At 45.4% G+C, this 55,085-nt stretch overlaps 1 protein-coding gene across 1 annotated transcript; it reads left to right on the top strand.

The window, feature by feature from the left end:
* Nucleotides 1–41,732: 41,732 nt before the first annotated feature.
* On the top strand, nucleotides 41,733–43,992 carry LOC122199981 (60 kDa heat shock protein, mitochondrial-like). The gene has a single exon (XM_042905384.1). It carries the CDS (start codon nucleotides 41,786–41,788, stop codon nucleotides 43,505–43,507), a length of 1,722 nt encoding a protein of 573 aa, XP_042761318.1. The 5' UTR covers nucleotides 41,733–41,785; the 3' UTR covers nucleotides 43,508–43,992.
* Nucleotides 43,993–55,085: the final 11,093 nt, after the last annotated feature.

Consider the following 55,085-nt stretch of genomic DNA (forward strand, 5'->3'; position numbering starts at 1 on the left):
GCCTTTCAGGGACACAACTGCACTGCTGTGGGATCAGTGCCTGGAGCATCCTGGGACCTAACAGTAACACTAAACCTAGCCCTAACCAGAACCGTCAACTGAAACGTAACCCTATCTTGAACCCTAACCTACACTTGACACGCAACATCCCTTGGGTCCTCACTTCACCCCATGAGGAAGATCAGGAGGCTGGAGTTGCTTCGGCCCTGGCGACGTCCCTGGACCTAACCTTAACCCTACATAAGGCTCTCTCCCCTTGGGGACCCAATACCAGAGTCTGACAACATCACGCGCCTGGGGTCCACAAGTAGTGCAGGTTCGCTCGGTATAGAACCTGGAACATCACCATGTCATTTAGAAGGCCCAACTGCAGCTGCCCGTGAGGATTCCTAAGGCCCACCCAACCAGTGACCGATAGAGTTGTCTGGCCTTGGAACCCAAAGACTAATCCTGACCGTCATGCTCCCATGTGCCCACAACTCAGCCCTTCGGGGACACAACTGCACTGCTGTGGGTTCAGTACCTGGAGACTCCTGGGACCTAATCCTAACCCTAAACCTAACCCTAACAAGAACCCTCAACCGAAACCTAACCCTATCTCTAACCCTAACCTACAATTGACCCGCACCATCACATGGGCCCTCCATTCACCCTCGAGGGAGATCATGAGACTGAAGTCACTTCCGCCCTGGTGACGTCCTGGAACCAAACCCTAAACATAGCTAAGGCTCTCTCCACGGGAAACAATAACAAAGTCTGACAACAAGACACACCTGGGGTCTAGAAGAGGTGCAGGATCACCTGGCATACAACCTGGAACATCACCATGTCATTTCCAGGACCAGGCTACAGCTGCACGAGAGGATTCCTAAGGCCTACACGAGCAGTGGCCCATTGGGTTGTCTGACCTTGGAACCCAAAGACTAATCCTGACCAGCACACTCACATGTGCGCTCAACTCAACCCTTCTGGGGGACAACAGCACTGCTATGGGTTCAGCTCCTGTAGCATCCTGGGACTTAACCCTATACCTAACCCTAACCCTGACTAGAACCGTCAATTGAAACCTAACCCTATCTTGAAACCTAACTCTACACTTGACCCACACCGTACCATGGGCCCTCACTTCAGCCCTCGAGGGAGATCATGAGACTGGAGTCGATTCAGCCCTGGCAACAGCCCGGGACCAAACGCTAACCCTAGCTAAGGCTCTCTCCCGATGGGGACCCAATACCAAGGTCTGACAATACCACGGGCCTAGGGACCAGAAGCAGTGCAGGATCACTCGGCATAGAAACTGGAACATCACCACATCGTTTCCCAGATCTGGCTGCAGCTGCCGGAGAGGATCCCTGAGGCCTTCTGACCAGTGGCCCATAGAGTTGTCTGGCCTTGGAACCCAAATACTAATCCTGACCAACATCCCCCCTTGTGCCCTCAACTCAGCCCTTCGGGGACACAACTGCACTGCTGTGAGCTCAGCGCCTGGAGTATCCTGGGCCCAAACCCTAACCCTAACCCTACACTTATGAGAACCCTCAACCGAACCCTAACCCTATAGCGAACCAAAAACTTACATGACACACACTGTCGCATAACCCTCACTACAGCCCTCAAAGGAGATCACGAGACTGGACTCGCATTGGGCCTGGCGACGTCCCTGGACCGAACTGTAACCCTATCTAAGTCTCTCTCCCCTTGGGGACCTAATATCAACATCTGACATCACCAGGTGCCTGGGGTCGAGAAGCTGTGGACGATCACTCGGCATAACCTGAAACAGCATGTGCCTGGGGTCCTAAAGAAGTACAGGATCAATCAGCATAGACCTGGAACATCACCACGTCGTTTCCCAGGTCCGGGTACAGCTGCCCGAGACGATACATGAGGCATACCCGACTGGTGGCCCATAGGGTTGTGTGGCCTTGGAACCCAAAGACTAATCCAAAAAGGCAGACTCCCTGGTGCCCTCAACACAGTCCTTTGGGGAAACAACTGCATTGCTGTGAGTTCACCGCCTGGAACTCCTGAGAACTAACCCTAACCCTAAACCTAACCATAATGAGAACCCTCAACCAAAATTTAACCCTATCTCGAAAACTGACCCCACACTTGACCCGCACCGTCGCATGGCCTTCACTTCAGCCCTCTAGTGAGATCAAGAGACCGTAGTCGCTTCAGCCCTGGCGACGTCCCTGGACCGAACACTAACCCTAGCTAAGGCTCTCTCCCCATGAGGACCCAATCCCAAAGTCGGACAACACCACGCGCCTAGGGTCCAGAAGTGGTGCAGGCTCACTGGGCACGGAACCTGGAAGATCAGCATGTCTTTTCCCAGTCCCGGCTGCAGTTGCCGGGAGGATTCCTGAGGTCTCCCCGACCAGGGGCCATTGGAGTTTTTTGTCCTTGGCAGCCAAAGACTGATCCTGACCGGCCCCCTCCCATGTGCCCTCAACTCAGCCCTTCGGGGAGACTACTGCCCTGCTGTGGGTTCGGACCCTGGAGCCTCCTGGGACTTAACCCTAACCCTAAACCTACCCCTAACCGGAACACTCCACCGAAACCTATGCCGGCCTGAAACCCTAACCCTCCACTTGAGGCGCAACGTCGAATGGGCCCTCACTTCAGCTCTCTAGGGAGATCACCAAACAGGGATCACATCGGCCCTGGCGACTTCCCTGGAACAAACCCTAACCCTAACTAAGGCTCTCTCCCATGGGGAACCATTCCTTAAGTCTGACAACAGCACGCGCCTGGGGTCCAGAAACGGTCCAGGCTCACTCGGTATGCAACATGCAAGCTCACCAGTCGTTTCCCAGGCCCGGCTGCAGCAGCTCCACAAGATTCCTGAGGCCTCCCCGACCAGTGGCCCATCAACATGTGTGTCCTTGGCAGCCAAAGACTTATCCTCAGCGGCACCCTCCCTTGTGCCCTCAACTCAGCCCTTTGGGAAGACCACTGCTCTGCTGTGGGTTCGGACCCTGGAGCCCCCTGGGACCTAACCCTAACGCTAACATTACTCTGAGCCAGAACCCTCCACCGAAACCTAAGCCAGCCTGGAAACCTAAAGCTCCACTTGAGCCGCCCCGTCGCATGGGCCCTCACTTCAGCCCACGAGGGAGATCGCGAGACCAGAGTCGCTTCGGCCTTGGCGACATCCCTGGACCGAAGCCTAACCCTAGCTAAGGCTTTCTCCCCATGCGGACCCAATCCAAAAGGCTGACAACACCACGCGCCTGGGGTCCAGAAGCGGTGCAGGCTCACTCGCCATGGAACCTGGGAGCTCAGCAGGTCGTTTCCCAGGCCCGGCTGCAGCTGCCCGAGGGGATTCCTGTGGCATCCCTTACCAGGGGCCCATCGGCTCTTGTGGCATTGGCAGCCAAAGACTGATCCTGACCGGCACACTCCCTTGTTCCCTCAAGTCAGCCCTTCGGGGAGACCGCTGCCCTGCTGTGGGTTTGGCCCCTGGAGCCTCCTGGGACTTAACCCAAACCCTAAACCTACGCGTAACCGGAACGCTCCACCGAAACCTATGCCGGCCTAAAACCCTAACCCTCCACTTGTGGCGCACCGCAGCATGGGCCTTCACTTCAGCTCTCGAGGGAGATCATGAAACCAGAGTCGCTTCGGCCCTGGCGATTTCCCTGGAACAAACCCTAATCCTAGCTAAGGCTCTCTCCCATGGGGACCCATTCCCAAAGCACGCGCCTGGGGTCCAGACACTGTGCAGGCTCACTCGGCATGTAACCTGGAAGCTCGCCATGTCGTTTCTCAGGCCCGGCTGCAGCTGCCCGAGAGGATTCCTGAGGTGTCCCCGACCAGGGGCCCATCGACGTGTGTGTCCTTGGCGGCCAAGGACTGATCTTGAGCGGCCCCCTCCCATGTGCCCTCAACTCAGCCATTCTGGGAGACCACTGCCCCGCTGAGGGTTCGGCCCCTGGAGCCTCCTGGGACCTAACCCTAACCCTAAGCTTACCCTCTGCCGCAATGCTCCACCGAAACCTAAGCGGCCTCGAACCCTAAACCTCCACTTGAGCCGCCCCGTCGCATAAGCCCTCACCTGAGCCCTCGAGAGCAATCAAAAGACCGGAGTCGCTTCGGCCCTGGTGACATCACTGGACCGAACCCTAACCCTAGCTAAGGCTCTCTCCCCATGGGGACCCAATCCCAAAGTCTGACAACACCACGCACCTGGGGTCCAAAAGCGGAGCAGGCTCACTCACCATGGAACCTGGAAGCTCAGCATGTCGTTGCCCAGGTCGGCTGTAGCTGCCCGAGAGGATTCCTGAGGCCTCCCTTACCAGGGGCCATTCGAATTCGGTGTCCTGGGCAGCCATAGGCTGATCCTGACCGGCACCCTCCGATGTGCCCTCAACTCAGCCCTTCGGGGAGACCACTGCTCTGCTGTGGTTTCGGCCCCTGGAGCCTCCTGGGACTTAACCCTAACGCTAACATTACTCTGAGCCAGAACCCTCCACCGAAACCTAAGCCAGCCTGGAAACCTAAACCTCCACTTGAGCCGCCCCGTCGCATAAGCCCTCACGTGAGTCCTCGAGGGCGATCGCAAGACCGGAGTTGCTTCAGCCTGGCGACGTCCGTGGACCGAACCCTAACCCTAGCTAAGGCTCTCTCAACACGGGGGACGCAATCCAAAGTCGGACAACACCACGCGCCTGGGGTCCAGAAGCGGTGCAGGCTCACTCAGCATGGAACCTGGAAGCTCAGCATGTCGTTTCCCCGGCTTGGCTGCAGCTGCCGGGAGGATTCCTGAGGTCTTCCCGACCAGGGGCCCATGGAGTTGTTTCTCCTTGGCAGGCAAAGACTGATCCTGACCGGCCCCCTCCGATGTGCCCTCAGCTTAGCCCTTCAGGGAGACTACTGCCCTGCTGTGGGTTCAGCCCCTGGAGCCTCCTGGGACTTAACCCTAACCCTAAACCTACCCCTAACCGGAACCCTCTACGGATACCTATGCCAGCCTGACCCCCTAACCCTCCACTTGTGGCGCACCACAGCATGGGCCCTCACTTCAGCTCTTGAGGGACATCACGAAACTGGAGTCACTTCAGCCCTGGCGATTTCCCTGGAACGAACCCTAACCCTAGCTAAGGTTCTCTCCCATGGGGACCCATTTCAAATTTCTAAAAACAGCACGTGCCTGTGGTCCAGACGGTCCAGGCTCACTCGGCCTGTAACCGGGAAGCTCACCATGTCGTTTCTCAGGCCCAGCTGCAGCTGCCCGAGAGAATTCCTGAGGCCTCCCCGACCAGGGGCCAATCGACTTGTGTGTCCTTGGCGGCCAAGGACTGATCCTGAGCGACCCCTCCCTTGTGGCTCAACTAAGCCCTTCGGGGAGACCACTGCCCTGCTGTGGGTTCAGCCCCTGGAGCCTCCTGGGACCTGACCCTAACCATAACCTTACCCCGTGCCGGAACCCTCCACCGAAACCTAAGCCGGCCTCGAACCCAAACCCTCCACTTGAGCCGCCCCGTCGCATAAGCCCTCACTTGAGCCCTCGAGGGAGATCGCAAGACCGGAGTCGCTTCGGCCTTGGCGACGTCCCTGGACCGAAGCCTAACCCTAGCTAAGGCTCTCTCAACACGGGGGACGCAATCCAAAGTCGGACAACACCACGTGCCTGGGGTCCAGAAGCGGTGTAGGCTCACTCAGCATGGAACCTGGAAGCTCAACATGTCGTTTCCCCGGCCCGGCTGCAGCTGCCGGGAGGATTCCTGAGGTCTCCCCGACCAGGGGCCCATGGAGTTGTTTCTCCTTGGAGGCCAAGGACTGATCTTGAGCTGCCCCCTCCCTTGTGCCCTCAACTCAGCCATTCTGGGAGACCACTGCCCCGCTGAGGGTTCGGCCCCTGGAGCCTCGTGGGACCTAACCCTAACCGTAAACTTACCCCGTGCCGGAACCCTGCACCGAAACCTAAGCCGGCCTCGAACCCAAACCCTCCACTTGAGCCGCCCCGTCGCATAAGCCCTGACTTGAGCCCTCGAGGGAGATCGCAAGACTGGAGTCGCTTCGGCCTTGGCGACGTCCCTGGACCGAACACTAACCTGGCTAAGGCTTTCTCCCCATGCGGACCCAATCTAAAAGGCTGACAACACCACATGCCTGGGGTCCAGAAGCGGTGCAGGCTCACTTGCCACAGAACCTGGAAGCTCAGCATGTCATTGCACAGGCCAGGCAGTAGCTGCCCGAGTGGATTCCTGTCGCCTCCCTTACCAGGGACCCATCGAGTTATGTGTCCTTGGCAGCCATAGGCTGAACCTGACTTGCACCCTCCATTGTGCCCTCAACTCAGCCCTTCGGGAAGACTACTGCCCTGCTGTTGGTTCGGCCCCTGAGCCTCCTGGGACTTAACCCTAACCCTAAACCTACCCCTAACCGGAACCCTCCACGGATACCTATGCCGGCCTGAAACCCTAACCCTCCACGTGAGGCGCACCGTGGCATGGGCCTCCACTTCAGCTCTCGAGGGAGATCACCAAACCGGAGTCGCTTCCACCCTGGCGACTTCCCTGGAACAAACCCTAATCCTAGCTAAGGCTCTCTCCCATGGGGACCCATTCCCAAAGCACGCGCCTGGGGTCCAGACACTGTGCAGGCTCACTCGGCATGTAACCTGGAAGCTTGCCATGTCGTTTCCCAGGCCCGGCTGCAGCTGCCCGAGAGGATTCCTGAGGTGTCCCCGACCAGGGGCCCATCGACATGTGTGTCCTTGGCGGCCAAGGACTGATCTTGAGCGGCCCCCTCCTATGTGCCCTCAACTCAGCCCTTTGGGGAGACCACTGCCCTGCTGAGGGTTCGGCCCCTGGAGCCCCGTGGGACCTAACCCTAACCGTAACCTTTCCCCGTGCCGGAACCCTCCACCGAAACCTAAGCCGGCCTCGAACCCAAACCCTCCACTTGAGCTGCCCGGTCGCATAAGCCCTCACTTGAGGGCCGTTGAGGGAGCTCGCGAGACCGGAGTCGCTTCGGCCCTGGCGATGACCCTGGACCCAACCCTAACCCTAGCTAAGGCTCTCTCACCATGGGGACCCAATCCCAAAGTCTGACAACCCCACGCGCCTAGGGTCCAGAAGCGGTGCAGGCTCACTCAGCATGCAACCTGGAAGCTCAGCATGTCGTTTCCCAGGCCCGGCTACAGCTGTCGGGAGGATTCCTGAGGTCTCCCCGACCAGGGGCCGATCGATTTGTTTCTCCTTGGCAGCCAGACACTGATCCTTAGCGGCCCCCTCACATGTGCCCTCAACTCAGCCCTTCGTGGAGACTACTGCCCTTCTGTGTGTTCGGCCCCTGGAGCCTCCTGAGAACTAACCCTAACCCTAACATTACCCCGTGTCGGAACCCTCCACTGAAACCTAAGCTGGCCTCGAGCCCAAACCCTCCACTTGAGCCGCCCCGTCGCATAAGCCCTCACCTGAGCCCTCGAGAGCGATCAAAGACCGGAGTCGCTTCGGCCCTGGTGACGTCCCTGGACCGAACCCTAACCCTAGCTAAGGCTCTCTCCCCATGGGGACCCAATCCCAAAGTCTGACAACACCACGCACCTGGGGTCCAAAAGCGGAGCAGGCTCACTCACCATGGAACCTGGAAGCTCAGCATGTCGTTGCCCAGGTCGGCTGTAGCTGCCCGAGAGGATTCCTGAGGCCTCCCTTACCAGGGGCCATTCGAATTAGGTGTCCTGGGCAGCCATAGGCTGATCCTGACCGGCATCCTCCGATGTGCCCTCAACTCAACCCTTCGGGGAGACCACTGCTCTGCTGTGGTTTCGGCCCCTGGAGCCTCCTGGGACTTAACCCTAACGCTAACATTACTCTGAGCCAGAACCCTCCACCGAAACCTAAGCCAGCCTGGAAACCTAAAGCTCCACTTGAGCCGCCCCGTCGCATGGGCCCTCACTTCAGCCCACGAGGGAAATCGCGAGACCGGAGTCGCTTCAGCCTTGGCGACGTCCCTGGACCGAAGCCTAACCCTAGCTAAGGCTTTCTCCCCATGCGGACCCAATCCAAAAGGCTGACAACACCACGCGCCTGGGGTCCAGAAGCGGTGCAGGCTCACTCGCCATGGAACCTGGGAGCTCAGCAGGTCGTTTCCCAGGCCCGGCTGCAGCTGCCCGAGGGGATTCCTGTGGCATCCCTTACCAGGGGCCCATCGGCTCTTGTGGCATTGGCAGCCAAAGACTGATCCTGACCGGCACACTCCCTTGTTCCCTCAAGTCAGCCCTTCGGGGAGACCGCTGCCCTGCTGTGGGTTCGGCCCCTGAGCCTCCTGGGACTTATCGCTATCCCTAAACCTACCCCTAACTGGAACCCTCCACCGAAACGTATGCCGGCCTGACCCCCTAACCCTACACATGTGGCGCCCATCGAATGGGCCCTCACTTCAGCTCCTGAGGGAGATCACGAAACCGGAGTCCCTTCAGCCCTGGCGACGTCCCTGGACCAAAGCCTAACCCTAGCTAAGGCTTTCTCCCCATGGGGACCCAATCCCAAAGTCTAGCAACACCACGGGCCTGGGGTCCAGAAGCGGTGCAGGCTCACTCGGCATGGAACCTGGAAGCTCAGCATGTCGTTTTCCGACCTGGCTGCAGCTGCCGAGAGGATTCCTGAGGTGTCCACAACCAGGGGCCCATCGAGTTGTTTGTCCTTGGCAGCCAAAGACTGATCCTGACCGGCCCCCTCCCATGTGCCCTCAACTTAGTCCTTCGGGGAGACTACTGCCCTGTTTTGTGTTCAGCCCCTGGAGCCTCCTGGGACTTAACCCTAACCCTAAACCCATGTGCCCTCAACTTAGTCCTTCGGGGAGACTACTGCCCTGTTTTGTGTTTGGCCACTGGAGCCTCCTGGGACTTAACCCTAACCCTAAACCTACCCCTAACCAGAACTCTCCACTTAAACTATGTCGGCCTGACCCCCTAACCCTCCACTTGTGGTGCACCATCGCATGGGCCCTCACTTCAGCTCTCGAGGGAGATCACGAAACCGGAATTGCTTCCACCCTGGCGACTTCCTTGCAACGAATCCTAACCCTAGCTAAGGCTCTTTCCCATGGGGACCCATTCCCAAAGTCTGACAACAGCACCCGCCTGCGGTCCAGAAACGGTGCAGGCTCACTCAGCATGTAACCTGGAAGCTCACCATGTCGTTTCCCTATTCCATTGGGAATGGAATCAAACTGGACAGATGTCTAACTTCACTTCTACTCACCCCGGCAAAGAGACAAACTCCCTTCCAAAACCTCTGGCTCACCATACAACATTGGGAATGGAATCAATCTGGACAGATGTCTAACTTCACTTCCACTCACCCCAGAAAAGAGACAGACTCCCTTCCAAAACCTCTGGCTCACCATACCCACAATCCTACTATGCTGGGAACCTTCACATGGCCAGTGCCTCTGGATGTCCATATGGTTCTGAAACAGAATTCAAAGGTAGTGATGTGCAGCACTACCCGGCAGTTACAAGGATGTCACCAGACTCCCCACTTCAAACTGAAGATATTCCTCAGAGAGCCCAACTCTGAATGGGCCCTAAGGATAACCTCCCTTAAAAATTGAGCAGAGTGATGACAAGGGATACCTGGAAGACCAGCATTCTTTAGTAGAAATTAGAATTGGAGAATGCTGAGTATTAAGGGACTCTTCTAGCAAACTGGCCATCTCAGGCATTGCGTGAAAGATGCTTAATGCACAGTGTAGTTTCAAGTAGTTAAGGACAAACTCTTTCCTAGGGTTTATACAGAGAGGTTAAGAATACTTTTGACTACATTCATCTAAAATGAGAATGAGAGACACTTTCACTCACTTAAAGCACTCTCACTGAAAGCTGCTTTAAGCAGACTATAGTTCAAGGTAGTTAAGAAAAGGTATTTCTTGAGCACCTTTGTGGCTCAGTTGGTTAAGCATCTGACTCTTGATCTCGTTTCAGGTCATGATCTCAAAATTCATGTGTTCAATCCCCACATCAGGCTCTGTGTTGATGGCTTTGGGATCTGTGCTGATGGTGTGGATCCCGCTTGGAATTCTGTCTCTCTTTTCCTCTCTCTTTCCCCAGTTGTGCACTCTTTCCTCTCTCTCTCAAAATATATAAATAAACAATTTTAAGTTTATTTATAGTCAAGGCATTTGTCTAATATTTATGGAGTACATTTTAGAAGAACTTTTACAAAAAAATTATTTTTTATGTTTTTATGTTTATTTTTGAGAGAGAGGGGGAGAGAGACAGGGCACATGCATGTGGGGGAAGGTGTGAAGGGTAACAACAGATGGAAAGAGAATCCCAAGCAGGCTCCACATTTTCAGTGTAGGGTCTGATGTAGGACTCGATCCCACCAATGGATCACAACCTGAGTTGATATCAAGAGTCAGACACTCAACTGACTTGAGGTACCCAGGCACCCCAGGAACACTTTTTACTAAATGGGAAGATATTCATGCAAGTGACATGAAAAACAGTAGTTTTTAGGCACTTCAGTACATGGCCATTGTGTATTGCTAATATATAGTGTTTCAACAAAGGTTCCTATCAGACAAATGTGAAGGCTAATGAAGAATTTTTGAAGTACAATGTAGTTTTAGGAACTTGAACAGAAGACCCTTCCCTATTGCTGATCTAATGCAGTTTAAGAACATTTTATTCAGGAGACATTTGGAAAACTCAAGTACACAGGTATCTCAGGTAGTTAAACAAACACATGGGCATTTCTTAGTGCTTACCAGGATTTAACCATATTTCTTACTGAATAAATCCAAGAATCTAACTCAAAAATGCTTTCATCACAGTCTTTTGTCTTCAACTCAACACAAAAGCATTTCTTAAGACCAAAATGACAGGATTTAAACAAAAGTTTATACTAGATGTCCATTATAAATGACACAAAAGATGCATTAACCACCGTGTATATTTAGATACTTCAGAGCAAGGGCATTGCCAGTGCTTCTACATCAGAATAGGAATAGTTATGAGTGTGTGTATCCATAAATATTTTGAGCTGGGTTTGATACAAAGCATAATAGAGAAGCACATGGTGATTCCCTTTGCTAACAGAGTGTTTCAATAAAAGCTCCTATGAGACTTTTGTAAAAGACTACATGAAGAACACCTGAAGCACCAGGTAGTTTTAGGCAGTTAGAACATGGTCGTTTTCTACAACAGAGAGTATTTCAACAAGAAATCCTATGATATGTATATGATGGCTACATGAGTGATGTCCTAAGCACAATGGAGTTTCAGACACTTAGGCCCAAGGCCCCTCTCTAGAGTTTACAGAGAGATTAAGAATACTTCTTACTACAACACAAATTGACATCTGCTTTAAGCACAGCGCAATTTCAAGCTGTTATGATCATGGCCATTGGAACGATATCTAAATGGTCCTTCAAGACCCTTTAAATACAGTGTAGTTTTAGGCCATGAAGAAGTTTAGGAAGACTTGCTACTACATGAACTTAAAAGTTAATGGAATCCTCAGTGAACACACAGCTTTTTCAGGAAGTTAAGCACATAGCCATTTCCTACTTCTTATACATAATTATGTAAGCACCCTCCTTACTGGAAAAATCTAAGAATATGCTTCTGGTACAGTGTTGTTTCTGGCAGTGAAGCACACGGCCTGTCTGTATTGCTAACACATATTTTTGGGCACAGAAACAGGCACGGAGACTTAGAGAACGTGAGAAGACAGAAATTTGTCCCAAATGAAAGGACAAGCAGAGATCTAAGTGAAACAGATATAAATAACACCCAAAGGGGACAGAAAGAGAGAGGAAAATTAAAAAAAAAAAAAACAGACTCCACATTATAGAGAACAAACTACTGGTTACCAGAGTGGATGGGATGGTTGGACATGTTAAAGAATTTTTGGGGATTAAGTAGTGCACTTGTCATGATGACCACTGAGTGTTGTGTATGGAATTGTTGAGTCAACCTATTGTAAGGTAGAAACTAACATAATACTGTATTTTAACTAAATGGAATTCAAGAAATAATAAGAAAATGAAAAAAAAATCTTTAAAGGGGGAAAATGAAAGCCACTTGAAGAACAGTGTGGTTTTAGGCAGTGCAGCACATGGCCATTCCTATTGCTAATACACACTGTTTAAACAAATGTTCCAGTGAGATGTCTGTCAAAAGCTTTATGTAAGACATTTTCAGCAGTGAGTAGCCTTTAGTCAATTAAACAGTAGGCCCTTCCCTAGTTTGTATACACAGGAGTTAGGAGCACTTCCTCCTACATGGACCTATAATGTTAACTGAATTTAAGCACATGGCAGATTCATGGAGTTAAGGCCATGTCCATCCTCTAGTGCTTTACTATAAGCATATTTTTTCTGTGTCAGAGTCCTATGCAAGCCACTTGAAACACAACCTTTACCTTGAAGAAGAGAAATGCAGGCCAGCCCATTACCTTCTCGCAAATATGGAGTATTTAAACGAATGGTCCTATTCCAGAAATCCTACATGAAACCCCTTTGAAGAACACTGTATGTTCAAGCATTTATGCACTTGGCTATTTCCTATTCCTCATAGATAATGTTTCAGTAATTTTATTTCCATGTGTTGAAAGTTATTAGCCAGTCTTGAAACAGGGTAGTTTTAAGCCATTAAGTATAAGTGTTTCTACAAAGAGATTTGAGAACAATTGTCACTTCACGTATTTTAAAAGTATTTGGAGATTTTACTGAGCGCATGGCTGTTTCAGACAGTTAAGCACCTGTAACTCTCTAGTGGTCATTTAGAAGGACTAAAGCACAATTCTTGTTGGATGAATCTGAGAGGCTAACACAAAGATACCTTACGCACAATGGTGTTTGTGGCAATTAACTGCATGGCCATTCCCTTTTTATTTTAATTTACATCCAAGTTAGTTAGCATATAGTGCAACAATGATTTCAGGGGTAGATTCCTTAATGCCCCTTCCCCATTTATCCCATTCCACATCCCACAACCCCTCCAGTAACCGTGTTTCTTGTCCATATTTAAGAGTCTCTTATGTTTTGTCCCCCTCCCTGTTTTTATATTATTTTTGCTTCCATTCCCTTGTGTTCATCTGTTCTGTGTCTTAAAGTCCTCACGTGAGTGAAGTCATACGATATTTGTCTTTCTCTGACTAATTTCGCTTAGCATAATACCTTCTAGTTCCATCCACGTAGTTGCAAATGGCAGAATTTCATTCTTTTGGATTGCTGAGTAATACCCCATTGTGTGTGTGTGTGTGTGTGTGTGTGTGTGTGTGTGTGTATAATTTTTTATTTTTTATTTTATTTTTATTTTTTTAAATGTGAAATTTATTGTCAACTTGGTTTCCATACAACACCCAGTGCTCATCCCAAAAGGTGCCCTCCTCAATACCCATCACTCCCCCTCCCCCTCCCTCATACCCCCCATCAACCCTCAGTTTGTTCTCAGTTTTTAAGAGTCTCTTATGGTTCGGCTCCCTCCCTCTCTAACCTCTTTTTTTTCCCTTACCCTCCACCATGGTCTTCTGTTAACTTTCTCAGGATCCACACAAGAATGAAAGCATCTGACATCTGTCTTTCTCTGTATGACTTATTTCACTTAGCATAACACTCTCCAGTTCCATTCACATTGCTACAAAAGGCCATATTTAATTCTTTCTCACTGCCAAGTAGTATTCCATTGTATATATAAACCACAACTTCTTTATCGATTCATCAGTTGATGGACACTTAGGCTCTTTCCATAATTTGACTATTGTTGAAAGTGCTGCTATCAACATTGGGGTACAAGTGCCCCTATGCATCAGCACTCCTGTATCCCTTGGGTAAATTCCTAGCAGTGCTATTGCTGGGTCATAGGGTAGGTCTATTTTTAATTTTTTTGAGGAACCTCCACACTGTTTTCCAGAGCGGCTGCACCAGTTTGCATTCCCACCAACAGTGCAAGAGGGTTCCCGTTTCTCCACATCCTCTCCAGCATCTAGTCTCCTGATTTGTTCATTTTAGCCACTCTGGCTGTCATGAGGTGGTATGTGAGTGTGGTTTTGATTTGTATTTCCCTGATGAGGAGCGACGTTGAGCATCTTTTCATGTGCCTGTTGGCCATCCGGATGTCTTCTTTAGAGAAGTGTCTATTCATGTCTTCTGCCCAATTCTTCACTGGATTATTTGTTTTTTGGGTGTGGAGTTTGGTGGGCTCTTTATAGATTTCGGATACTAGCCCTTTGTCCGATATGTCATTTGCAAATATCTTTTCCCATTCCATTGGTTGCCTTTTAGTTTTGTTGATTTTTTCCTTTGAAGTGCACAAGATTTTTATCTTCATGAGGTCCCAATAGTTCACTCTTGCTTTTAATTCCTTTGCCTTTGGGGATGTGTCAAGTAAGAAATTGCTGCGGCTGAGGTCAGAGAGGTTTTCTCCTGCTTTCTCCTCTAGGGTTTTGATGGTTTCCTGTCTCACATTCAGGTACTTTATCCATTTTGAGCTTGTTTTTGTGAATGGTGTAAGAAAGTGGTCTAGTTTCATCCTTCTGCATGTTGCTTTCCAGTTCTCCCAGCACCATTTGTTAAAGAGACTGTCTTTTTTCCATTGGATATTCTTTCCTGCTTTGTCAAAGATTAGTTGGCCATACTTTTGTAGGTCTAATTCTGGGGTTTCTATTCTATTCCCTTGATCTATGTGTCTGTTTTTGTGCCAATACCATGCTGTCTTGATGATGACAGCTTTGTAGTACAGGGTAAAGTATGGGATTGTGATGCTTCCTGCTTTGGTCTTCTTTAGAATTACTTTGGCTATTCAGGGTCTTTGTGGTCCCATACAAATTTTAAGATTGTTTCTTCTACATTCTAGAAGAATGCTGGTGCAATTTTGATTGGGATTGCATTGAATGTGTAGATAGCTTTGGGTAGTATTGATACTTTAACAATATTTATTCTTCCAATCCATGAGCATGGAACATTTTTCCATTTCTTTGTATCTTCTTCAATTTCCTTCATAAGCTTTCTATAGTTTTAGCATACAGATTGTTTACATCTTTGGTTAGGTTTATTCCTATGTATTTTATGCTTCTTGGTGTCATTGTGAATGGGATCAGTTTCTTTATTTGTCTTTCTGTTTCTTCATTATTAGTGTATAGAATGCAACTGATTTCTGTACATTGATTTTGTATCCTGCAACTTTGCTGAATTCATGTATCACTTCAACCAGACTTTTGGTGGAGTCTATCTGATTTTCCATGTATAATATCATGTCATCTGCAAAAAGTGAAAGCTTGACTTCATCTTTGCCAATTTTGATGCCTTTCATTTCCTTTTGTTGTCTGATTGCTGATGCTAGCACTTCCAACACTATGTTAAACAACAGCGGTGAGAGTGGAAACCCCTGTCATGTTCCTGTTCTCAGGGGGAAAGATCTCAGTTTTTCCCCATTGAGGATGATATTAGCTGTGGGCTTTTCATAAAAGGCTTTAATGATGTTTAAGTATGTTCCTTCTATCCCAACTTTCGCCAGGGTTTTTATTAAGAAACGATGCTGAATTCTGTCAAATGCTTTTTCTGCATCAATTGACAGGATCATATGGTTCTTTTATTTTATTAATGTGATGTATCACATTGATTTGCAAATGTTGAACCTGGCCTGCAGCCCAGGAATGAGTCCCACTTGATCATGGTGTATAATTCTTTTTTATGCTGTTGAATTAGATTTGCTAGTATCTTTTGAGAATTTTTGCATCCATATTCATCAGGGATATTGGCTTGTAGTTCTCTTTTTTGTTGGGTCTCTGTCTGGTTTAGGAATCAAAGTAATGCTGGCTTTATGGAATGAGTCTGGGAGTTTTCCTTCCCTTTCTATTTTTTGGAACAGCTTGAGAAGGATAGGTATTAACTCTGCTTTAAATGTCTGGTAGAATTCCCCTGGGAAGCCATCTGGTCCTGCACTCTTATTTGTTGGGAGATTTTTGATAACTGATTCAATTTCTTCGCTGGTTATGGGTCTGTTCAAATTTTCTATCTCTTCCTGTTTGAGTTTTGGAAGTGTGTGGGTGCTTAGGAATTTATCCATTTCTTCCAGGTTGTCCGGTTTGTTGGCATATAGTTTTTCATAATATTCCCTGATAATTGCTTGTGTTTCTGAGGGATTGGTTGTAATAATTCCATTTTCATTTATGATTTTATCTATTTGGGTCATCTCCCTTTTCTTTTTGAGAAGCCTGGCTAGAGGTTTATCAATTTTGTTTATTTTTTCAAAAAATCAAGTCTTTGTTTCATTGATCTGCTCTACAGGTTTTTTAGATTCTATATTGTTTATTTCTGCTCTGATCTTTATTTCTCTTCTTCTGCTGGGTTTTGGGTGTCTTTGCTGTTCTGCTTCTATTTCCTTTAGGTGTGCTGTTAGATTTTGTATTTGGGATTTTTCTTGTTTCTTGAGATAGGCCTGGATTTTAAGGTATTTTCCTCTCAGGACAGCCTTTGCTGCATCCCAAAACGTTTGGATTGTTGTATTTTCATTTTCACTTGTTTCCATGTATTTTTTAATTTCTTCTCTAATTGCCTGGTTGACACATTCATTCTTTAGTAGGGTTTTCTTTAGCCTCCATGCTTTTGGAGGTTTTCCAGACTTTTTCCTGTGGTTGATTTCAAGTTTCACAGCATTGTGGCCTGAAAGTGTGCATGGTATGATCTCAATTCTTGTATACTTATGAAGGGCTGTTTCGTGACCCAGTATGTGATCTATCTTGGAGAATGTTCCATGTGCACTCGAGAAGAAAGTATATTCTGTTGCTTTGGGATGCAGAGTTTTAAATATATCTGTGAAGTTCATCTCATCCTACGTATCATTCAGGGCCCTTGTTTCTTTATTGACCATGTGTCTAGATGATCTATCCATTGTTGTAAGTGGGGTGTTAAAGTCCCCTGTAATTACCACATTCTTATCAATAAGGTTGCTTATGTTTGTGATTAATTGTTTTATATATTTGGGGGCTCCAGTATTCAGCGCATAGACATTTATAATTGTTAGCTCTTCCTGATGGATAGACTCTGTAATTATTATATAATGCCCTTCTTCATCTCTTGTTACAGCCTTTAATTTAAAGTCTGGTTTGTCTGATATAAGTATGGCTACTCCATCTTTCTTTTGACTTCCAGTTGCATGATAGTTCTCTGTCCCCTCACTTTCAATCTGAAGGTATCCTCACGTCTAAAATGAGTCTCTTGTAGACCGCAAATAAATGCATCTCATTTTTAATCCATTCTGATACCCCATGTCTTTTGGTTGGAGCATTTAATCCATTTACATTCAGTGTTATTATAGAAAGATACGGGTTTAGAGTCATTGTGATGTCTGTAGGTTTCATGCTTGTAATGATGTCTCTGGTACTTCGTGGTCCTTGCAACATTTCACTCACAGAATCCTCCTTAGGATCTCTTGTAGGGCTGGTTTAGTGGTGATGAATTCCTTCAGTTTTTGTTTTTTTGGGAAGACCTTTATCTCTCCTTCTATTCTGAATGACAGACTTGCTGGAAAAAGGATTCTTGGCTGCATATTTTTTTTTCTGTTCATCACATTGAAGATTTCCTGCCATTCCTTTCTGGCCTGCCACGTTTCAGTAGATAGATCCACCACTAGACTTATCAGTCTCCCTTTATATATTAGAGCATGTTTATCCCCAGCTGTTTTCAGAATTGTCTCTTTATCCTTGTATTTTGCCAGTTTCACTATGATATTTCATGCAGATCAATTGAAGTTATGTCTAAAGGGAGTTCTCTGTGCCTCTTGGATTTCAATGCTTTTTTCCTCCCCAGATCAGGAAATTTCTCAGCTGTGATTTGTTCAAGTACACCTTCATCCCCTTCCTCTCTCTCTTCCTCTTCTGGAATTCCTATTTTATGGATATTGTTGTGCTTGATTGCATCTCTTAGTTCTCTAATTCTCCCCTTATACTCCTGGATTGTTTTTATCTCTCCTTTTTTCAGCTTCCTCTCTTTCCATAATTTTATCTTCTAATTCACCTATTCTCTCCTCTGCCTCTTCAACCCGAGCTGTGGTCGCCTTCATTTTATTTTGCACCTCATTTATAGCATTTTTGTTATCTTGTCATCTGTTTCTTAGTCCTTTGATCTCTGTAGTAATAGATTCTCTGCTGTCCTCTATACTTTTTTCAAGCCCAGCGATTAACTTTACGACTATTTTTCTAAATTCATGTTCAATTATATTGCTTAAATTGTTTTTGATCAATTCATTATCTGTTGCTACTTCCTGGAGTTTCTTTTGAGGAGAATTCTTCCATTTCATCATTTTGGATAGTCCCTGGAGTGGCGCCAAACTGCAAGTCACTTCCCCTGTGCTGTCTGGAGTAACTTTTTTTGGTGGATGGGGCCGCAGTCAGACCTGATGTCTGCCCCCAGCCCACTGCTGGGACCACAGTCAGACTTGTGTGTACCTTATCTTCCCCTCTCCTAGGGGCAGGACTCACTGTGGAGTGGTGTGGCCTCTGTGTGGGCTACTTGCACACTGCCAGGCTTGTGGTACAGTTTTGATGGGTTCTGGCGTATTAACCAGGGTGGATCCACAAGGTGCACAGGGGTGGGAGGGGCAGGCTTAGCTCACTTTGCTGATGGTGGCAACCTGTGGGAGGTGCCCTGCAGCACCGGGAGGGAGGCAGGCAGACCCTTCGGAGGGATGGAACCACAGAAGCACAGCATTGGGTGTTTGTGAGGTGTAAGCAAGTTTGGTGACGGGGAACTGGTTTCCTTTGGGATTTTGGTTGGGGATTGGGCAAGGAAGATGTTGCTGGCCATCGCCTTTGTTCCCCAATGAGCTGAGCTCTGTCTTCCGGGGCTCAACACCTCTCCCCGCCGATGTCCTTTCATCCTCCTGCTCTCTGAGCAGAAGTGTTGACTTATAACATTCCAGATGTTAAATCCCGCTGGCTGTCAGAACTCACACTCTCTGGCCCCTCCACTTTTGCAAGTCAGACTTGGGGGCTCTGCCTTGTCAGGCGGGCTGCCCCTACACCACCCTGGCTCCCTCCCACCAGTCCATGTAGTGTGCACCACCTCTCCACCCTTCCTACCCTCTTCCGTGGTCCACTTGTCTACGCTTGGCTCCAGAGAGTCCATTCTGCTAGTCTTCTGGTGGTTTTCTGGGTTATTTAGGCAGATGTGGGTGAGCCCAGCATCCTCCTATGCCACCATCTTCCTATATCTTCTTTATCCATTCAACCATTGATGGACATTTGGGCTCTTTCCATACTTTGGCTATTGTTGATAGTGCTGCTATAAACCTGGGGGTGCATGTGTCCCTTTGAAACAGCACACCTGTATCCCTTGGACAAATGCCTAGTAGGGCAATTCCTGGGTCATAGGGTAGTTCTATTTTTAGTTTTTTGAGAAACCTCCATACTGTTTTCCAGAGTGACTGCACCAGCTTGCATTCCCACCAACAATGCAAAAGAGATCCTCTTTCTCTGCATCCTCGCCAACATCTGTTGTTGCCTGAGTTGTCAATGTTAGCCATTCTGACAGGTGTCAGGTGGTATCACATTGTGGTTTTGATTTGTATTTCCCTGATGATGAACGATGTCGAGCATTTTTTCATGTATTGGTTGGCCATCTGGGTGTCTTCTTTGGAGAAGTGTCTATTCATGTCTTTTGCCCATTTCTTACCTGGATTATTTGTTTTAGGTGTTGAGTTTGATAAGTTCTTTGTAGATTTTGGATACTAAATCTTTATCTGATCTCATTTGCAAATATCTTCTCCCATTCTGTCAGTTGCCTTTCAGTTTTGCTGATTGTTTCCTTCACTTTGCAGAAGATTTGTATTTTGATGAGGTCCCAGTAGTTCATTTTTGCTTTTGTTTCCTTTGCCTCCAGAGACGTGTTGAGTAAGAAATTGCTGCAGGCAAGATCAGAGGTTTTTGCCTGCTTTCTCCTCGAGGATTTTGATGGCTTTCTGTCTTACATTCAGGTCTTTCATCCACTTTGAGTTTTTTTTGTGTGTGTATGGTGTAAGAAAGTGGTCCAGGTTCATTCTGCATATTGCTGTCCAGTTTTCCAGCACCACTTGCTGAAGAGACTGTCTTTATTCCATTGGATATTCTCTCCTGCTTTGTCAAAGATTATTTGTCCATACATTTGTGGGTCCATTTCTGGGCTCTCTATTCTATTCCATGATTTGAGTGTCTGTTCTGCTGCCAGTACCATACTGGCTTGATGATTACAGCTTTGTAGTATAGCTTGAAGTCTGGGATTGTAATGCCTCCTGCTTTGGTTTTCTTTTTCAAGATCGCTTTGGCTATTCGGCGAGGTCTTTTCTGGTTCCATACATATTTTAGGATTATTTTTTCTAGCTCTGTGAAGAATGCTGGTGTTACTTTGATTTGGATCTCGTTGAATATGTAGATTGCTTTGGGTAGTATCAACATTTTAACAATATTTGTCTTCCTATCCAGGAGCATGGAATCTTTTTCCATTTCTTTGTGTCTGCTTCAATTTCTTTCATCAGCTTTCTATTGTTTTCAGTGTATAGATTTTTCACCTCTTTGGTTAGATTTATTCCTAGGTATTTTATGGGTTTTGGTGCAGCTGTAAATGGCATCGATTCCCTGATTTTTCTTTCTGTTACTTCATTGTTGATGTATAGGAATGCAACCGATTTCTGTGCATTGATTTTATATCATGTAACTTTGCTGAATTCATGAATCAGTTATAGCAATTTTTGGTGGAATATTTTGGGTTTTCCATATAGAGTATCATGTCATCTGCCAAGAGTGACAGTTAGACCTCCTCCTGGCCGATTTGGATGCATTTTATTTCTTTATGTTGTCTGATTGCAGAGGCTGAGACTTCCAATACTATGCTGAATAACAGTGGCGAGAGTGGACATCCCTGTCTTGTTCCTGACCTTAGGGGGAAAGCTCTCAGTTTTTCCCCATTGAGGATGATATTAGCATTGGGTCACATGTATATGGCTTTTATTATCTCGAGGTATGATCCTTCTATCCTTACTTTCTTGAGGGTTTTTATCAAGAAAGGATGCTGTATTTTGTCAAATGCTTTCTCTGCATCTGTTGAGAGGATCATATGGTTTTTGTCCTTTCTTTTATTGATGTGATGAATCACGTTAATTGTTTTACAGATATTGAACCAGCCCTGCATCTCAGGTATACATCCCACTTGGTTGTGGTGAGTAATTCTTTTAATGTATTGTTGGATCCGGTTGGCTAACATCTTGAAGATTTTTGCATTCATGTTCATCAGGGAATTTGGTCTATAGTTCTCCTTTTAAGTGGGGTCTCTCTCTGGTTTTGGAATCAAGGTAATGCTGGCTTCATAGAAAGAGTTTGGAAGTTTTCCTTCCATTTCTATTTTTTGGAACAGTTTCAAGAGAATAGGTGTTAACTCTTCCTTAAATGTTTGGTAGAACTCCCCTGGAAAGCCATCTGGCCCTGGACTCTTGTTTTTTGGCAGATTTTTGATTACTCATTCTATTTCCTTACCGGTTATGGGTCTGTTCAAATTTTCTATTTCTTTCTGTTTCAATTTTGGTAGTATATAGGTTTCTAGGAATTTGTCCATTTCTTCCAGATTTCCCATTTTATTGGCATATAATTGCTCATAATATTCTCTTATTATTGTTTTTATTTCTGCTGTGTTGGTTGTGATTTCTTCTCTTTCATTCTTGATTTTACTTATTTTGGTCCTTTCCTTTTTCTTCTTGATCAAAGTGGCTAGTGGTTTGTCAATTTTGTTAATTCTTTCAAAGAAAAAGCTTCTGGTCTCATTAATCTGTTCTACTGTTTTTTTAGTTTCGATAGGATTAATTTCTGCTCTAATCTTTATTATTTCCTGTCTTCTGCTGGTTTGGGGTTTTATTTGCTGTTCTTTTTCCAGCTCCTTAAGGCGTAAGGTTAGGTTGTGTATCTGAGATCTTTCTTCCTTCTTTAGGAAGGCCGGTATTGCTGTATACTTTCCTCTTATGACTGCCTTTACTGCGTCCCAGTGGTTTGGGGTTGTGGTGCTATCATTTTCATTGACTTCCATATACTTTTAATTTCTTCTTTAACTGCTTGGTTAGCCCATTCATTTTTTAGTAGGATGTTCTTCAGTCTCCAAATATGTGTTACCTTTCCAAGTTTTTTCTCGTGGTTGATTTCGAGTTTTGTAGCATTGTGGTCTGAAAATATGCACAGTATGATCTCGATCTTTTTGTACTTACTTAGGGCTAATTTATGTTCCAGTATATGGTCTATTCTGGAGAACGTTCCATGTGCACTGGAGAACAATGTATACCTTGCTCCTTTAGGATGAAATCTTCTGAATATATCTGTTAAGTCCATCTGGTCCAATGTGTCATTCAAAGCCATTGTTTCCTTATTGATTGTTTGATTAGATGATCTGTCCATTGCTGTGAGTGGGGTGTTGAAGTCTCCTACTATTATGGTATTAGTAATTGATGAGTTTCTTGACGTTTCTGATTAATTGATTTACATATTTGGGTGCTGCCACATTTGGCGCATAAATGTTTACAATTGTTAGGTCTTCTTGGTCTATAGACCCCTTGATTATGATATAATGCCCTTCTGCATCTCTTGATACAGTCTTTATTTTGAAGTCTAGATTGTCTGATATAAGTATGGCTACTCTGGCTTTCTTTTGTTGACCATTAGCATGATAGATGGTTCTCCATCCCCTTATTTTCAATCTGTAGGTGTCTTTAGGTATAAATTGGGTCTCTTCTAAACAGCATATAGATGGGTCTTGTTTTCTTATCCATTCTGTTATCCTATGTATTTTGATTGGAGCATTGAGTCCACTGATGTTTAGAGTGAGTACTGAAAGATATGAATTTATTGCCATTATCATGCTTGTAGAGTTGGAGTTTCTGGTGGTGTTCTCTGGTCCTTTCTAATCTTTTTTTTTTTTTTTGCTGTTGATATATATATATATATATATATATATATATATATATATACACACATTCATCTTTTGTCCCCTCAGAGAGTCCCCCTTAATATCCCTTAATATTTCTTGCAGGGCTGGTTTAGTGGTCACAAACTCCTTTAATTTTTGTTTGGGAAACTTTTTATCTCTCCTTCTATTTTGGATGACAGCATTGTTGGATAAAGAATTCTTGGATGCATATTTTTCTGATTCAGCACACTGAATATACCCCGCCACTCCTTTCTGGCCTGCCAAGTTTCTGTGGATAGGTCTGCTGCAAACCTGATCTGTCTTCCCTTGTAGGTTAGGGACTTTTTTTCCCTTGCTGCTTTCATGATTCTCTCCTTCCCTGAGTATTTTGTGAATTTGACTATATATGCCTTGTTGATAGTTGGTTTTTGTTGAATCTTATGGGAGTCCTCTGTGCTTCCTGGATTTTGATGTCTGTGTATTTCCCCAGGTTAGGAAAGTTTTACACTATGATTTGCTCACATAACCCTTCTACCCCTAGTTTTCTCTCTTCCTCCTCTGGGACCCCTATGATTCTGATGTTCCTTTTTAATGAGTCACTGATTCTTAAATCATGCTCTTTTGCCTTAATCTCCCTCTTTTTCTCTGCTTCATTATTCTCTATAAGTTTGTCCTCTATATCGCTGATTCTCTGTTGTGTCTTGTCCATCCTTGCCGCCACTGCATCCATCTGTGATTGCAGCTCAGTTATAGCATTTTTAATTTCATTCTGGCTATTTGTTACTTCTTTTATCTCTGCAGAAAGGGATTCTAATCTATTTTTGACTCCAGCTAGTCTTCCTATTATCGTGATTCTAAATTCTGGTTCAGACATCTTGCTTATGTCTGTGTTGGTTAAATCCCTGGCTATCATTTCTTCATGCTCTTTCTTTTGGGGTGAATCCTTCGTTTTGTCATTTTGAAGGGAGAAAAGGAATTAATGAGGTAGAAAATTGATATTTAAAAATATTAAAATTAAAACCACACCCACACAAAAATCGAACAGATGATGCTAGATCCTAGGTGTATTTTGGTCTGGGTGTAGAAAGTGGTTGGACAGATTAGAGAAACAAACAAACAAAAAAAGGTGGGGGGAGAGAAAAAAAGGAAATTGTTTGAGAATTTGAAAAAATGAATACACTAAAGTAGACTAAAATACACAAACGTAGAGAATATAGTAGGAAAAATTATAGAAAAATATTTTTAATAAAAATTAAAAAGAAATATGATTTTTTTCATTTTCTGTATTTAAGAAAAAAGAAAACAAAAGAAAAAGAAAAAAGATAAAAAATAAAAAAAGGAAAAGACCAAAAAAGAAATCATTTGAAAATTTGAAAAAGTGAATACACTGTAGTAGACTGAAATAAAATGATGGGAGTAACATAGAATTTGAAAAAATTTACATAAAAGCAAAAAATATAGTAATAAGAATTAAATAAAAATATTTTAAAAATAAATTGAAAGTAAAAATGAAATTTTTCTCTTTCTGCATCAAGAAAAAGAAAAGAAATGAAAAAGATAAAAAAGAAAAAAAAAGAAATTGAAAATTTGAAAAGGTGAGTACACTGAAATAGACTAAAATAAAATGATGGAAGTAAAGTAGAATTTGAAAAAAAATACACAAAAGTAAAAAATATAGTAATAAAAATTAAAGACAGATATTTTTAATAAAAATTGAAAATAAAAATGAGTTTTTTCTCTTTCTGTACTCAAGAAAAAGAAAAGAATCGTAAAAGAGAAAAAGGAGAAAGAGAGAAAAAAAATTGAATAGATGAACCTGCTAACAGATTGAAGTAGAACTGAAATTGCTTTGTTTTCCCCTAGAGGTCAGTCCATGTAGCTCTTTATAGTCCATAGATTAAGCTGGCAGTGAGGTTTGTGCTCTTGAAGAGTGAAGTTGGCCCAGTTGGGCAGGGCTTGGTGTAACAGCTCCGCTCCCCCCAGATGGTGCTGCTAGCCAACTGGGGTGGATTGTTGCGGTGCTTATGGGTGCGCATGCCCATGTGCGGGAGCAGTGAAAAAATGGCACCACCCAGCCACCCAGTCTGTTCTCCCGGATCAGCGGTCATGCACCGGTCCTCTGTCTTCAGGTCTCATCCACTCCCCACTTTTCCACTGTCTGTGACCAAGCCCCAGGCAGACCTCTCTCCCAAGTTTTGTCTCAGATGTGGCTGTTTTCCCTGGCCCCTTACTTCCAAAGGACTGCGGCTTTGACCCACTTAGCCCCTCTGCAGGAGGGTCTTACAGAGCGATGGCCAAATGAGCAATGGCCAAATGTCGGCTGCACCCAGGAACGCCCACTGGATGCTGCTGTTGCCGGTGCCCAAGACTGCAGCCAGGTGCCCGCCCGCCTCCACAAAAAAATCACGAGAGAGTGTAGCCTCAGCATTTCAGGAACCATGGAAAATCACAACACACATCTGACACCAGGCTTCACCCTCAACAACCTTGCCCCAGCACCAGTGAATGTGGCTGTCTTCCGGGGTCTGCTGCGACCAGGTGGCTTCAACAGTCTCTACCAAATGTCCTTCCAACAGTGGAACTGCTTTTCTCCATGTGGCTCGAGAACCTCCCAGACCCCACTCTGTTCCTGGGGATTCACCTTTCCCACCAGAGCACTGGCAGGTATCGAACTGCGCAGAGTTGCAGCCTGCACTCCCCTTGTTTACAGTCTTTGTGGAATTTAAACCCTCTCCTTTCTCCTTTCTCCCTTTTTAGTTTAGTCCCTGTGGCTGTTTCTAATTTTTCACTTTCTCTCCAGCTGCTTTTGGGGAGGGGTGCTTTTCCCGTATGCTCCCCCACTCCCCAGTCTCCATCTTCTGTCCGCCCGCAGAAGCAGTTCCCTACCTTTTGGGGCTTCTTGGTCCCCAAGCTCAGCTCTTCAGATGTCATGTACCTGCTGAGTTCTGTGGTTCAGGTTGTGCAGATTGTTGTGTTAATCTTCCAATTGATTTTCTAGGTGTGTAGGATGGTTTAGTGTTGGTCTGGCTGTATTTCACGGATGCGAGACACACAAAAAGCTTCCATGCTGTTCTGCCATCTTGGCTCCTCTCCTGTCTGTCTCAAAGTTTTAATGGGTAATGTTTTAGATAACTTTCAAGGTCCTTGGTAACCTGAAACTTTCCAAATAGGATGGGATGATAAAGCTTTGATTATTGAACATTTGTGTTTTTAACTTCTTATTGCTGTGAAATCAAGGCTATAAGGACCTATTGAAAAACATGCTTTGTACTTAATTTGTTCATGAATTTACCATCTAAATGGTTCTGGTGTAAATACCTCTCAATTGGTTACTAAGTCCTCAATTGGAGACTAAGATTTCCTAAGAGTTAAATTTCTGCTCAGTGTACTTAAGACTGATGAATATAAAAAAAAGCTACCCTGTATGTAGGAAAATAGGAGGTATATAAGAAAGATATAAGGAATGGAAATACGGTTTTGTTGAGGGTAGAATAAAGTAATTTTGTGCTAAATGAGACTGGTTATTTGGAAAGAAATGGCTTTGGGACAAAATTTAGAAGCAAAAGAAAGTTGCAGAAGGTTGAGATGAATGGAACTTTTAAAGTACACTGGTATAAGTTTGAAATTCTGCTTTTCTCTTTGCTCAAATGATAAAGTTTTCTTGAACTGTTGATCTACTCTTGATAATACAATGCAAACAAAGGTTTATCCTCCAGGAAAATCAAAGTTTTAGCTTTCATCTTTATCAGGTCTTTGATTACTTAATTAAAACTTCTCAATGTTAAAGGAGCTAGGTTTTGATAACAACTGTATAATGCTATACCATTCACCTTTGGGATCTTTTATTGCAACTTTGGTTGAATAAATAAAATTGTAAGATTTGTAATAATCTGTAATCCTATTTAAGATTCACTTATGACTTCTGGGGTTTTAACAAACTTCTCAGGATTTAAATGGTAAATGAAGTCTTCTTGACCAATTAGGCCCTTTTATTTGGGGTGCTAAGTTACTTGGAAAAGCACTTTCATACAATGATAACCCTGTCCAAATATATGCAATTCCTAAAATTGTAATGTTTTGATATAAGGTCATCACTTCATATTCTGATTACTTGAGATGTTATGTGTCACAGAAATAACCGAATTTCTTTGTCAATTTCATCACAATGAACTCTCATCAGATCTTTAACAATGTCTATTTCTGAGATTTTGCCGGTTATAATCGTTCTTATTCTCTCACAAAACGTGTTTCTTCTTCAATGAGATTTCTAAAAAGGACTTTGGGGACAAATACAGGTATCCGACATCTTTAAGATTAATACTAAAATGGGTAAGAATTTCCAGAACTAAAAAGATGCATTCAAATTAAACAAGATTTAGGAACATTTTGTGATTCTTGTTGCAAATATTGCTCCTTCTCTAATGTTTCCTCTTCCAGGTTAAGGAAACTTTCTCTTAAGATATCTATAATATACAAAAATGTCATAAAATATTCGCTTGTAAACTAAAGCATTTATCTTTTCTCTGTACATAATTCCCCTGAAACTCAAAACTCTCAATGAGTATTCTTTCTTTCATGGCAATTACAATTGTTTGCATAAGTTCAATAAGAATCTGTTCATCTTTTTTTTTAATATATGAAATTTACTGTCAAATGGGTTTCCATACAACACCCAGTGCTCATCCCAAAAGGTGCCCTCCTCAATACCCATCACCCACCCTCCCCTCCCTCCCACCCCCCATCAACCCTCAGTTTGTTCTCAGTTTTTAACAGTCTCTTATGCTTTGGCTCTCTCCCACTCTAACCTCTTTTTTTTTCCTTCCCCTCCCCCATGGGTTTCTGTTAAGTTTCTCAGGATCCACATAAGAGTGAAAACATATGGTATCTGTCTTTCTCTGTATGGCTTATTTCACTTAGCATCACACTCTCCAGTTCCATCCACGTTGCTACAAAGGGCCATATTTCGTTCTTTCTCATGCCATGTAGTACTCCATTGTGTATATAAACCACAATTTCTTTATCCATTCATCAGTTGATGGACATTTAGGCTCTTTCCATAATTTGGCTATTGTTGAGAGTGCTGCTATAAACATTGGGGTACAAGTGCCCCTATGCATCAGTACTCCTGTATCCCTTGGGTAAATTCCTAGCAGTGCTATTGCTGGGTCATAGGGTAGGTCTATTTTTAATTTTCTGAGGAACCTCCACACTGTTTTCCAGAGTGGCTGCACCAGTTTGCATTCCCACCAACAGTGCAAGAGGGTTCCCGTTTCTCCACATCCTCTCCAGCATCTATAATCTCCTGATTTGTTCATTTGGCCACTCTGACTGGCGTGAGGTGATATCTGAGTGTGGTTTTGATTTGTATTTCCCTGATAAGGAGCGATGTTGAGCATCTTTTCATGTGCCTGTTGGCCATCCGGATGTCTTCTTTAGAGAAGTGTCTATTCATGTTTTCAGCCCATTTCTTCACTGGGTTATTTGTTTTTCGGGTGTGGAGTTTGGTGAGCTCTTTATAGATTTTGGATACTAGCCCTTTGTCCGATATGTCATTTGCAAATATCTTTTCCCATTCCATTGGTTGCCTTTTAGTTTTGTTGGTTGTTTCCTTTGCTGTGCAGAAGCTTTTTATCTTCATAAGGTCCCAGTAGTTCATTTTTGCTTTTAATTCCCTTGCCTTTGGGGATGTGTCGAGTAAGAGATGGCTATGGCTGAGGTCAGAGAGGTCTTTTCCTGCTTTCTCCTCTAGGGTTTTGATGGTTTCCTGTCTCGCATTCAGGTCCTTTATCCATTTTGAGTTTATTTTTGTGAATGGTGTGAGAAAGTGGTCTAGTTTCAACCATCTGCATGTTGCTGTCCAGTTGTCCCAGCACCATTTGTTAAAGAGACTGTCTTTTTTCCATTGGATGTTCTTTCCTGCTTTGTCAAAGATTAGTTGCCCATACGTTTGTGGGTCTAGTTCTGGGGTTTCTACTCTATTCCCTTGGTCTATGTGTCTGTTTTTGTGCCAATACCATGCTGTCTTGATGATGACAGCTTTGTAGTAGAGCCTAAAGTCTGGGATTGTGATGCCTCCTGCTTTGGGCTTCTTCTTCAAAATTACTTTGGCTATTTGGGGCCTTTTGTGGTTGCATATGAATTTTGGGATTGCTTGTTCTAGTTTCGAGAAGAATGCTGGTGCAATTTTGATTGGGATTGCATTGAATGTGTAGATAGCTTTGGGTAGTATTGACATTTTGACAATATTTATTCTTCCAATCCATGAGCAGGGAATGTCTTTCCATTTCTTTATATCTTCTTCAATTACCTTCATAAGCTTTCTATAGTTTTCAGCATACAGATCTTTTACATCTTTGGTTAGATTTATTCCTAGGTATTTTATGCTTCTTGGTGCAATTGTGAATGGGATCAGTTTCTTTATTTGTCTTTCTGTTGCTTCATTGTTAGTGCATGAGAATGCAACTGATTTCTGTACATTGATTTTGTATCCTGCAACTTTGCTGAATTCATGTATCACTTCAACCAGACTTTTGGTGGAGTCTATCGGATTTTCCATGTATAATATCATGTCATCTGCAAAAAGCGAAAGCTTGACTTCATTTTTGCCAATTTTGATGCCTTTGATTTCCTTTTGTTGTCTGATTGCTGATGCTAGCACTTCCAACACTATGTTAAAGAACAGTGGTGAGAGTGGGCATCCCTGTCGTGTTCCTGATCTCAGGGAAAAAGCTCTCAGTTTTTCCCCATTGAGGATGATGTTAGCTGTGGGCTTTTCATAAATGGCTTTTATGATGTTTAAGTATGTTCCTTCTATCCCGACTTTCTCAAGGGTTTTTATTAAGAAAGGGTGCTGGATTTTGTCAAAGGCCTTTTCTGCATCGATTGACAGGATCATATGGTTCTTATCTTTTCTTTTATTAATGTGATGTATCCCATTGATTGATTTCTGAATGTTGAACCAGCCCTGCAGCCCAGGAATGAATCCCACTTGATCATGGTGAATAATTCTTTTTATATGTTGTTGAATTTGATTTGCTAGTATCTTATGGAGAATTTTTGCATCCATATTCATTAGGGATATTGGCCTGTAGTTCTCTTTTGTTACTGGGTCTCTGTCTGGTTTAGGAATCCAAGTAATACTGGCTTCATAGAATGAGTCTGGAAGTTTTCCTTCCCTTTCTATTTCTTGGAATAGCTTGAGAAGGATAGGTATTATCTCTGCTTTAAACATCTGGTAGAACTCCCTTGGGAAGCCATCTGGTCCTGGACTCTTCTTTGTTGGGAGATTTTTGATAACCGATTCAATTTCTTCGCTGGTTATAGGTCTGTTCAAGCTTTCTATTTCCTCCTGATTGAGTTTTGGAAGAGTGTGGGTGTTTAGGAATTTATCCATTTCTTCCAGGTTGTCCAATTTTTTGGCATATAATTTTTCATAGTATTCCCTGATAATTGTTTGTATCTCTGAGGGATTGGTTGTAATAATTCCATTTTCATTCATGATTTTATCTATTTGGGTCATCTCCCTTTTCTTTTTTTTTTATTTTTTTTAATGTTTATTTATGTTTGAGACATAGAGAGATAGAGCATGAACAGGGGAGGGGAAGAGAGAGAGGGAGACACAGAATCGGAAGCAGGCTCTAGGCTCTGAGCCATCAGCCCTGAGCCCGACGCAGGGCTCGAACTCACGGACCGGGAGATCGTGACCCGGGCTGAAGTCAGATGCTTAACCGACTGAGCCACCCAGGCGCCCCTCATCTCCCTTTTCTTTTTAAGAAGCCTGGCTAGCGGTTTGTCAATTTTGTTTATTTTTTCAAAAAACCAACTCTTGGTTTCGTTGATCTGCTCTACAGGTTTTTTTTAGATTCTATATTGTTTATTTCTGCTCTGATCTTTATTATTTATCTTCTGCTGGGTTTAGGCTGCCTTTGCTGTTCTGCTTCTATTTCCTTTAGGTGTGCTGTTAGATTTTGTATTTGGGATTTTTCTTGTTTCTTGAGATAGGCCTGAATTGCAATGTATTTTCCTCTCAGGACTGCCTTCACTGCATCCCAAAGCGTTTGGATTGTTATATTTTCATTTTCGTTTGTTTCCTTATATTTTTTAATTTCTTCTCTAATTGCCTGGTTGACCCACTCATTCGTTAGTAGGGTGTTCTTTAACCTCCATGCTTTTGGAGGTTTTCCAGACTTTTTCCTTGGTTGATTTCAAGCTTCATAGCATTGTGGTCTGAAAGTATGCATGGTATAATTTCAATTCTTGTATACTTATGAAGGGCTGTTTTGTGACCCAGTATATGATCTATCTAGGAGAATGTTCCATGTGCACTTGAGAAGAAAGTATATTCTGTTGCTTTGGGATGCAGAGTTCTAAACATATCTGTCAAGTCCATCTGATCCAATGTATCATTCAGGGCCCTTGTTTCTTTATTGACCATGTGTCTAGATGATCTATCCATTTCTGTAAGTGGAGTGTTAAAGTCCCCTGCAATGACCACATTCTTATCAATAAGGTTGCTTATGTTTATGAGTAATTGTTTTATATATTTGGGGGCTCCAGTATTCGGCGCATAGACATTTATAATTGTTAGCTCTTCCTGATGGATAGACCCTGTAATTATTATATAATGCCCTTCTTCATCTCTTGTTACAGCCTTTAATTTAAAGTCTAGTTTGTCTGATAGAAGTATGGCTACTCCAGCTTTCTTTTGGCTTCCAGTAGCATGATAAATAGTTCTCCATCTCTTCACTCTCAGTCTAAATGTGTCCTCATATCTAAAATGAGTCTCTTGTAGACAGCAAATAGATGGGTCTTGTTTTTTTATCCATTCTGATACCCTATGTCTTTTGGTTGGCGCATTTAATCCATTTACATTCAGTGTTATTATAGAAAGATACGGGTTTAGAGTCATTGTGATGTCTGTATGTTTTATGCTTGTAGCGATGTATCTGGTACTTTGTCTCACAGAATCCCCCTTCGGATCTCTTGTAGGGCTGGTTTAGTGGTGATGAATTACTCAGTTTTTATTTGTTTGGGAAGACCTTTATCTCTCATTCTATTCTAAATGACAGACTTGCTGGAAAAAGGATTCTTGGCTGCATATTTTTCTGTTCAACACATTGAAGATCTCGTGCCAATCCTTTCTGGCCTGCCAAGTTTCAAAACAGAGATCAGTCACGAGTCTTATAGGTCTCCCTTTATATGTGAGGGCACGTTTATCCCTCGCTGCTTTCAGAATTTTCTCTTTATCCTTGTATTTTGCCAGTTTCACTATGATATGTCGTGCAGAAGATCGATTCAAGTTACGTCTGAAGGGAGTTCTCTGTGCCTCTTGGATTTCAATGCCTTTTTCCTTCCCCAGGTCAGGGAAGTTCTCAGCTATAATTTCTTCAAGTACACCTTCAGCACCTTTCCTTCTGTCTTCCTCCTCTAGGATACCAATTATGCGTAAATTATTTCTTTTTAGTGTATCACTTAGTTCTCTAATTTTCTCCTGATACTCCTGGATTTTTTTATCTCTCTTTTTCTCAGCTTCCTCTTGTTCCATAATTTTATCTTCTAGTTCACCTATTCTCTCCTCTGCCTCTTCAATCCGAGCCGTGGTCGTTTCCATTTTATTTTGCATCTCGTTTAAAGCGTTTTCAGCTCCTCCTGACTGTTCCTTAGTCCCTTGATCTCTATAACAAGAGATTCTCTGCTGTCCTCTATACTGTTTTCAAGCCCAGCGATTAATTTTATGACTATTATTCTAAATTCACTTTCTGTTATATTATTTAAATCCTTTTTGATCAGTTCATTAGCTGTTGGTATTTCCTGGAGATTCTTTTGAGAGGAATTCTTCCGTTTGATCATTTTGGATAGTCCCTGGAGTGGTGCGGACCTGCAGGGCACTTCCCCTGTGCTGTGGTGTATAACTGGAGTTGGTGGACGGGGCCACAGTCAGACCTGATGTCTGCCCCCAGCCCACCGCTGGGGCCACAGTCAGACTGGTGTGTGCCTTCTCTTCCCCTCTCCTAGGGGCGGGATTCACTGTGGGGTGGTGTGGCCCGTCTGGGCTACTTGCATACTGCCAGGTTTGTGGTGCTGGGGATCTGGCGTATTAGCTGGGGTGGGTAGGCAAGGTGCACGGGGGCAGGAGGGGCAGGCTTAGCTCGCTTCTCCTTAGGTGATCCACTTCAGGAGGGGCCCTGTAGCAGTGGGAGGGAGTCAGACCCGCTGCCGGAGGGTTGGTTCTGCAGAAGCACAGCGTTGGGTGTTTGCGCGGAGCAAGCAAGTTCCCTGACAGGAACTGGTTCCCTTTGGGATTTTGGCTGGGGGAGGGGCAAGGGAGATGGCGCTGGCTAGCACCTTTGTTCCCCAACAAACTGAGCTCTGTCATCCAGGGGCTCAGCAGCTCTCCCTCCCTTTGTCCTCTAGCCTTCCCACTTTCCGAGCAGAGCTGTTAACTTATGACCTCCCAGATGCTAAGTCACGCTTGCTGTGGGAACACACTCCCTCTGGCCCCTCCGCTTTTGCAAGCCAGACTCGGGGGCTCTGCTTGGCCGGCAGGCTGCCCCTCTGCCCCGGCTCCCTCCCGCCAGTCCATGCAGCGTGCACTGCCTCACCGCCCTTCCTACCCTCTTCCGTGGGCCTCTCGTCTGCGCTTGGCTCCAGAGACTCCGTTCTGCTAGTCTTCTGGTGGTTTTCTGGGTTAGTTAGGCAGGTGTAGGTGGAATCTAAGTGATCAGCAGGACACGCGGTGAGCCCAGCGTCCTCCTACACCGCCATCTTCCTCGAACCCCCCCCAAAGGGACTTTGAATTGAATACTGGACCCAGGCCAGGTTTTTACCACGTGACCATCAGCCAGAAGCTCCAAGCAGCCACCCCTGTATCACTGCTGCCTGTCCTCTAATGGATAGGGCAAGAATCAGACCCAAAGTTGGGGCTTTTCCTCCTTTTCTGAAGGAAGAATGCAGACACTTCATTGACAGGGCTCTTGGCTGTAGCCCGTAAAGGGCTCCCTTCACCAAAGTCCCCATGTCCTGCTTATTGCTGAGAGAACCAGCTTGCCAGGAGATGGCATTGGGTCACTTCATTCTCCACATGATCCCATTCTCATTCCTAGTGAGGAACTCTGGCCCTCCGTGGATCCATTTTCACCCTTTTTCTCTATTTTGACACTCGGTCATCTCTAAGGCCCATTCCATGTAGTCTCGCAGTGGAATATCATTAGTGTTCAGCTGGACACCCTCATCTCATCCTTGTGACTGTGTGATAGGCTTGGCCACAGGACCCTGGCAAGTTGATGCCGTAACCATGCAGGCATTCAGAGGCCTAGGGCATTGGAAAGGCCCAGGTGAGAACATTTGCAAGTAGGGTGGGCCAAAGGACTGGGAAGGGAGTGAGACCCCTTTCTTGGCTGAGGGGACATGAAGTGACACAGCCCCTCTCCAAATTGTTCCCATTCCCATTGGATATCTGGAACTTTGGCCTTCCTTATGGACACTCCTTTCCCATGGTTCTTTGTCTAACCATTTCCCTGTTTAGACATAGGAGCTGTAGAGCTGTCACTCACTCAACCCGTGCCCAGGGATAGATTTTCACACCGGCCTGTGCATGTTGGAGGTGCACCCCAAACAAGGCAGCGCAACCACTACTAATGACAACACTGTACTTTGTCCTGGATTGACCTTCCATCTGGGGCACAGATGGGCCAGGGGGCCACAGGTATCATCACTGGGTTCAGGTCACCACCCAGTGAGATTTCTGGGACGGGTGTAAAGCCACGAACAGTGCTGTGCATCAAGGCAATGCCATAGCAGCCTCAGTGTCCCCGAAAAAGCTCCGGTGGTCATGGTGTGGCAACCATGGCATTGGGCTGTGCAGTGCTGTTCTCCTTCAGCACACTCAATGGTAGCAAGAGTGACAGTTCTGGCTGGCAGGACTAGGCCCACCACAGCCCCAAGGACTGTGGCAGAAGGCAGGGACTGCCACATAGGGTGGAATCCACTAGAGCCACTCCTGGTGTTTGTCTCCTTACCAGTTCACTTCTCCCAGCCCAAGTTTGGAAGATTAAAGTGCTCTCACATGGGTGCCCTCATATGAAATGGATAAACATGTTATGATGTGGTGAAGAAAGCCAGGGATAACCTATATGGAGGGTGATCTGAGTCAAGACGCTGGCCAGTGTGCAATATGCCTGGAAGAATTGCAGAGGGTGGTACTAGAGCATGCTTGCCTTGTGTACTTATATATCACTGGGGTTCCATGGGTTTGAAATAAGTACTTCTTGCCCTGAGCTTCATTCAAATAGTGTAACCAAATCCCATTTTATAGGTATTCTTGTCTTTTCAAGATGCTTCAACCCCGAGAGGCTCTGAGGATCTTCCTAGTTCTATGAGACTCATGCAGAGATGAACCATCACCCAGGGAAAAGGATGCTGCTGAAGAGCCAGGGGCCCTTAGGCAAACATCTGCCACAGTCACAATGACTAGACCCGATTCCCAGGTCAGGGCCCAGGATATGACTGTAAGAGTTAAAATAGAGCAAAGAGGTGACAAGGGATAGAGGGAGGGCCAGAGTTCCATATCAGGGATAATGAAGTGGGTGACTGGCAAAGTCTTCCCCAGCTCACTGACTGACTCAGGAAGGAGATACACCTGTGGGCTTTGGCTAATGGTGGCATCCACAAGTTCCACCTGTAGGTCTCATCAGCAAGAAGCCTGCCCAGATTCTTCCTTCAGGATCAGAGGGAAAGTCCTGGCTCTAGGTATGTGCCCTGCCCTTGCCATCAGCGCATAGTGGTAGCAGTGATACAGCTGTAGGAGGGCTGTGCTGTCCAGTGATGGAAGTGTTTGGAAGCAGGTCTTGTTGCAGGATTCCATCCAAAGGTACTTTCTGTGCTGAGCAGATCCTGACCATCCTGCCCACATGAAAAGCTGCCATTCTTCAAAATGAAGGGATCTCTATTAGTGAGGGGAGGGAGGCCAACTGGATACCCATGCTCATGCATACACTAGTCAGCTAAGCAACACCATGTGCTCAGGGAGAGAAGGGCCAGGTTTCCTCTGGGATAATAGACCCATATACCTTCAATTTCCTCAGGAACTCACTGGGAAAGTGGCACCATTCATACAGCCATGGCTCCTGGAACAGGAACGGAGGCATAGTAAGGAAAACAGCCTTGGGATGTGCATGGGTACAACAGTGCCAAGTTCTGCATCTCCAAAGGGCTGGCATCCACCAACGAAAAAGATCTCTTTCTTCATCAGCTCTGGATCCAGACAGGAGGCCAGGTCAATTCCTAAAACCTCTGGTTTAACCTACCCACAAGCGTTATCCCTGGGCACCTTCACACAACTTAAGTTTGGGGAAGGCCACATGATTCTGAAACCAAATTGAGAAGGACCCAATGTTCATCTTACATGAAATTGGTAGAATGTCAAGGATGAAGTACCCAGCACAGTCTCCTACCAACTGGCGTGTATCTGGAATAAGAAAGACCTGTGGGTTTAGCAACGGGAGCCCACTGAACTACTACACCTGAGAACCCTGTCAGCAAGAAGCCTGCATTCTTACCCTGGGAGCCAGTTATTTCTGGATTGTTCTATCCCTGCCACATTTCCCATCAATTGAGGGAGGTAGCAGTGCATGAGCCATAGCTATTGGGTCCTGAGGGCTCTTGCTCAGGAATCTGCAACAGGGGCTTGGTTCCCTAATTCGTGGCAAGGGCTCTTCCAATGCTGACTCCCTCCTTGTTCATACTGCCCACGTTTAAACCATCTGCTTCTCAGAAGGAAGGAAAGTCAATCATCAGGTCATTGAGGCAAGCTGGCTCCCCTTCCCCCACCAGAGCACAGCAAGCCAAGCACCAAGCACCTAGGGACTAAGACGTTCTTTTCTTTGGTAGAGCAGAGGCTGATAGCTCTCTCTGAGCACAGGAGCAGAGTGATAGTTTGCAGCCAACCCAGGGGTGCCAGCTGAGTGAGTGATGGCCCCATGGCCAGAACAGGAGAAAAATAATAAATTGTCAGAAATACAGCAAGGGGAAGGCACTCAGTGCCAGATAGGCCCAATCTCGACATTTCAGAGGAGCTTTGCTTCATTTGCCTTTGGCCCAGAAGTAAGCCAGCTCCCTGCCCAAATCTCTGGCCCAGTCTACATACCAAACATTCTCTGCAGGTCCACCTCAAATGCCCTGGGCTTCTGATTGATCATATACCTTTGAAACTCAGTGAATTAATGAAGATAGAGCCCTGTGGCAGAACCTCTCCCCTAGTCACAAGTACTGGACCATAATCCGAGATAGAGGGCAGAGGCATGGAATCTTGAGACCCTGACTCAGAAATGATCATGAGAGGAACCTTGTTTCTACAAGAGAGCCAAGATGTGTCAAGGTGGATAAGGAGGTCCTGAAGTCTGCAGACCTCAGATAGGGAAATCTATAGAGAAGGGGATCTTCCAACACCAGCTCCTGGCAATCTGGCCCTCAGAAGAAGAAGAAACACCAGAGGGCTTAGGCAAACACGCCCTCTAGTGTCTCCATCTGGGAGCCCTGTCAGCTACAGGCCTGCCTTCTTCCTTTAGAAGGAACTAGAGAGCCCTGGGACTTGGTCTCCTTTGCTTGCTTTTCCCATCATTGAATGGAGTAGGAAGTGACAGTGCTTTCCCAGCTGAGGCTCTAAAGTGTGGAAAGGGGCATTGGTGCCCTCTTCGTGTATAGGGCTTTTCTGTGCTGACCAGCTTCTGGAGCTTACCCCTCCAGTGTGAACAGTCTGTCATGCAGAAGGAAAACACCTCAATGAGGCAGAACAACGAGGCAAGCCTGGTCCTCTCCCCCCCACCTCTTGCTTCTAACAGCCAAGCACCAAGATCAGGAGTAGGAGGCCTATTCTCCTTTGGAACATCCGATGCTCATGGCTGTTACTGATCAGGATACCCAGTTGGAACCTGACACCCATCACTGGATGCCTGCTAAGTGAGGGCCAGCTCCATGGTTCTTAGTGGTGAATGAAGAAGCAGTCAGGAACAGGGGAATGGCCTCAGCAAGGACCAAAGGGCATTCAATAATTCCATCCCACGGGAATACAATCAATGTTGAATGGAGTTGTTTATCTTCAATTCCGCTGGGCCCAGCAAGGAAGCCACCTCCTAGGTAATACATGTGGCCCAGCCTTCCCCAAAACAGCTCTCAGCTGGACCCCTTCTGATGCCCTAGGGCTCTGGATGCCCCTGTGGTTCTGAAACCAAAGAGGCTGGTCTCCTTTGTCTCCACTGTTCCCACTCTCATAAGGGTTTTCCTCTTTGGGAATCTGCAGGCTAGAGACAGTACTCTCAAAGACTAAATTTGTATGGACAAGATGAACTGTAATGGATAATACAACAATGTCATGAAAATGGGTGCAACGAGGGCCAGAGCTCTTCAAGTTTAGAAGACCCTGACTAGCACACTGTATTCACAAGCTGGCTTGCTCAGGAATGACAGGGACCTTTTTGGGCTTTCACTAAAGGAGTCCTCCAAAGGATGCTCGTTGGAGCCCTGTGAGGAAGAGGCCCACATTCTTGCTTAAGAAATAGACAAGAACTTTGTCTTCTGGTGTGCTTCTGCACACCGTATCCATGGAGAGGAGCAGCAGAGATTCTGAGATATGAAGAAGTTGCTTCCATATTTTGATCAAGAGGTGGGAATGAGGGCTCGGTGCAGCGTATATTCAAAAGGCTTTTTGTGTGTTGATCATGTCATGGAGCATGCTGGACATGCACAGACTGTCTGTTCTGCCAAATGAGGGTAGCTCCATCAATTAGGGGCAGGGTACATGTGACTACACATTGTCACGAGAGTGTTGCCTGCCCAGCACCAAAGGCTCAGGGACAGCGGTGCTTGGTATCCTCTGGGATATCAGACCCTGCGAGCCCCGCATTGCCTCAGGAAAGGCTTGGAAACTCACCTGCACTCCAGGGACCTTGGTTGGTGTAGGGGACAGACACAGGGTCTCTGTGTGTGAACTGAGACCAAGTTAGGAAAGCAGCAATGGGAGAGGAATGACACTAAGGAGAGTCAAAGCTGTGCATTCAAATTGGCTTGTGGGAAACAAGGAAAGACACCATGATCTTGCTTTCCCCTTGTCCCACACAGGAGGCGGGATCCACCGTCAAACTCTTTCTTAGCCTACCCACAAGGAATTCTCCATGGGTACCTACACAACCTGGGTTTAGAGAGGGCCACATCATTCTGAAACCGTATTGAGAAGTGCCCAATGCAACACCTCTCTCACCAGCTCTAAAACACCACCAACACCCCAAGCTGAAAGAAGAGGATATTACTCTGAGACACTATCAGAATAATTTCCATGATGGGGCACCTGGGTGGCTCAGTCGGTTGGGCATCCCACTTCGGCTCAGGTCATGACCTCATGGCTCGTGAGTTCAAGCCCCGTGTCAGGTTCTGTGCTGATGTCTCGGAGCCTGGAGCCTACTTCGGATTCTGTGTCTCCCTCTCTCTGCCCCTAACCCACTCGCACTCTGTCTCTGTCTCTCTCAAAAAATAAATAAACACTAAAAAAATTAAAAAAAGAAAAGAATACTTTCCATGCAAACTGTCTTTCAACAATAGGGCTCAGAGGTGACAATGGAGACACACATTGTCAGAGTTCTTCATTGCACATGATTTGGAGACACTAGAGAATGAAGCATCCAGCACAGTCTCCTATCAACCAGGTTGTATACAGAATAAGAAAGCCCTGTGGGCTTAGGCTAAGGGAGCACTCTGAAGGATTACACCTGGGAGCCCTGTCAGCACAAAGCCTGCCTTCTTTCTCAACGAGCCAGGGAATTCTGGTTTGGTCTATCCCTGCCATGTCTCCCATCAGTTGAGGGAGGCAGCAGTGTTTGAGCTGTAGGTATGGGGTTCTGAGGGCTCTTGCTCAGGAATCTGCAACAAGGACTTGGTTCCCTCATTCCTGGCAAGGGCTCTTCCAATGCTCACCTCCTCCTCATTCCTAGTTCCCACGTGCAAACCGTGTGCTTCTCAGAATAAACGCAACTCAGTCATCCAGGTCAGTGAGACAAGCTGGCTCCCATTAACCCTCCATAGCATAGCAGGTCAAGCACCAAGAACCCAGAGACTCAAGGCCTTCTTTTCTTTGACACAACAGAGCCTGATAGGTCTCACTGAGCACTGGAGCAGAGTGGGAGATTGCGGCCCACCCAGTTGTGCCAGCGGAGTGAGTGATAGCTCCATGGTGCCTAAGGGAGAAAAAAATATTACATTGTCAGACACACAGCAAGGGAAAGGAAATGGGCACCAGGTGGGCCAAATCTTGGCATTTATGGTGGGAATGGGGGTCCACTTGGAAAGATGGCTTTCTTCATTTGCCCTCAGCCCAGAAGGAAGCCTGCTTTCTGCCTGTACTTGGGCCTAGAGTAAACAGATGTCCTCTGTCGGTCCCCTTCAAATCCCTGAGCTCGGAATGGCTGCATACTTCTGAAACCCAGTGAATTAATGAAGAAGTAGCCCTGTGGCAATGTCTCTTTCACAGTCACAAGGACTGGATCAGACTCCCAGGAGGAAGACAAAGGATAGACTCTTGAGACACTGATTCTGAACGGATTGCGGGAAGAGCCTTGTTTCTACAAGAGAGCAAACATGTGTCAAGGTGCATAAGGAGGTCCAGAGTTCTTCAGAGCTTGGAAAGGGAATTCTATGGATAAGGGAGTGCCCAGGACCAACTCCTCGCAACCTGGCTGGCTGTGAGAAGAAGCAACAACAGAGGGCTTAGGCGGAGGTGCCTTCTAGAGTCTCCTTCCAGGAACTCTGTTAGCAACAGTACTGCTTTCTTCTTGAGGACCTATACAACCCTGGGGCTTGGTTTGCTTTTGTTGCTTTTCCCGTCATTGAACAGAGGGAACAGTGACACTGTTGTAGCTTGAAGGTTCCCGGAGCTGTGGCTCTAAAGTGTGGGGAGGGGCATTGGTGCCTCTTCAGTACAAAGCTCTTTGTGTGCTGACCAGCTTCAGGAGCCTACTGCTCCTGTGTGAACTGCCTGCTTTTCAGAAGGAAGGCATCTCAATCAGGTAGATCAAGAGGTGAGCTGGCTCGCCTCCCCCCTGCCCCTGGCTACAAACAGCAAGCACCAAACTCCAGGATAGGAGGGCTATTCCCCTTTGCAATATCCAATGCTCACGGCTGTTAATGAGCACAGGACCGAGTGGGAAGCTGACACCTGTCCCTGAGCGCCTTCTTAGTGCAAGTCAGCTCCAAGGCTTATAAGAGTGAATGAAAGAGGCAGTCAGAAACACAGACACAAAGAGTGAGGATATGGCTGCAGCCAGAACCTAAGGGCATTCAATGTGTCCATCAAATGTGAATGCAATCATGTGGAATGGACATGTTTATCTTCATTTCCCTTGGGACCACCAAAGGGGCCAGCTTCTTGCTAATAAGTCTGGCCCAGCCTCCACACCAACAGCTATCTCCTGACCCCTTCCAAAGCCCGAGTGCTCTGGATGTCCATGTAGCCCTGAAACTAAAAGGTCAGGGACACTCTGGCTCCACTGGTCCCAAAGTCGCAAGGGCTGTCCCCATTGGACATCTGTAGCCGGATATAGTAGTCTGAAAGACTGTGTTTTTATGGACGCAAAGACGAACCTTGATGGATGAGAAAGCAACGTCATGAAAGTGGATGCATTGAGGGCCAGAGTTCTTCATGTTCCGAAGAACCTAACCAGCACAATGAATTCATAATGAGTCTTGGTCAGGAATCACAAGAACCTTTGGGACCTTTGGCTACAGGAGGTCTCCACAGGATATCCTTTAGAGCCCTGTCAGCATGAAGCCCACAATCTCCCTTAAGAAACGGAAGGAGGGCCCTCACTCGCCTCCGACGGCCTGCCTCATCGTCCGCACGCCCTGCCGCTGCCCCGCAGAAATGCTTCGATTACCCGCAGTACTTCGCCAAATTAGGCCAGTGTCCAGGGCACTGGCTCCTCATCTTACTTGGGCCTATGCCAAAGATGTAAAATTTGGTGCAGATGCCCGAGCCTTAATGCTTCAAGGTGTAGACCTTTTAGCTGATGCTGTAGCTGTTACTATGGGGACAAAGGGAAGAACAGTGATTATTGAACAGAGTTGGGGCAGTCCCAAAGTAACAAAAGACGGTGTGACTGTTGCAAAGTCAATTGATTTAAAAGATAAATATAAAAATATTGGCGCTAAACTTGTTCAAGACGTTGCCAATAACACAAACGAAGAGGCTGGAGATGGCACCAATACTGCTACTGTCCTGGCACGCTCTATTGCCAAGGAAGGCTTCGAGAAGATTAGCAAAGGTGCTAATCCAGTGGAAATCAGGAGAGGTGTGATGTTAGCTGTTGATGCTGTAATTGCTGAACTTAAGAAGCAGTCTAAACCTGTGACAACCCCTGAAGAAATTGCTCAGGTTGCTACCATTTCTGCAAATGGAGATAAAGAAATTGGCAACATCATTTCTGATGCAATGAAAAAGGTTGGAAGGAAAGGTGTCATCACAGTAAAGGATGGAAAAACACTAAATGATGAATTAGAAATTATTGAAGGCATGAAATTTGATCGAGGTTACGTTTCTCCATACTTTATTAATACATCAAAAGGGCAGAAATGTGAATTCCAAGATGCCTATGTTCTGTTGAGTGAAAAGAAAATTTCTAGTGTCCAGTCCATTGTACCTGCTCTTGAAATTGCCAATGCTCACCGTAAGCCCTTGGTCATAATTGCTGAAGATGTTGATGGAGAAGCTCTGAGTACACTTGTTCTGAATAGGCTGAAAGTTGGTCTTCAGGTTGTAGCCGTCAAAGCTCCAGGTTTTGGTGACAATAGAAAGAACCAGCTTAAAGATATGGCTATTGCTACTGGTGGTGCAGTGTTTGGAGAAGAAGGGTTGACTCTAAATCTTGAAGATGTTCAGCCTCATGACTTAGGAAAAGTTGGAGAAGTCATTGTGACCAAAGATGATGCCATGCTCTTAAAAGGAAAAGGTGACAAGGCTCAAATTGAAAAACGTATCCAAGAAATCATTGAACAGTTAGATAGCACAACTAGTGAATATGAAAAGGAAAAACTGAATGAACGTCTGGCAAAACTCTCAGATGGAGTAGCTGTGCTGAAGTTTGGTGGCACAAGTGATGTTGAAGTTAATGAAAAAAAAGACAGAGTTACAGATGCCCTCAATGCTACCCGAGCTGCTGTTGAAGAAGGCATTGTTCTGGGAGGGGGTTGTGCCCTGCTTCGGTGCATTCCAGCCTTGGATTCAATAACTCCAGCTAATGAAGATCAAAAAATTGGTATAGAAATCATTAAGAGAACACTCAAAATTCCTGCAATGACCATTGCTAAGAATGCAGGTGTTGAAGGATCATTGATAGTTGAGAAAATTATGCAGAGTTCCTCAGAAGTTGGTTATGATGCTATGCTTGGAGATTTTGTGAATATGGTAGAAAAGGGAATCATTGATCCAACTAAGGTTGTAAGAACTGCTTTATTTGATGCTGCTGGAGTGGCCTCTCTGTTAACTACAGCAGAAGTTGTAGTCACCGAAATTCCTAAGGAAGAGAAGGACCCTGGAATGGGCGGAATGGGAGGAATGGGAGGTGGTATGGGAGGTGGCATGTTCTAATTCCTAGAATAGCGCTTTACCATTGTTAATGAACTGTGAGAGGAAGCTCAAGGCAGTGCTCCTCAAGAATAACTTCAGAGAAGTCAGTTGAAGGAAATGACTGAAGAAAAGGCTGGCTGATGTTTAAGAAAATCACTATAACCATCAGTTACTGGTTTCAGTTGACAACATATAATGGTTTACTGCTGTCATTGTCCATGCCTACAGATAATTTATTTTGTATTTTTGAATAAAAAGACATTTGTACATTCCTGATAACTGAATGCAAGAGCCATGTACCAATGTACTGCTTTCAACTTAAATCACTGAGGCATTTTTACTATTATTCTGTTAAAATCAGGATTTTAGTGCTTGCCATCACCAGATGAAAAGTTAAGAAGCAGCCTTTCTGTGGAGAGTAAGAATAATTGTGTACAAAGTAGAGAAATATCCAATTATGTGACAACCTTTGTGTAATAAAAATTTGTTTAAACTTAAAAAAAAAACAAAAAACAAAAAAAAAGAAACGGAAGGGGGGTGACGCCTGGATGGCTCAGTTGGTTGGGTAGCCAACTTCGGCTCAGGTCACGATCTTGTGGTTGGTGGGTTGGAGCGCCGCGTCAGGCTTTGTTCTGAATGCTTGCTCTGAGCCTGGAGCCTGCTTCGGGTTTTGTGTCCCCTTCCTTCTCTGCCCTCCCCCACTTGTGTTCTCTCACTCTGTCTCTCAAAAATAAATAAATGTACAACAATGTTTTCAAAAAGAAACTAGAGGGGAACTTTGGCTTCTGGTGTGCTTCTGCCCATCATATTAGTAGACAGGGGCAATGTTGGCTGTGATCTATGAAGAATGTGCTTCCATGTGATGATCAGATTGTGGGAAGGAGGCCTCGGTGCTCTATTTATTCATAAGCATTTTTGTGTGCTGATCACGTTTTGGGATCATGGTGCATATGCACAAACTGTTCTTTTGATTGAGGGTAGCTCCCTCCATTAGGGGCATGGGTCCATGTGGCTACCCATTTGCATGATACTGTAGCCTGCCCACCAAAAGAGGCTCAGGGATGGGGGGGGGGGAGCAGCAGTCCTCTAGGACATCACTTCAGGGAGCTCTGTATTAGGTCAGGAAAATCTTGGAAACTCACCCCTAAATTGAGGACCTCTGTTGGTGTAGGTGCCAGGCAAAGGGTAGGGTAACGGTATGTGAACTGAGACCAAATTTGGAAAGCAACAATGGGAGAGAGATTACTACAAGGTGAACCAAGGCTATGCATTCAAGTTGTTATGTGGGAAACTGAGGAAAGAGTCCATGACCTTCCCTTCCCCTTGCTCCACATAGGAGATGGGTCCACCCCCAACCACGGGCTTTGACTACTCAGGATAATTCTTCCTGGGCACGTTCTAACCTAGTGATTGATACAAGCTGTTAGTTGAATGTTAGTTTCCCCAGAGTGAAGTCTGACAGAGTTGAGTACATGGAACTTGACGCATAGTCCCCGCACAGGTTTTCAAGCCCTTGGAACTGAATGAAACTAGGTGTTAGCTAAAAGATGGTGTCCTCAGAATGTGCTTTCACATGGATGACTATACGGCACCTACCTTGCAGGCCCCGCACAGTTGTCAGACAGCTCTCTTTTAGTGCAGCAAGATATTAGGAGAAAGACCGTTTCGCCACACAGTGTTTCACATGATGGAGTGTAAGGGCACTTTCTATGCAAGCCACCGTAGGTTCGCAAACACTTGGACCTGAGTGAAACGAGATGCTAGCTGAAAGATGGTTTCTCCACAGGGTGGAGGGTCACTTTCCACGTCGTTCTCAGCATAGGATTTCAACAATGCCAACCTGGTGATACAAGATGTTCCTGGAAAGATGGTTTCCCCAAATGTGCAGCTTCACAAAGGTGAGTGTATGGCACTTTCAATATAGGCCTCCCATCACTGTTCCACCTCTTCTCACTTAGGGAAAGGAGATGTTAGCTGAAAGGTGATTCCTCCCCCCCAACGCCCCCCACGGTTTTGTTTCACACAGTCGAGGGCAGAGCACTTGCCGTGTACGTCTGCATATGCTTTCAAACTCTTGCAACTTAGTCAAACAAGATAGCTGAGAGATGGTTTCTCTGCAGGATTCTTTCAGAGTATCGAGTACATGTCACTTTCCACATCGTGCCCCGCATAGGTTTTCAAACGCTTCTAACTTAGTGATACAAGATGTCAGTTGAAGGACAGTTTCCCCGAAGGGCAAACCTTTGACAGAGTTGAGTGACACGCGCCACATAAAGCCCCCACAGGCTTTACATGCTTCTTACCTGGTGAAACCCAATGTAGTTGAAAGACGGTTTCCCCAACAGTGTTGTTTCACAGCGTTGAGGGTCTAGGCCCCACATGGGATTGCAAACACTTCCAAGTTAATGGAACCAGAGGTGAGTGGAAAGCATTTCTCCAAAGTGCAGTTTGCCCGAGTCGAGTATATGGCACCTTCCACTTAGGCCCCATGATAGGCGTTTGTTCAAACACTGGTCTAACTTAGTGATACAAGATGTTCCTTCACAGAGCCGAGTTTGTGGCACTGACCTTACATGTGGGCGCCTCATAGGTTTTCAAACAGTTCTCCCTCAGTGAGCCAAGATGTTAGTTGCAAGATGGCTTCTCCATAGGACTTTCTCACAATGCCGAGTAAATGTCACTTGCCCCTTCTTTGCCCGCAGAGGATTTCTGGCAAATCTAACTTAGTGATACGGGATGTTATTTGAAAGGTGGTTTCCCCAAAGTGCCTCTTGACAGAGTCGCGTATATGGCACCTTCATCATAGGCCCCGAATGGGTTTTCAGACACCTCTGCCCAGTGAAACGTGATGTCAGTCCACAGTATTCTCTCCCACTGTTGAGTATATGTCACTTTCCCCCTGGCTCCCCACAGAGGGTTTCAAACACTTCTACGTTAGTGATGCAAGCTGTTAGCCAGAAGATGGCTCCTGCAATGTGCAGTGTGACAGTGCTCTGTATGTATATATATATATATATATATATATATATATATATATATATACATATAGCACGTTGTGCTTAGGCCCCGACGGGTTTCTCAAACACTTCTAACTTAGTGAAACCACGTGTTAGTTGAAACGGTCTCCCCACAGTGTTGTTTCACAGAGTTGAGTATATGGCACTTTCGCTGTAGGCCCCGCACGAATGGTTTGCAGCCACAGGTAACATAGTGAAGTAAGCTGTTAGTTGAAGGACGGCTTCTCCGCCCTCCCCCCTCCCCACACACACACCCCAGGTGTTGTTTGACAGAGTGGGGTGTCTCATACTTTTGGTGTGAGCTCCGCATAGCTTTTCAAACACGTCTAACAAGGGAACCCAGATGCTATTTGAAGGATGGTTTCACCACAGTGTTGTTTTACAGAGTTGAGCACATGGCACTTTCTGTGTAGGAAGTCCCTCATTTCTGAAACTCTTCTCAGTGAGGGAAACAAGAGGTGTGTTGAAAGGTGGCGTCTCCACAGTGTTGTTTCACAGAGTTGACTCTATGGCACTTTCGTCGCAGGCCCTGCATGGGTCTTGAAGCCCTTGTCACTTTGGGAAACGAGCTGTTATTTGAAAAGTGGTTTCCCCCCAGTGTCTCACAGAGTTGAGGGTAGGGCCCTTGCCACGTAGACCCCCAACAGTTTCCAAACACTCTTAAGTTAGTGAAACCAGGTGTTAGTTGAGTGCTCGTTTCAGCACACCATTGTTTCTCACAGTTGAGTAGACGGCACTCAACCGTTAGGCTTCTCGTAGGTTTTCAAACCCTTCTACCTTAGAGAAACCACATGGTAGTTGAAGGGCGGTTTCCCCACAGTATTGTTTCCTAGAGTTGAGCATACGGTCCCGTGCGCTAGGCGCCTGCGAGCCTTTTGAAACACCTGTGGCTTAGTGAAACCACATGCTAAGAGACAGATTGTGTCCCCACAGTGTCATCTCACAGGGTTCAATATATGGCACTCTCGTTGTAGGCCCCACAATGTTTGGAGCTACGTCTACCTTAGCGAAGTGAGATGTCAGTGGGACGACGGCTTTCACCAAGGGTTATTTGCCAGAGCACAGTGTGAGATACTTTTGGGCTAGGCTCTGCGTAGCTTTCCAAACACTTCTAACGAGGGAACCCAGATGCTCTTTGAAGGAGGGTTTCACCACAGTGTTGTTTTACAGAGTTGCGCACAGGGCCCTCTCTGCGTAGTACCCACATAGGTTTTCAAACCCTTCTCACTAAGCGAAACGAGCGGTTAATTGAAACCTGGAGACCCACAGTATTGTCTCACAGAGTTGAGTGTATGGCATTTTCCGCATAGGCCCTGCATAGGTTGTCAAACACTTCTAACTTTGTGAAACGAGATGTGATTGGAAAGATGGTTTCCCCCACAGCGTCTCAGAGAGTTGAGTATACGGCAGTTTTGTTGTAGTCTCCGGATGCTTCTCAAACACTTCCAACTTAGTGAAACCACATGGTAGTTGGAAGATACTTTCCCCACAAGGTTGTGTCACAGAGTTGAGTGTATGTCACTTTCTACATAAGCCTCCATAGGTTTTCAAACACGTCTGCCTTAGTGAACTGAGATGTTAGTTGAAAGGTGTTTTCCCCACCGTGTTTTTCCCCATAGCCGAGTATATGGCACTCACCGTCCACGTCTGCATACATTTTCAAACTCTTCTAACTTAGGCAAACAAGGTGTTAGCTGAAAGATGGTTTCTCCACAGTATGTTTTCACAGAGTCGAGAACATGGCACTTTCCTCATTGTTCCTAGCAACGTTTTGCACGTATGTCTAACATGGTGAAACAAGATATTAGTTGGAAGATGGTTTCCCTGAAAATTGACAGTGGAGCAGATGGCACTTTCCGCCTAAGCCCACCCCCCCCCGGCAAGTTTCAAACCACTCCTACAAACTGAACCCAGATGTTATTTGAAAGATGGTTTCACCGCAGTCGTGTTGCACAGAGTTGAGCATATGACACTTTCTTTGTAGAACTGGCATAGGTTTTCAACCACTTCTAAGTGAAGAGTAGTTAGCTGCAACATGGATTCACCACAGTGTTGTGTCACAGAGTTGAGTGCATGGTCTACATGCCTAGGTCCCGTGTGTCTTCTCAGACACTTGGAACCTAGTGAAACCAGAGGCTAGAAGAAAGATTCTTTCCCCCACAGTGTTGTTTCACAGAGTTGAGTATATGGCACTTTCAGAATAGGCCCCACATGGTTTGCATCTACATCTAACATAGTGAATTAAAATGTGAGTTGGAGGACAGCTTCCCCAGGTGTTGTTTGACAGAGTGGAGTGTATGATTCTTGCGGTGTCGGCGCTGCAGAAGTTTTCAAACACTTCTAACAGGGGAGCCCAGATGGTATTTGAAGGGTGGTTTCCCCACCGTGTTGTTTTACAGAGTTGAGCACATGGCACTTTCTACGTAGAACCGCATACAGTTCTCAAACACTTCTAAGTGAAACGAGAGGTTAGTTGAAAGCTGGAGTCCCCACAGTGTTGTTTCACAGAGTTGACTAGGTGGCACTTTTGGCACAGGCCCTACATGGGTTTTCAAACTCTTATAACTTTGTAAAATGAGATGTTAGTTGAAAGATGGTTTCTCCACAGTGTCTCACAGAGTTGAGTTTGTGGCACTTTCGGTGTCATCTCCGCGTGGTTTTTCAAACACTTCTAACTTACTGAAACAACATGTTAGTTGGAACAGGGTTTCCCCGACTGTGTTGTATCTTGGAGTTGAAAATATGGCACTTTCCTCATAGACCCTGGATAGTTTTCAAACAGGCTTGAAGCAGGGAAACCAGATGTTAGTTGAAAGATCGTTTTGCCACACTATTGTCTCTCACAGTTGAGTCCATGGCACTTTACCATTAGGCTTCCCATGGGTTTTCAAAGACTTCTACCTTAGGGAAACCAGATGGTAGTTGAACGATGGTTTCCCCATAGTGTTGTTTCACAGACTTGACTGTATGGCACTCTCCGTGTGGCCTCCACTTAGGTTTTCAAACCCTTGTAACTATGCGCAGTGAGAAGTTAATTGAAAGGCCTTTTCACCACAGTGTTGTTTTATTGAGTGGAGCATATGGCACTAGCCACATGGGCCCCGCATGTGTTTTCAAACACTTGTAACAATGAAACCAGATAGTAGTTGAACAATCCTTTCACCACACTGGTATTCACACAGTTGAGTATATATAGGGCATCTTGCGATCAGGCAATCCTATGAGAGCATAGGATTTCCACACACTGCTTACTTAGAGAAACCAGCTGGTAGTTGAAGATCGTTTTCCCACAGTATTGTTTCACAGAGTTGAGTATATGGCACGCCTTCATAGGCCCTCAGGGGTTTCAAACACTTCTAACTTAGTGGTCCAGTTTTTAGTTAAAAGTCCGTTTCTCCCATGTTGTTTCACAGAGTTGAGCGTATGGTGCTATGCACCTAAGCCCCCTCCCCCCGTCTTTTCAAACCCTTGTAACCTCGCGAATCCAGATGCTCGGAGAAAGACTGTGTCACCATAGTGTCTGTTCTTGGAGTTGAGTATATGGCACTTTCATTGTAGGCCCCGCATGGTTTTCAAACACATCAAACTTAGGGAAATAAGATGTGAGTTGGAGGACGGCTTCCTCCAAGTGTTGTTTGACACAGTGCAATGTAAGATACACTCAGTGTAGTGGCCGCATGGCATTTCAAACACGTCTGACAAGTGAACCCAGGTGATATTTGGAGGATGGTATCACCACGCTGTTGTTTTACAGAGTTGAGCTTATGGCACTCTCTGCGTAGTCCCTGCATAGGTCTTCAAACACTTCGAACTTAGTGCACCAAGATGTTAGTTGAAAGAGGGTGTCTCCACAGGATTCTCTACAGTGTCCTGTACATGTTACTCTCTACATCGTTCCCCACATAGACCTTCACAGACCTCTATGCGACACGACAGGTTAATTGACAGACTATTTCCACAAAGTGCATTTTGACAGAGTTGAGGATGTAGCACTTTCACCATAAGCCCTGCATTGATTTTCCAACACTTCAAACCTAGCGAAACAAGATGGTAGTTGAACAATTGTTTCATTACACTGCTGCTTCGCAGAATCGAGTATATGGCACTTTCATGTATCCCAAGCACAGTTTTCCAAACACTTGAACCTTAGTGAGACCAGATGTTAATCAAACAGTGGTCTCCTCACAGGGTTGTGTATATGGCACCTTGCGGAGGCCACTCAAGTGTTTCTAAACACTTCAGACTTTGTGAAACCAGGTATTAGTTGAAAGATGGTTGCCCCATGGTGTTGTTTCATAGGGAGATGGGTATTTAGCACCTTCCGCTTAGGCCCCTCATAGGTTTTCAAACACTTCCACCTTAGCGTAATGGGCTGTTACTTGAAAGACGGTTTTCCCCGCAACGTATCAGACAGGTGTGTATGTGGCACTTTTGATGTCGCCCCCCACATGGGTGTTCAAGCACACTAAGTTAGTGAAACCAGATGTTAACTGATAGATGTTTGCACCACACAAACGTTTCACAGGTTTGAGTACTGGGCACTTTCGCTGTAGTCCCCGCATGAGTTTTTAGCCACTTCTAGTGTAGTGAAACAAGACATTAGTTGAAAGGTGTGTTGTTTGCCGGAGTTGAATATGTGGCACTTTATGCATGGGCTTTATGCATAGGTTTTGGAACATGCCTAGCAACGTGAAACCGTTAAGTTAGTTGAAAGATGGTTTCCCCACAGCAGTTTTTAGAGTCGAGTATATGTCACTTTCCCCATAGTCTTTAGTGTATGTTTTAAAGCATTTCTAACAGTGAAACAAGTTGTTAATGGAAAGATTCTTATCCCACAATATTGTTTCACAGAGTGGAGTATATGGCACCTTCCTCTAGGTCCCTCATAAGTTTTTAAGCTTTTCTAAATTTCTTTTTTTTTTTTTTGAAAAGCTTTTCTAAATTTCTGAAATCAGATGGTAGTTGAAAGAGGTTTTCACCTCAGTGTTGTCTCACAGAGTTGAGTATATGGCACTCTCCTCATAGACCCGGCATAGGGTTTCAAGTACTTCTGTTAGTTGAAAGACCGTTTCTCCATAATACTCTTTCACACAATCATGTATATGTCACTTTCATGGTAATTCCCCGAAAATGTTTACAGAAACTTCTAACGGTGAAACAAGATGTTAGTTGAAGGATGGTTTCACCACACTGTTGTTTCACAGAGCTGAGTGATGGCGCTTTCCGTATAGTTGCCCGCGTGGGTTTTCTAACACTTACAAATTAGTGACATCAAATGGTAGTTGAAAGATGGTTTCACCACAGTGTTGTCTCACAGAGTGGAGGATATGGCGCTTCTCTCATAGTTGCTCGCGTACGTTTTCCATCCTGTCCAAATTAGTGAAACGGAATGTTTCTTGAAAGAGGGTTCCCCAAAATATTGTTGTTTCCCATATTTGAGTATAAGGCACTTTCCCTGTAGGTGTTGCATAGGTTTTCAAATTGTTCCAACCTTGTGCAACAAGAGGTTAGTTGACTGAGGGTTTGAGCAGACTCTTGTGCAGAGTTGAGTGTATGGCACTTTCCGCATAGGCTCCACATAGGTTTCAAAGATGTTTTTATCGTAGGGATAACAGATGTCAGTTGAAAGATGTTTCATACAGTCGTGCATAAGGCAGTTTCGGTGTTGGCCCCGCATGGGTCTTCAAGCACTTCTAACTTGGTGAAACCCAACGTTAGTGGATAGATGGTTTCACCACACGGTTGTTTCCCAGGGTTGAGTGCATGGCACGTTCAGTGTAGGCCCCACATGGGTCTTCAAACTAAGAGGGGTCTAATGTACCGAAACAGGATGCTGGTTGAAAGATGGTTTCCGCACAGTGTTATTTGCCAGACTCGAGTATATGACACTTTATTCGTAGGCCCCACATAGGTTGTCGAATACCTCTAACATAGTGAGACCTGATGGTAGTTGAAGGATGGTTTCTCCACGGTAAGTTTTCAGCATGGAGTGTATCTCATTTTCCTCATAGGTTTTCAAGCACTTCTCAGTGAAGCAAGATGTTAGTTGATAAATGGCTTATTTATGAAAAGTGTCACATACTTAACGCGGTGTAAAATCACTGTGCGGAAACATCTTTCAACTAACAACTTGTTTCACAAAGTTAGAAATGTTGGAATCCTAGACATAGAAGTAAAAAGGAAAGTGCACTTTACTCACTTTGTCAAGGATCGTTGTAGACAAACGACTTTTCAAATAATATCTGGTTTAACTAAGTGGGAAGTGTTTGCAAACGCTTGCGGGGCCACAAAGACACTGCCATGTACTCAACACTGTGAAACACCAGTGTTGTGATGCCTTTTACCAACTAACATCTGCTTTCACTGCATAGGTTTTCAAGTGTTTGAAAACCTATGTGGGGACGAAACGGAAAGTGCCATAGGCTGAAGTGTATGAAACACTGTGAGGGAACCACCTTCCAACTAAAATCCTGTTTCAGTATGTTGGAAGCGTTTGCAAACCTCTGCGGGGCTTAGGCAGAAATGCCTACATGCAGCTCTGTGAAACAACTACAGGGAAAGAGTCTTTCACCTAACATCAGGTTTCAGTAAGTGAGAACTCTTTGAAAACCTATGCGGGGCCTATAGGGTAAGGGCCATAGATTCACCTCCGTGAAACAACACCGTGGAAAAACTGACTTTCAAGTAACATCTATCTGATTTCACAAAGTGAGAAGTGTTTGAAAACCCATGCAGGGCCTGGGCAGAGAGGGCCTGTACACTCAACTCCATGAAAAAACACTGTGGGGTATCCAGCTTGCAACTAACCTCTTGTTTCATCAAGTAGAATTGGAAAGCCTATGTGGGTCCTACGGGGAAAGTGCCATGCACTCAATTCTATGAAACAGAAAAGTGTGAGGGAAACATCTTTCCACTAACATCTTGTTTCACCAAGTTAAAAATGTTTCAAAGCAAATGCAGCACCTACACCGAAAGTGCCTTATACTCAATACCATGAAACATTCTAGGGAAATCTTTCTCCTGTCGTCTTATTCATTAAGTCTGAAGCGTTTGGAGACCTATGTGGAGCCTAGGTGGAAAGTTCTATATACTCAACTCTACCAGGCAGCATTTGAGGGAAACTATCTTTCAACTAACATCTTGTTTCACTAAGTCACAAGTGTTTGAAAAACACTGTAGGTCTACCCCGACCAGTGCCTTGTACCTAACTTTAGGAAGTACCGTGGGGATCCCATCATTCAACTAACGGCTATGTTTCACAATGTGAGAAACGTTAGTAAATACATGCGGGGCCTACACGGAAAGTGCCTTATACTCACCTCTGGAAAAAAGAGTGAAACATCGGGTTTCGCTACGTTAAAATTGCTTGAAAACTAGGCGGGACCTAGAGGTAAGCGCCATAAAGTCAACTCTGTGATAGAACACTGTGGGGAACCCATCGTCCACCCAATTTCTTGTTACACTAAGTTAGAGGTGTTTGAACACCATCCGGGGATTACACCGAAAGTGCCACATAGCCCTGGGCACCGTCACGGTCGAGAGACAATCTCCCAACATCTGGTTTCACTCGGTTTACAAGTGTTTAAAACACATGCGGGGCCTATGTGGAGAGTACCGAATACTCAACTCCGTGAAACAACACTGTGGGGAAACCACCTTTCAACCTGTATGTGGTTTCTTTGAGGTAGAAGTGTTTGAAAACCTATGAGAAGCCAATTGGTTAAGAGCCATGCCTACGCTCAACGGTGAACAACGATGGTGTGCTAAAACAATATTTCAACTAACATCTGGTTACACTAATTTAAAAGTGTTTGAAAACTATTCAGGGTCTGTGAGGAGAGTGCCATATGCTCCACTCTGTGACAGAACACAGTGGGGACACCATCTTCCAACTAACATGTGTCAGTTTGAAAACCATGAAGAGCTACACCCGAAAGGGACTTACTCTATGAGATGCCCTAGGGAAACCATCTTTGAATTAACTTCTCATTTCACAAACTTACAAGTGTTTGAAAACCCATGCATGCAAGGCCTGCGCAGAAAGTGCCTATAGTCCACTCTGTGAAACAACATTGTGGGTCTCCACGTTTCAACCAACCTCTCATTTCACTTAGTGAGAAGGGTTTGAAAACCTACGTGCGTTCTACGCAACGAGTGCCATATGCTCAACTCTATAAAACAACACTGGTGAAACCATCCTTCAAGTAGCATCATGGTTCACTGTTAGAAGTGTTTGAAAACCTATGCAGAGCCTACCCCGAAAGTATCTTATACTGCACTCTGGCAAAGACTTTGGGGAAGCCGTCCTTCAACTGACATTTTATTTCACTATGTTACATGTGGTTGCAAACCATGCGGCGCCTACAGCCAAAGTGCCATATACTCAACTCTGTGAAACAACACTGTGGGGAAACGGGTTCAACTAACACCTGGTTTCACTAAGTTAGAAGAGACCGAACAACAGGAGAGAACCTGATGTGGGGGTCAAGCTTGCAACCATGACATCACGCCCTTAGTGATAAAGTGATGCTTAAGTAACTGAGCCCCCCAGTAGCCCCATTCTTTTATTCTTTTACTTTTTA

This window comes from Panthera leo, chromosome A1 (genome assembly GCF_018350215.1).
Source record: "Panthera leo isolate Ple1 chromosome A1, P.leo_Ple1_pat1.1, whole genome shotgun sequence".
Taxonomy (NCBI): Eukaryota; Metazoa; Chordata; class Mammalia; order Carnivora; family Felidae; genus Panthera; species Panthera leo.

What these genes read in the sequence shown, in the direction of transcription:
- LOC122199981 (XM_042905384.1), top strand. Translation starts at nt 41,786, where the DNA reads ATGCTTCGATTACCCGCAGTACTTCGCCAAATTAGGCCAGTGTCCAGG.